General features: G+C 40.4%; 6 protein-coding genes across 6 annotated transcripts; 3 read left to right on the top strand and 3 right to left on the bottom strand.

The window, feature by feature from the left end:
• Window positions 1-6,573: 6,573 nt before the first annotated feature.
• Window positions 6,574-8,645, top strand: spsb1 (splA/ryanodine receptor domain and SOCS box containing 1; the record flags this gene model as incomplete). Its single annotated transcript, XM_080534952.1, has 2 exons — window positions 6,574-7,243; window positions 8,518-8,645. 2 exons carry the CDS (start codon window positions 6,574-6,576, stop codon window positions 8,643-8,645), a joined length of 798 nt encoding a protein of 265 aa, XP_080391078.1.
• A 3,992-nt stretch (window positions 8,646-12,637) lies between these two features.
• On the top strand, window positions 12,638-20,073 carry slc25a33 (solute carrier family 25 member 33). Its single transcript, XM_080533311.1, has 7 exons — window positions 12,638-12,783; window positions 15,171-15,353; window positions 16,866-16,943; window positions 17,655-17,755; window positions 18,017-18,083; window positions 18,642-18,922; window positions 19,171-20,073. The coding sequence occupies exons 1-7, from the start codon at window positions 12,743-12,745 to the stop codon at window positions 19,371-19,373; spliced, it is 954 nt and encodes a 317-aa protein (XP_080389437.1). The 5' UTR covers window positions 12,638-12,742; the 3' UTR covers window positions 19,374-20,073.
• An 8,859-nt stretch (window positions 20,074-28,932) lies between these two features.
• LOC308159974 (uncharacterized protein) lies at window positions 28,933-35,269 on the top strand. The gene is made up of 8 exons (XM_080533811.1): window positions 28,933-29,071; window positions 29,345-29,383; window positions 29,479-29,799; window positions 30,653-30,961; window positions 31,166-31,480; window positions 31,719-31,868; window positions 31,974-32,037; window positions 34,422-35,269. The coding sequence occupies exons 1-7, from the start codon at window positions 29,038-29,040 to the stop codon at window positions 32,009-32,011; spliced, it is 1,206 nt and encodes a 401-aa protein (XP_080389937.1). The 5' UTR covers window positions 28,933-29,037; the 3' UTR covers window positions 32,012-32,037; window positions 34,422-35,269.
• A 158-nt stretch (window positions 35,270-35,427) lies between these two features.
• On the bottom strand, window positions 35,428-38,024 carry LOC308159920 (emerin). The gene is made up of 7 exons (XM_080533748.1): window positions 37,856-38,024; window positions 37,543-37,641; window positions 37,436-37,470; window positions 37,295-37,320; window positions 36,873-36,926; window positions 36,648-36,701; window positions 35,428-36,567 (listed from the first exon to the last, which is right to left on the bottom strand). The coding sequence occupies exons 1-7, from the start codon at window positions 37,935-37,937 to the stop codon at window positions 36,345-36,347; spliced, it is 573 nt and encodes a 190-aa protein (XP_080389874.1). The 5' UTR covers window positions 37,938-38,024; the 3' UTR covers window positions 35,428-36,344.
• A 5,220-nt stretch (window positions 38,025-43,244) lies between these two features.
• dnase1l1l (deoxyribonuclease I-like 1-like) lies at window positions 43,245-45,165 on the bottom strand (the record flags this gene model as incomplete). Its single annotated transcript, XM_080534902.1, has 8 exons — window positions 43,245-43,325; window positions 43,423-43,519; window positions 43,638-43,795; window positions 44,102-44,214; window positions 44,339-44,460; window positions 44,593-44,679; window positions 44,809-44,897; window positions 45,022-45,165. The coding sequence occupies 8 exons, from the start codon at window positions 45,163-45,165 to the stop codon at window positions 43,245-43,247; spliced, it is 891 nt and encodes a 296-aa protein (XP_080391028.1).
• A 5,794-nt stretch (window positions 45,166-50,959) lies between these two features.
• Window positions 50,960-58,813, bottom strand: traf3ip3 (TRAF3 interacting protein 3; the record flags this gene model as incomplete). Its single annotated transcript, XM_080534550.1, has 13 exons — window positions 50,960-51,160; window positions 51,664-51,780; window positions 52,035-52,171; window positions 52,987-53,125; window positions 53,445-53,582; window positions 53,861-54,001; window positions 55,559-55,630; window positions 56,399-56,494; window positions 56,702-56,731; window positions 56,977-57,004; window positions 57,167-57,236; window positions 57,323-57,464; window positions 58,415-58,813. The coding sequence occupies 13 exons, from the start codon at window positions 58,811-58,813 to the stop codon at window positions 50,960-50,962; spliced, it is 1,710 nt and encodes a 569-aa protein (XP_080390676.1).
• Window positions 58,814-60,473: the final 1,660 nt, after the last annotated feature.

Here is a 60,473-nt window from a genome sequence, read left to right on the forward strand (position 1 = left end):
TAAGGTCATTTTGAATGGCCAATTATGGTTCTTACCACAGAGATATCATAAGGCTATTACTCAAACATCAGATAAGAGACCTTGAGTCGACATTCGCCATATGTAAGGAATCTGGGGAAGCTGGTGGAGGTAGAAATATGAGGACAGGTACATTATAATAATGCACATTATAAACACACATGTATTTGATACCATTCCTCATTCCATTTCATGCCTGGAAATGCTTGTCCTCAGATTTCTGCCTCCACCAGCCTCCCCTGTATGGAATGAGGTTACTGTGTGAGATATACAGTCGCAGAGCAGAGCAGATAATTTATCCCTAAGCAGAGCCATTTGTGCATACTTTTAAAGGGTTGTTCAGTTATTATGTTACCTGTATTAATCTGAAACCTCTTGCTCACACATGAGTCTTTGAAGAAGAGTGTGTCCATTCAACAATATGAATATAACGTACATAGTGTCCATGGCATTTGTAAGTAACAAACACTTCAAGAAGACTAATAGTCTACTGTATATAACTTTAGAGATACAGCCACCAGATGGCAATAGAGTGCTACTGTATATATCCTATCAGTGTATGTATTTTACAGTATGCGTCACCCTGCCCGCAGCACAGTATAGCTGACTTGGAGTACCCCTTAACTATTGACCTCTTATGTAGTATACATATCATGTATGAATGCATCAAATTATGAAGCAATTGGGAAGGAATCTTGAATGCCAATGTGATTATGTTGAAGTGTCAAAAGGATTCAAAAAATAATATAAAAAGACATAGAGAGATGTCCTCATATCACATGTTATCATCATGTACTGAATAGTGTCATGTGAATGTAAAAGCTACTACCGACACACAGGGTCATACTTTTACCTGTCATTTCACACCCCAGGTGTGGGTATGTTTTTGTATTGTTATTGTTTTTTGTATTGTTTTTATTTATACAAGACAAAACAACTTGCACAGACACAACATTGAACAAACTATGGACACATACAATAAAACAGTTCCATAAAGAAACACAAAATGCCATCACTAAAAACAACTGTCCTAATAACAGTTCGACCAAGTGTTTAAACTCCACCAAAGTGACTAGATCCTCAAGTTTTTAAACTGTTCTAGAGAGAATTCAAGGACCACGGCGCTGAGTAGCTAAAGCTATTTCTACAATGACCTATTCTTATTTTTGGGACTGATATTTCAGACCTAATCAAAAAGGAACAGCTAAAGTGACATTTTACCCAGTATGGCCTTATAAATCAGAGTATACCAATGTTTGAGCCTATGCAGAGTCAATGACGACCAGCCAACAGCTCTGTAGATAGAGATCACAATGTTGAGGCCTGCATACATACAATATCACTCAAATCCAAGACTGTCAGGAATGTAGCTCCTTTCTGGCCTTCAAAGAAAAACAAGCCTTATGTCGGTAATAAAAACCTCTTCTCAGCTTCCTTATCAACTGCTCAACATAAAAAGTGAAGCTCAGCTCGTCATCCACCCTAACTCCCAGATATTTGTGTATTTAGGTGCATCACTTGTATCTATGACATGATTATCAAAATGTTTGGCATTGACCATGCATTTTCTTCAATGTGGGCTGTCATACAGCCTCTCGAGACCATCAACCATCCTTGTTTAGAAGACTTTTATTGCCATGACATGTAAACATGTTTGGAATTTGGTTTATATTACACCCACATAAGAACAAACAGTAGCCTATTTGTATGATGACTGATTATCATCATCAATTGTGTTCAGTGACTTTGGCCAATGTAATGTTGCATCTGGTTGACAAATGACTTGACACTTATTTGAAGGTCAGACGGAACAGAATCCATTGGATTCGTTGGGAGTGTTTCAGCCACGATCCTACTATTGATATGCTACAGTAAGTCACAACCAATGATGTCCTATTGCTTTTTTTGCCTCTTTGGTCATAACCCCATATCTCAATCTCAAATCACCAAACAACGCTTCTTATATCCATCTCATTACCTCCATCTACAACGTTTTATTTTTGATAGGAGATTTGGAGATTGTAATCAAGTGCAATACTAAAACACAACTGTGAACATTTCAAACCTGCAAACTGCGACACTTTAAATGAATGTGCAATAACACTATGTGCAATATGACAACCCTCGGGTACATAAGGTTCAGAGAATAGGAAATGTTAGGATAGGTATAGCATAGCATAGAGTACAGCACAGTATTTTATTTGTATAGTATAGTGGATAGTGGATATAGCCTTTATTTATGTAAACCAGCTCTTTTCCCTTCTTGTTTTTAGTTTTTTTCCTAGCACCAGGGGAGCCCCCCCTCCCAAATTTCGTTGTTTGGTACCTGTACTATATCAATGACAATAAAGACCATTCATTCATTCATTCATCATTCATTCATTCATCATTCATTCATCATATCTCAATCTCAAATCGCCAAACTCTCATTACCTCCATCTACAACGTTTTATTTTTGATAGGAGATTTATTTTCTCACATGGAAAAGACGCAAAAAAACAACAACTATTCATATCACAGCCTCAAGATTGACATCAAACCTTTGAAATGCTCCAGGTACACCCGTCCTGCGTCCTTTCCCTGCAGATGTGACCTGTGTGCTCTCTACCTACACAACCCATTTAATGAATGTTTTTTTTTTTTACCATACTTAATGGGTTTTTACCAGAATTAATGGTCCATTACCATACAAATACATAACCTACAAACGAAACGGATTTCTATGGTCAAGACGCTCAGCGGGGAGGTACTTAAATCTAGCCCAGCAGCTGGGAGCTATTTTACCACGTGACTAGAGAGATGTTAGAGCAGCCATCATTTTACCCAATTCATGTCCAACCCAAAATGGAAAGAGGCAGACAACAAGGATAAAAACGACCAGCAATGGAGTAGATTGGCAGTTCTGAAGGCCCACCTTTCCGATCTGTTATTGTAATCATTAGAACAAGAGGTACTTAAGGTGAGTTTAACATTTTGCTTCCGTATGCCTGACCATTTATAGAGTGTTTGTTTCGGCTTTACTTTGTGTTTTCCTGTGAAACAGAATTGTCCGAGGTAGCTAGAGATACAAGGAAGCATGTTGTGAGAAGAGACGTGGTGGTGGTAGTTGTCACGTCTCAAACAGTCTGATAATGTAATATTCTAGATCTAGAGAATACATGTTTTTCTTTCTTTTTCTTTCTTCTCTTCTTTCTCTTCTTGTCAATCTATGTCGCCGCACCCACATGGAGCAAAAAAATGCTATGCACTTCCTGTAGTCTCCAAATCAACCCTGATCAGTTCGCAGGCTACCTGCTCGATACATTGTTGCGAATTATTGTCCCTGTATGCGCGTGTTGTTCGAATGTTCGCGCGTGGCCTAGTAGCCTGCAGAACTTAACAGCTGTAAATGTTGTTAGCCAGCAAAGCTAATTGGGTCAAATAGATAAGATGATCATCAACTTCTTTGGATGTATGTTAGGCAGAAGACATGTTAACGGGCATGTACATGGTGTAAAGTGTAACGACTGCTAAATGAAATGATAACTTGGGTGTTAGTAACGGCTTGTCTGGTAGTTAATTGCTAAACCACTCGCATTATGCTCATTTACAATGGCAGTACACTTTGCTTTCTGTATACACAGATTTCTGCATAGACACACAGATAATGGCCCCACAGACGACTGTACTCGTTTGTGGGGCCATTGGCATTATCCCTTTGTATGGTGACATCATTTCGGACCTTTCTCCATTCTTGTGACTATGGGCAGATGGAAGCAAAGAGCACTGGGGATTTACACCTGTCATAGATAGCATGATCTAGATTCTAGCACCATCACTCTTAACAATCAACTCCAGCATTCCTGTTATTCCACACAATAGCAACTGCAAGACAGATGAATCTACCTCACGATGAGATTTTCTTTTTAATTTTATGATGTGTGAAAGCGAAGTCCAAAGCTTTATTAGAGTTTAAATGAATTACACATTGGACTATGTAGCCCTATTATTCATATCACTAAGCCTCTCCACCCTTGTTACTGTAAGGTTCCTCTGAAATCACTTGTCGTCAGTAATCCTATGTAAGCAGGCTCAGGTGCAGTACAATGGGGTAGGAATTTAAGAGGACAAATGGGATATGGCACGTTCTAGAACAGGCTGGGGCTGAAGTTCAGGTAGGTCAAGTTAGCATTGGGCCTAACTTGGTCCATACAAAAGATGCTAGTGTTCCCTTGGCTCAGTAAATCCAAGGAGCCGTCTTCAGCATTTCAATCAGCTCCGAACCTAGGGGCCCGGGAACCCCAACCAGCTGGAGGACTCACCCAAACACACCAAAACACAAGCCACTTGCCACCCTCCCAGATTAACAAGGACAAAAGAAATGAAGACATTTCTTTCAAGTATTGGATAGTGGTGGACTACCAGGAAAGTGCAATTACAGTAGATGATTTAGAATTGATAGCATTCAAATTACGTTTAAGTGTGCATTTTGCCGTCTTGTAGTTCTTAGCAGTAATGAGAAGGGACATGGTTAAATCTAGCACAAAGAGTGTGCAAATGAACATGTTTCATTCTCCCTGAAGGCTGGACAGGCATTGAAAAAGAGGTTGTTTACATTCAGAGACTGACCACCCGCTGCTTGCTTTTTCTTCCCTCCTGTTTTGCCATCACTGGAGAGACATGACCCATTTAAATGGTTGTTTACTTGCATTAGAAAAGGAGCCAAAGCACTTCTCAATGAACTCTTGTCTACAATTCAATTAGAGTGGCCTTCCCAGCAGCCTAGCAACATGGACAGAAATACAGGAACTAAGAGACAGATTCTATCTAACCTGCACTGCAGAAATATCAGATCAAAATCAGTGGTACAAAAATGCATGATTTTCTTTGTGATGCTTTGATCATATCGACTAATTGAAACAAAATGCATTTAGATTTTGAGCCATGATCTATTAATAACGTGTAGATATAATGTATTGATTTGGTCATTATGGATGAAAAACAAGAACATCTTCGCTGAATGATAAAGCGACCTAAGTATGCTCAATTGTTGCAAAAGATTTCAACGTTTATGATTGTGGCAAGGACTGCAAGTTACTCAACGATCAAAATGTAAGTACCGGGGTAAATTCCATGGTCAATCTTTGACGTGGTGGTGATGATGCCATCTGAAGTCAGTCCTGTGTAATGATTATGAGTGGAAGTGTAGAGCACTGGGTTTGTTTGTGCTCATGTTAAGTCCTTGTGGTCTCTTCTGTCCGTCCACTGGTGGGGGGTTGTGGTCCAGCTGTACCAGTAGGTGTTTCCCTTGAAAATAATACAGCAGCATGTTTTATATTTTTAAGCCAGACATTTATTTCCTGTTATCCCCTGACTAGACAATCATATAATAGGAAATTGCTGGAGTTTCTGCCCTCTTATTTCCTATTTTGGGAAATTGTGGGCATATTTTAGTTGTGGAATAGTTGGCTGAACAGAGTTGTGTAGTTCACTGCACAAATGTATTCTGGGATGGAAATGTAAACTGGTCCACTGTCTGTCTGGCTCACAGCTGATGTCGTTCTTCTGGTTTTGCTAGCTTATTTCATGCGAAACCACAATATCAAATTGTTTAGTTGCATCCCTCTGGAAGGCTAGGCCTATAGTGTGAAAGTCTTTCCTGTGAGTATATGATTGTCATAAGTCGGCTGTTTTCACGGTAACCATCTCCTTGTTTTTTAGAACCTCCTAATTTGTTTCTGTGTATTATACTGGAAGAGCTGGAACAAAAAGTAAAACAAGAAAGTTAGTTGAGTTAGGCTAATCGAGTTCAATTGCTGAGGCACAGACTTGTATGGAGTTTTGTTCTTATTAGTTTAGTCTACTTGTATGCCTTTTCAGGAGGGGAATTTTGAGAATAAGCTGCCCTACATACATTTCTATCATGCATTTCATGTATATATATGGACACAGTAGTTGCTCCAACAATACACTAATACAAATCATTCCATTATGCTTGTAATCTGATCATGTAGATCACATGAACATGAAAGTCACTGACCTTTTTAAGTGTTTTAGGGGGCCTGCTGCAGATATCATGAATAGTCCATTGGTGAACAAGTAAATTGGGGGGGGGGGGTGAAAGCACTGACGCAGTCATAAACATGCACTGCATCTTGTGTAACAGCTGCATGGCACCATTTTACAGTACTTCCCATTTGAGGACATGGTAAATATTTCTGATTTTCAGATTACCATTAACCAACTAAACTAAAAAGAATATTGCTTACATGTCACTGATTTACTCTTCTGACATGAACACGACATATGATATTGTGATTCTAATAAAAAGACCACTAATGTGAGTTGGTGTAATACTTAACATTCTCTGCTTTCATCTTCCTTCTAATCTCTCCATGTGGATTATCCAGCACCTGGCCTGAACCTGTTTCTCGGGCAACTTCTGACACTGAGACGGAAGTCAGCCTACTGATTGGACGAACGGGCTGTGGAGGGGGCACTGGCTGATTTGCTCCCCCCTTTTTTCTTTGTTTTGAGGAGGGGGGTGAGAAGAGTGGTTCTATAACCACCTAGAGCATGGGGCAGAAAGTCCCAGGTGGCATGAAGACCATTGACATGCGGGACCTGCAGCTGGAGCTGCAGGCCCTGGACCACACAAAGCCCTCTCGCCTAGACATGCTGCTGGACATGCCCCCTGCCAGTCAGGAGGTCCAGGTGCAGCACTCCTGGAACAATGATGACCGCTCCCTCAACATCTTCGTCAAGGATGACAATAAGCTGGTGTTCCACAGGCACCCTGTGGCTCAGAGCACGGACGCCATCCGGGCCAGAGTAGGCTACACCAGAGGACTACATGTATGGGAGATAAGCTGGGCCATGCGCCAGCGGGGCACCCATGCTGTGGTCGGCGTGGCAACGGGGGACGCTGCCCTGCATTCAGTAGGCTACACAGCCTTGATAGGAAACAACCATGAGTCCTGGGGCTGGGACCTAGGAAGGAATAAACTGTACCATGACGGCTGGTGTAAATCCTACCCTGCCTTTCTGGAGCCAGACGAGACCTTTATTGTACCCGATTCCTTCTTTGTAGTCTTGGACATGGACGAGGGAACCCTAAGTTTCATAGTGGACGGACAGTATCTGGGGGTTGCATTTAGGGGACTCAAGGGCAGGAAGCTGTATCCTGTCGTGAGTGCTGTGTGGGGACACTGTGAAATCCGTATCCGGTACATAAATGGACTTGATCGTAAGTACCCTCCACTTTATCATTATCCCTGAAACCTAAGGGTTTGGCTTTTTGACCGTCTTCTCTCTCTTGGGGAACATTAGCTGTGCAGACATATAACTAGGGGACTGGTCATAGACAATTTCAGTGTTTATTGATGTAATGAACATGGGCGTAACAGTCAAAGGTTTGTCTTATGGTAACCTGCACACCCGAGGTTACTTTAGAGCACTGAGGGCAGTTACAAGACTACAGTTGGGCCACTTAAGCAGTAATTATTTACACCAGCTTGACTCACCTGATAAGATGCAATGACATCATTTTATCTCTGACCTATGGCCCAGAGACTGCAGGGCATTAATGATTGAGCCAGTTGATCACATGCTCTGCCATGGCAATTACTCCTGTGCTCAATTTGTTGTCTTAAGTAGGACTCCAGAGAGTAGGGGTGATTTCTTCACTGTAAACGACGACTTCTACTAATGACATTACAAGTGTGAAGGGCCTTCACTGAAGGCTATTATATCTGGAAGACAAATGTCCTGTGGCTTTTAAGTACAAAAACATGACGCTTGTGACTTGCCAAACATGTGTATTGCTCAAGGGCCATGTGATTTCAAAATAAGTTTATATCAAAACATGTTGTTGAGAGGATATGGCTCCAAGTACCCCATGCTCATTACCATGATACAATTCCAATTTCAATGTTGAGATCCCTAGTGTATAAATGACACAATATTGTGTTCTAACTATGATGTCGTCCCTCATTGAAATGATCACATATTATACAGGATTGTGCTATGACATCTACTGTGACTCCAGGTATTTGGGATAAAATAAGGCTATTTATTTTATTCCAAACAATTTGATTAGTAATTGTCCCAACTGAATCACATACAAATTAGTAGTTTATCATGCCATAAGGACAGCCAATGGCACACACATACTATTACATCAACATAAGTCATATAGATGATAATCTAATTGATACAAATAATTTCCAATCAAAAAAGATTGAAGTTGAAGTGCTGTGCTGCTATAGAGTTACATATATAAAACCCTAGAGGGCGCACTCTCCTAAATGAACAGACAGCCATGACAGGCCATCTCCATTTTAAAGTAGAAATCTTCTTTTTTTTGTGATTTGAATTTGAGCAATAAGCCAATGCTGGTGATTTACCGCCACCGGCCATGCTTATGTCAGAGGCATACTGTATATTGCTCTTTCTAGAATATATTGATCTTTGTGTGCTGCACCCTCTAAACTAACCTCTTTCTCTATGTCCTCTCCACAGCTGAGCCCCTCCCGCTGATGGACCTGTGTAGGCGTTCTGTGAGAGTGGCTCTTGGGAGGGAGCGTCTGAGTGAAATCCATGGGCTGCCCCTACCAGCCTCCCTCAAGAACTACCTGCTCTACCAATGATGACCACTCTGCCCTCAGAACACAGAGATTGCACATCATGCTCTTTCTGTCTGTCTGTCTCTCTCTGGGATCTTCCTGAGGGTAAACCTGTTTGACTACACCATCAATCCAGCCTCTGGAACTGGCCCAGCTCTAAGAGCTGTTTTAACCAATTGCACCGAGAACACTGTTTGACAGGAGTGTTTCAGCAACAGCGGCAGTTTTTTTTTTAAATATAATCTTTGTGGCTTACTTCAATCATGTACTAGAACACATCTGTAATGACATCCGGAACACTTTATGCAGATGCTGGTCCTGACGATGACGAGAGGCCATTTTGGTGCTCCAATCTGTATGTAAAAATGCAATGAGTTTGACGGTACCTCTGCTGTGACCTCCAGGCCTCTTGATAGTGATTATTCTGTTTTTCTTTTTCATTCTTTTAAATGGGAAATAATTAAGTGATTGCTATATAACATGTTCTGCAAGTTAACAGTTGGAAGATATCTGTTGGAATGAAATCCCCCTGAGTTTGTGGTGCCCCTGAGGTGCAATTGTCATAAATTAGTTTGTTTCTGACCACAAGGTGACACAATTTCTCCCCTTTACATGTATTTCCCCCAAATCAATATTCCAACATGAAATTGTACGGTAGTTGTTTTTAGAAATATTTGGTTATACATAAAGTTACTGTTCACCCCACACTCATTTGTAGGAGTTGGTTGACCACTCCACTGTGAGTATATAGCTCAGTGTTAGCTAATGCTGCACTGGTATACTGAGTAGCCTGCCCTGGACAGGCAAGCTCTGACCTTGAAGGCTTTTATGTTGATGAGGTGGTATAACTCAGCTGGGGGCACCAGCATTTGTCCCCCAAGAAGAACTCCCTCCTTAACTCTCCCCCTCTGTGCTATCAGGTTTTCTCTCTGCAATATTTGAAGTGCCTGTTTGATTACTGTTGCAGCGTCATTTAAAAGACAAAGTAATCACTGAAAAGCTTTTTATAAGCTGATGGACAACATCACTGGTAATTTGTTTGTATGCATGCACCAGCAATAGGTATTTTCCCCATTTCCCACCCTATACAATCACTGTACAATATGATCATTGTTTGTCTCGCCATGTTTCTGACCCATGAAGAGTGTTAGTAATGTATTTTACAGACCTTTTTTGGATGGGGTTAGGGGATAAAAGATTATGGGGATATTATTGGATGGTGTGGTTTTTAATTAGTAACCTATTGTTTGTTTTAGTTGAACGACATAGTAATGTACAGTAGGCTAAAGTAATGACAGGACAAGACAATCCACACATGCTGCACGAATGTGATACCGAGAGGGTCAGATTGCAAACATATTGTCATATATATATACTCAAGACATTTTCATTCTAGTATTTTAAACGTGCAAATTGAGTCCTTGTTCAGCATTGTGCTGACCATGGACACAATGCACCGCTTATTTGTATTTCCTGTACTGCTCATTTTGTTTGTATTCCTTGATGTAGATTGTTTGTAACTACCTAGTAAAGTTTATTACAATTAATGATGTTTTGTGTCAAGTTACTTTGTTTATACCAAGGGCCCCGTAAACAATATCACAGGAAAGTGGCAGAAGAAAATGGATGCATATAAAAAAGACATGCATTCAAATCACAAAATAAAATAATGGTGATTTTTGTTTTGTGGGTTGACTGGTTAATCTCAAATAATATCATCCCAGAAGAGGTTAAATCTTATGGAAAACCACAGGTTCTTCAGTTCCTTGGTTAGTTGACTTCAATGGGGAAAAACTAATGGGACACGCCTGACCAGCAAACTGATGTTAAATTGTACATTTCTGAATTGGTTAAGGTTAGTATCAGTTCTAGGTTTTGACCTAGTCAGGCCTATCAATTGGATGCTGGTCAGGGTGGTCCCTTTAGTCTCACCCACTTCCATGAGCAAAAAAGGGGCCCTCTTCTGGGACCAGTTTCAAATATAGATAAATCTACCACGAAGTAACCTGTAACCTGTAACCTGCCTCACTAACAACATTATGGCTCTTCCCTGGTTAAGTAATGTGTTTTTTTATGTGTCCCAAATGTCAGGTGAAATGTGAACCTTTGAGCTAGTAGTGCAGGTAAGCCAGCCTACTGCAGCTCCCCTGTCAGACCCTTAGGTGGAGCCAAAAAGCTGACTAGCTCTTCAGCAACCACCCCCTCTTCCAAAACAGTTCCCTTTCAATAAGTTCACTAGATACCCCCATTGATGGGGGTATCTATGGGGGTGTCGCCCAATACACCCATGGCAATATTGTTTCAAGTTTCCCTCCTTCAGGGAACAGTGGTTATGTACATAACCTTCTGTTACCACTCCCCACCTGAAAGCTACATACTATTGTGATAATAGTTCATTGGTGTGTTTTTGGTGTAATTCTTTATATGAATGGAGCCAAACAAAATATGGCTATTATAAATACTCCATTCAGTACAGGAACTAATTATCCAAAAACTTAAATCAATCACATTGTAAATCAATCTCAGCCAAGGTAAGAGGAACATCATGTTAATGTGTGTTTTGAGTGTACTATCCCTTTAAAAGATTGAATATAGGGTGTGTAAAACACAAATTAGTTTCAACCACTGTCACATGTATAAATCAAAGTTTGTTGCTGCTGCTTAGGAATGTCTGTGATTGTGATACATACCTGTGGTAAAACTCAAGACGATGTGGGAATTTTCCCCAGTAAAACAAACAGAACAACCTGCAATTGTTTTACTCATAGATTAATAAATATCAGCATTGTAATGAGACTATCTTAGGTGGAGTGTTTTGACACTGAGCAGCGCTTAAGACTTGCTGACAAAACAAGGTGATTGAATAACCCACGTCTTCTATCTGTAGTATGTGAACATATACCTCCGCCCCCACCTCCACCGCACCCCCATAATCACCCAGTAACATGCCACCTTCAGATACACCTCCATCTCCGATTGGCTGCTCCTAGACACACATCATGCGTACATTGACTTGCCAAGATGCCACAGTGAATGGTCATGGTTTCATATTTACCCCATAATTGAAACCAAACACTTTGGGCCAGTTTCACAGACAAGGCATTGAAAGGGTGAATTAGTCCAGGACTAGGCTTAAGCCTTGTCTGTGAAACCGGCGCATTTGCTTCCTTTTAGCCTGTTTGTGAGAGAATTCGCTAGTGGATGATTGAAATACAAGAAACAAGGGTTTCTGTGCTCACAAGTAGACGTGAAGGCGCTGCCTCAATAGCTGAAGCAGGAGTGGATTTAAAAATGTGCCAAACAGGCATAAACAATGGGTCACATAAACCAGCTACCAGACGATCCCTAACCTATTGTCTTATAATTGAGCAAAATCCCTTGATAGAGTTGGATTTTGAATTGGACGGACACGTTGCCACACACAATGAACAAATGTGGATATCTCTATTCATTTAGAATGAGCACTGCGTCCACTGAATCACCTCTCTTTGTACTTATTTATTCATTTATTTATTTATTTAAAATACTGGGTAGGCTGCGGGTACATTTAAAATACATACCGACCATGAAATTACTTTGATGGTAAAAGACGAGAGGACATGGTGCATTATACAGTATATTATATTTTATATTTTTATATTTTTATTTATATATATTTATTTTTATAAATATTTATTATTATTATTATTATTATTATTATTATTATTATTATTATTATTATTATTATTATTTATACAGTGCACCACTGAGTAGCCTACCTTATGTGTATATTTATTTTACTCTTTTGTTGTAGTAATTCATTATATCGCGTTTGTCATCTTTGTTATTTTGGTCTTAGAATTAATGAATCATTTCTGATAAAATATATAACCAACACTTAATTGTTGATGGTACACTTTGTCAACGTCATGGCCAACACCCCCGACCAGCCCCTATCAGCCCATCGTGACGCAGATCCATGGAGGCTCTTCAGATTCTGCGCGGAGTTGGACGCGATCACAGAAAGCCGGGTGGAGGGCAGTAGTCATCGAGAACAAGCTAAAGCATAGATACCCCTTCTTACTTTTACGAAGATAACATTTAAAAGAAGGAAAGGAAGAGTATGGTAAACGTTTAAAAAAATGGCGCAGAAAGATACACTATTGCATCTCTTCGCAGGCGGGTAAGTGTCTTTTTTACATGGACGAAATTCCTTTCCAACCATTTTACATGACTAGCTGCTAACCTATTCAGTTCCTGTTCTCTTGTCACTAGCTACATATATTTGCTCGCTAACGAAGCGAGTTACAGACGTCTAGCACTGTCTTACTTCACGTATTGCTCCACCACACATGATATCGATGGCATAACGCTAGTCTAGTGACATAACTCTTCTACACAGCCCAGGTCAACGCTAGAGATGTTTCGCTCTATCTAGCTCGCTGCTGCATGATATAGTATGGAGGTAGCTAGCTAGCTAACTAGTGGTATCTTTTCGGGAAAATATTGGCTTATTTAAATGAGTTGACTTATGTCAGCTGGCCAAATGTTGTAATGGTCATCATTATCCAGTAAACAAATTAAATAATCAACACATAGGATATTGGCCAGCACACACTGAACTCTGACTCACTGAAGCATGGTGTTAGCATTAGCCAGCAAGATATGTAAGCTAGTAGTGCGTAAGCTAAATAACATGGAATGAGTGAATCCTTTTGCTATTTATGTTTTTTTTAAATGAAAAATGTATTACGCTCTAGGTGTTATTTCGATACTAGTGAAGCGGAACCGAGGGTGAGGAATGATTTCAAAGGCTTTACTAGCTTAGCTCAGTTGTCAATGAAGTGGCGCAGTCTGTCCTGACCTTAGGATGTGTCCTCTCACTGGTGTTACATAACTGTTACCCTCCGGAGGGAGATCAAGCATAGCAGACGTTAGAATTATAACGTTCTATCTCCATTTTTGTCAAAATTGAGTTTTTTTACATAATCTGATCCATTAGGTGTTTATTAATGCCTGTGTGGTGTTATTTTTAAAATGTTGACATTTTTGAGTTAGTAATTCATAAAATACAAAGGTTCCATCTCACAAAACATAATGGAATGTAAAAACTTTGACGCTCAATATCTCTGAACTGCCCTGAACGGAGATAGAACCTTATATTATAATTCTAAGCTCACGTTGTGTTATTCCCCTGGAATAGAGGCATGAATAAATCAACAGGTCTATATTATATCATAATTAGTTCGGTGAGAGTTGATGTTGACATATTGATGTGTAGGGTTGGTAGAGAGGTTGCATACATGTCTAGTTATAGCCTCCAATGCATGCATGTTGAATAATCTGTCCGTTTGCTGCGAAGTTAGACGCTTGGCTGTGTGTTGGGGAAGGCTACATTGATGTCACCCAAGCCAAGGTCATCCTTGGACCTTGTGTATTTGATATGTAGGATACCATATAGCAAAGAGATGCTACAGGATTTGTGTATATTTAGTTAGACTAGTTCTAAAATCAGCTCTCATGAGACGAAATGGACAGAAATAATGTCAACAGGTTACCTGATTGGACAGAAAAGGGCACACCTCCTATTTTTTTTCTATTTTTTTCTCTATATCGTAATAGTACTCTATAACAACATAATGAAGTGACATGTGTCAATCAAGTGTCTTCCAATCTCAGGGGCATTACTGAATTGTTTTTACTGGAGATCTAAGAATCTAGGTTCTGCAGGTTCTGGTCACTTTGCATATGATCAGCAGACTAGAACAAATATAAACCATATCAACACTTTTTCTTAATTGCTGATATCTTAAAAGTAGGGGATTTAATATTATACTGATTTCATGAGTCACAACATCTCATGTTCGTTGCAATATTATGTTCAGCACATTTGGTTGCCAAGATAGGCTTATGTAACCTAACCATAATTCAGCCCTGGTATATTTTTTATATGTGTGTGTAAACAATTAGGTGTTGCTTCACATAACATTAATGTTATAAATTGAGTATATGGAAGGCTAGGTGTTGGAAGTCATTGTATTTGAAATGCCCTTCAGACATACAGTAGGGAAGCTTAGGCTAATCTGTCCTCTCACTTCTAAGCTTGTCTTCAACAAGCTTGCACGCTAGTTATTGTCTTCAGTGTGACTGGGGGTCTGTGGTCACAGTTAACTAACTAACCTTTTAACGGCTTTAACAGCTCTAGATCTCATTTCACATACCTGTTCCCTGCAGCTTATAATAGGTCTCATTAGCATGTCTGGGCCTCCTGACCTTTAGTGCCGTGTGTTGTGTAAATGTTAAGCATTTTCATGACGGACCACCTCTTACTATAAAAAATATTTCATAGCACATGGCCCACAGCTGTTGTATATATTAATGGGGAAAATAAATTCCTTGAAAGTGGCCAAGTCTAATCCTAGAAAAACATCCTTTTATCACTATATTAGCCTAAGCATGCAGTATTCCTCAACTTCATCTGTAATGACACTCCGAATTGTACAAATACTGTTTATTGTTTCCCTGACAGAAATCACTAAGACATTTGTTTGTTTCCTCTCATTTGTTCAGATGTAGTGGTACAGTTGGAGCCATCATGACCTGCCCCCTGGAGGTGCTGAAGACTCGGTTGCAGTCTTCGGGCCTCACACTCAAGTCTCACCTGTTCCAGGTCCAGCTGGGCACCCTGAGCGGAAGCGCGGGGGCCTTTAGACCAGGGACAGTCACGCCTCCGGGCCTGCTGCAGGTATTACGGTAAGATCCTATTGTGTTGGACCTCACTGGACAATTTGCCACTTGACGAAACAACATAAACATAACAACTGACACTCTCTCAGTTGTAAGCCTACCTAGGCACTTGAAAGAACTATCACCGTAGCTCACTGCTGCCTAGAAGCTAATGGATGTGATGATTGCATCCCTGACAATGAAGCCTCCGGAATGTGGTTGCGTAAGGACATGCCAGGTGTTGTCACAGCACAACAGGATGATATAACATCTGGTAAAATGTCCATTGGTTTCACTATTATGACTGTGAGTCTGTGAGCTTTTCTGAGCGTGCTCTGCCTAAACCACTTATTTGAATGCTGCTAATCCTGTTTTACATAAGTGAGGAGATTAAATATAAAAGTCTCCTCTTCTGATCTAATGCTCTTTGTCAGCATTGGGGGGGGTCCACAATTGAGCGTGCAATGTGTTTTACTACCAGCCAGAGTCCAGGAGGGTTATGTAAGGGTGCCACCTGTGGTTTTGTTGCTCTTCCAGGGCAGTTTTGCACAGGCTAACCACACCATGGTGTGCCAAGAGGAACTCGCGGAGGAACCTGTGCAGTATGCCTTATGCACAGCGCTACTGTGGTCTCATATTACGCACGCCAAGGGCTGGAGCACTCTGACTGAACCGGTCTGGACTGGAGTCAGTTGAATGTTTCATGCAAACCCGTTTGTCCACAGTTTCAGTTTAACGTTCAACTCTTTTAGACTGACCATTATGAATTTTGCATGCAGGCGCTTGCAATTTAGTAAAATTGTAAGTGCTAAATAAATCCTGGCTGCAACCATTTTTACCATTTAGCCAAAAATGGTTTTGTTTACATTTGATATGTTTCCCTGTCAGGACCCCTGTCCTTTCTCCTCCATTGTAAGAGTTATGGCCTCCTTGTGGGTCTGTAGTGACGATGAAAGTCATTAGAAAATGAACTCTATTTAAATACCTTGCCACTTACTTATTGAAATTCAGAAATATCTTAGGCTACTTTGAAATAGACCCATATGATGTTTCTACTAAAGTAGAGTTCCAGGGTGTTTCTTGCTCCATAAATTGATTATTTGAGAAGAGGTGCTAACACGGAGAGAAAAACAAGAGCTGCCCTATGAAACAGTAATGCTTTACAGAGCTGTACTTATATATTAGCTATCCGCTGCACCCAACCTGACCCCAGGTTGCTTATCTGACTGCTAGTGGAATAAAGGTTGTCCTATGGTTTCGTTATTGTAACAGTGTGTGTGTGACAAAGTCCCGTGTGTGAGGAGTCAACCCCCCAGAGGAGACTTCCCTGTGCTGTCAAATGGTACAACACACAGTTGAATTCTGTACAAAACAAACAGGGACTTGGTAATGCTTGACGTGGCTCTAGGAGAGTGCCAAAAGCATAATTTACAATTAAACAACAAACTTGGCCCTGTTGTTGAATACAGGAATTGTATAAAAAAAGTCTAATATAAATAGTGTATTCTTTTAAATGTGTCTTTCTCTCTTCAATTCTAGGTCAATTCTAGAAAAAGAAGGACCAAGATCTCTCTTCCGGGGACTGGGGCCGAACCTTGTCGGGGTGGCCCCCTCAAGGTAACTTCCATTTAGCCTAAACTACATTTGGAATGAGTGGTTTCAGTGGGAGAAATGTTTGGGTGTGAACCTCCCTTGCTGTTTTGTCTACATTTATTAACACTGCTATGACTAGGATGCACGTTAGACTTTGACCTTGCTTTTTTCCCTATAAGCATTAAGAAAGGGTCAATGTTTCACTCAGTTCTAGTTCTCCCCATCAATAGAATTCTTATTTAAAGCCAGACTTGGTTATACTCTACACTGAAAGAGGCCACACACACACAAGACCTTTATATACAGTATCAGGGATAGGCCTATGGATTATGTAGTCTTTGCCCTCTGTTCTTTTAAATGTGAATGTAGGCCTGGCCTACAGTATGTAGTCCTCAGTAAGTGATTTGGCAGTCCCTGTGCTGCGTTGCCCAGCTTCCAAAAGCCCACATTCAGAATAGCTCCAGGGGCATCTCTAGACCCCGGTGCTTATTCAGCCCATTCTGGTGCTGTGACACAGGCTGTTCCAGAAGCGTAGCAGAGAGAGCAGACAGTGGGGAACAGACTGCTCTGGACACACTCTGTCAAAGGCTCGCAGCAGGAAAACATGTGATGGTTACATAAACACACTCTGTAGTTATAAAACCACAGTTGCTTATTGAAGATACATTATTAATGTAGGTGAGGGATCCCAAAATGTTTCTTTGATTCTCACTTTTCTATATTTTTGCTTTGCAGGGCTATTTATTTTGCTGCCTACTCAAAGTCAAAAGACATGTTCAATGGCGTCTTCGTTCCTAATAGTGGACTTGTGCACATGTCCTCAGCTGGCTCTGCAGGTGAGACCAAGTGTGCAGACGGCATGCATCCCTTTGTTGGCACACAGTCACCCTCATCATGATGAGACACACAGGCTTTGAAGTCAATTTCATTTTCTATTCTCTCCATAATAAATGATTTTTACTTAATTCATATAGATTGGTATTTCTGTTCACCACAATATATGTTGCCCTGTCAGGGATCTAATATTTCCTTCACCTTTCCTTATTGATCTTCACTTTCATGCAGCAGTGTGACGCTAACACTCTTTCTTATCTCAGCTTTCGTTACAAACTCCCTGATGAACCCCATCTGGATGGTTAAGACTAGGATGCAGTTGGAGAGAAAGTGTGTACATATTTCCTTCATTTGGATGTTCTGTACCTTTTTTTGTTTATCTAATTAAGAAACCTATAATGCAAATACATTTTGAGAATGTGTTTTTATACTAATGTGTGCATAGAGTAAGAGTTAGTCTTTTAAGGGTTAGCTACTTAAAGTAATCTGAACAGATACTTTGCCACCCCATGTAATTTAACCTTTGACAGGGGCCATAGCAACACTGTCCTTGGGTTGCGCAGTGCACATGATTTGGCATGTGTTGCTGAGCCCATAAATGTCTGTGCTGACGCACCCTGGTGCGTCGATAGGAAGAGTCTATATTTATTCGGTCAGGTGTACCGGGCAGTAGTGTCACGTGAGGTCACAGGGACAGTTATGTCATTGCAAACCTGTGTACAAAATATGTAAATCTCGTTTCCAGTTGCCTTTCTATCCGGTTGGAATTCTTTTTGTTGAAATTGCATCAAAGCATTCTGCCTTCATTTTAAAATGACACAGTATGTTTTTTAAAACATGATCTACTGTTGACTTTGACTGACACATGGCTCTGACCTTCTCCCCCAGGGCACGAGGAGAGAAGAGGATGAATGCACTGCAGTGTGCTCGCTACGTTTACGGCACTGAGGGGATCCGGGGCTTCTACCGAGGCCTGACGGCGTCCTACGCCGGCATCTCCGAGACCATGATCTGCTTCCTCATCTACGAGATGTTGAAGAAACGTCTGGCTGAGAATCGCTTCACATCGCCAAACAGCGACAGGGAGAAAGGAGCATCAGACTTCCTGGGACTGATGATGGCAGCTGCTTTTGCAAAGGGTTGTGCGTCCTGCATAGCCTACCCACACGGTAAACACTGGATTAATGTTTAGAAATCAAATATTGACTAGTTCAAATTGTGCCATACAATGTCATAACACACCACAGTGACAACAATACACACAAGAGAAGCAATTGCAGACACATTACAGCACCCAAACCATAGTAAGAAATCTTGGTCAGAATATGTCAGCACAATGTGAGATTTTCTGTACCGTGGTTTGTTGAAATAGAGTTTTACTCACAATATTAACATTTCTACCTCTCCATCATTTCAGAGGTAATTCGGACAAGACTGCGAGAAGAGGGCAGCAAATACAAGTATTTCTTTCAAACGGCAAGGTTAGTAGCAGTGGAAGAAGGCTATGCAGCCTTTTACAGAGGACTCATTCCACAGCTAATTAGACAGATCCCCAACACAGCCATCGTCCTCTCCACCTATGAACTGATCGTCCACGTGCTGGGCGAGTCTTCACAATGAGGACACATTTGAAAATATCTTTAGTTGGCCAACCAAAGATGGACGGCACACAATACCCAAGACACATTGGGCAAGAGACAATTGGACTTGCAGCAGGTGAACTTTTTTTAAGGACTGCTATGGAATTTCTTGAGGAATTTGAAGCAGGTTTTACTGTTAAACAAAGACCTAAAACATATTTTTTATTTTATTGGATGCATGTTATTGGAAGGTGTTGAACATTACTCTCCAGAATTGTGGTACTTATGACTGGAACTTTTTTCGTTATAATACAAGATAAAAAAAGGTCATCTGAATAGAAGAGTACTGTTAAGTTAACTAAATTATTATATGTATTATTTTTATTGTTATTACCGTCTTTGTCTGTTCTCTTATTCTTATCATTGGTGAATGTACAAAGATCCATCACTTTGGCAGGTTATTATTTTATTTTCATGAAGGGAAGAAAAAAGGTAAAGGCATAGAATTGTTCTTTGCAAGCCAACAAACATACAGACCATTATGATAGTTCTGGTTATTCATTCACCAACACATAGTGGTGATTTTGAAGTTTGATTGAATCATCGCAGAGTAATTTATCATATTTTCAATGATTTAATGCAGGTTGATCTGTATATTTTGTTTGTTAAAGGACATAGTCACCTCTTACAATATCATGACAACATGAATGCTTATTTGACCAGTGGCTCAATAAAATTGCATCAAATAACTTTGGTTTGATTATTTGAACGGTGACTGGAATACCCCCTGGTGCAACAGATTCATCACATTACATTTTTGTTATTTATTATTTTCTTCACCTCTTGGGGATCTGTGATTAAATATACATGTATTGGTGCCTATGAAGAGTCTTCTATTTTGGGACGTTGTTTAGAAGATCATCATAACATCAAGTTAAAAAAGAAATTGTGTGGATTATTAAAACTTCATTTATACAGTAGGCTATACATTCCTATAGTAATGATCAGTCTTACAGATAAAAGACAACTTTAAAATTCATAATAGAAGAAAATAAATTGAATAAAACCTATTAAAATATAGTCAGATGGCTTTAGTATTTCAGTGATTAGTTCAAAGGATGATCATTTATATAAAAAGACACCTTCCCCTCCTCGTCTTCGTCTTCTTCTTTCTCTTTCTCTATGCAACGTAGGTGTAGAATTTGCGGCCCTCAGACGATATACAGTATATATATATATATATATATGGAATTGTCTACAGACGTATTTCACAACTTCTGAATCTTCGAGTAAGCAGCATTGGGGGCATTATCCGTAAGTGGAAGCAACATCACTCCACCATTAACCAGCCACGGCTCCAAGCAAGATTTCTGATCAGGGAGTCAGAAGGATACTTAGAAGAGTAGTAGTCTAGCAGCAAGTCCTCAAAAAAGGCTTTAGTTTTCGAGATACCCCTACCCGAGGTAGAGCAAATGACAACAATGATTTTTCTTATCTTTAGGGTCTCCCATTAATGAAATTGATTGTTGTCAAATTGTATTTTGGGGGAAAATATGTTTTTTTGGTTGTTCTTTAGAGCTACCCCAATCCCTGAAAAAGAGCCAAATTAGACCAGGCCGAATATGGGGAAGGTGACAAAAAAGCCCATAACTTGAGAATGATCACTCCTTTCCTCTTCAGATTTGCTGAGGTATGAACCAGGTGGTTGTCCTACATCACCAAATAGTCAGACAACTATTTACCTAAATAAATACTGAATTATAGTCCTGTAAACTTAGCTTTAGTTTAGACGGAAATTGTACTTTTTGGTGACAGGAACATAGGACTCCATCACTTTTCTCTCATTTATCAGAAAAACAGAAATCCCTGAAAAATATATCATTACTGAATTGTCTAGGGTGCTATTGAACAATAACCAGTAGTTGTATGGAAATATCTCATACAGTTCTATTGCAAATGAGATTTCTTTAGACATAGGCCTACCTCTTCTCTGATACAGTCAAATTCCGAATGGGGGATAAGTGGCATAATATAGCCTATAAGTTAAGAATGCTCACTCTGATGGTCATTATATTTGGAGAGGGAAATACCAGGTGGCTGAACTACATCACCAAATAGTCAGAATAAGAGTAACCCAATAAAATAAAGTGTATTAGTTCTAAATTGCAAGCCTCTAAAACATAGGTGTAAATAGTACAGATTTTATTAAAACTGGAACCTTAATTCAAAGTACAGTATAGAAATAATTTTGAAGCTTGACAGTGGAACACTCTCTGCCACTCTGGTTTGAAAACTGTGTAGCCAACTGGGCAGCAGCAGCCATAACATTCTCCATCTCAGAGGGAGAGGGGCTGTGGATTGACAGTTCTGTTCAGATTATCACCAATCTAATGACAGATAACAGGTAACACATATGTCCAACTATGATATCAATATGTTGTTGAATATGTTGTTAGATTTGTGAGCTTTTAAACCATAGTGCAGGCATTCTGATCTAGGCAGAGGCTAGCAGAGCCCAGCTTACAAGGACTCAGAACCATACTAATCGTTGCTCAAGGACGAGATGATGAAGTTCATAAGAGACTATCGCCCCACTCAGATGACATACTGTCCTTCAAGGTCAAGGTTTCATATCACAGGTCATGTCGGGCCAGTTATTCAAGCACACATAACTATACGCCTACAACCAGTGATCAAGAACCACCCCAGGATCAGTAAAAGACTTAGACTGTCCAGAGACACTAGATTTGACATCCGTAGCTAGTGTTTCATTTGCAGCCAATGTTTCAATTGCAGCCAGAAAGTCACAAAGAGAGAAGGCCTGACCCCTATATGTACCGGTACAGGTGAAAGTACAAGGTCAAAGGTCCTCAACGCAGCCTCAGAGAGGTTTGATGAAATAATACATCACCGTATGCTGACCTATGAAGATCTTTTTGCCTATGATGCAAAGTATCACAGAAGTTGCCTAGGACACTATCTTTCAGAAAGGAACATTCTAGCAGCTAGAAACAAACATTTAACAGAAAAGAAGTTAAATGAACATGAAAGAGCTTTCATTGAGCTAACTGAAGAATTAACTAAGACAGTTTTTTCAAAGCATATGACTGTCACAACACTGAGTGCTGTAACTGAGAGCTATAAAGGAAAACTGAGTACAGCTACAGAACCAACAATGTATAAATCCTGGAAACTCAAAGAAAAGATGAACCAGCATTATGGGGATAAACTCATCTTCATTGAACGTCCTGGAAAATCTGATCTGATCTGTTCTGGTGTCATGACTGTTGGCCATGCAATGAGAGAAGCTTCTCTCCTCAGACAACAAGGCAGCACAAGCCATGCTCAACTCCACCTCTGAGGACATCTCCAGAGATGCATGGTTGGCAGCAGCTTGGAAGCAGGAGTGGGAGTCAGCCGGGCCCTCCCGAATCCACCGCTACATCTGGGACCCAGGAGATGGCGCCATTGGAGGAGACGACCTACCACGCCGGCAATGGACCACACTGAACCGTCTACGAACTGGTGTCGGTCGCTTTAAAACATCAATGAAGGCGTGGGGCCTGGCGGACAGTGCGGCATGCGAGTGCGGTGACCCAGAGCAGACCGCCGACCACATAATCACCATCTGCCCCTTATATAGACCACCCTCAGAAGCCAGCCTCTTCGACCTAGAACCAGAGATGCGGGCATGGCTACGATTTTGTGAACTGGTGTGTCAATGCAGGTGCATTTAAAAATGTGCAGACCTGTGATGAGGACCCAGCTCTGAAGAATAACACAAGTGTTATAACCTTTTGCCATGATCTAATTGCACAGTGCTGCAGCAGGCGTACACCTATCACACTAGGACTTGGGATTATGATCCATCATGAGTTTGGCAGCAAGGCCCTTATCAACAAGCTACACATGATGGGTCATTGTGTGTCGTATGATGAAGTGCGTCAATTTCTCACATCAGTAGCAGCAGATCAATTACAGAGAAGCAAATGTGTTTACATTCCAAATGGACTGACAAGAACCACAGAACATGGGATAATTGATGCAGCCATTGACAACTTTGACCAGAATGAAGAGACGCTGGATGGCAAAAATACAACAGATTCCATGGCAATTGTTGTATACAGAAGAGGTGATGTTGCCACAGCACACAACCCCATCCTCAGTAGGCAATGCACTCCACCGCCATGGCCTCTGTGCACGCTCAGCCCACAAGACTCCACTACAGAAAAAAAGACATGTTGAAGCTCGTTTAAGGTTTGCCAAACAACAGTTGGACAAGCCAGCCAACTACTAGGAGCATGTACCTTGGTCAGATGAGACCAAAATTGAACTTTTTGGCTGTCACACAGCACACCATGTTTGGAGGAGAAATGGCACTGCACATTACCTGAATAACACTATACCAACAGTTTAGAGGTGGAAGTATCATGGTGTGGGGCTGTTTCTTCTCTTGTGGTACTGGCAGACTTCATATCATTGAAGGAACAATGAATGGAGAGATTCTTGAGATGAACCTGCTGCCTTCCACCAGGATGGTTAGGATGAGACGTGGGTGGACCTTCCAGCAGGACAACGATCCAAAGCATACAGCAAAGGAAACTCGCAGTTGGTTTCAGAGAAAGAAAATCAACTTGTTAGAATGGCCCAGTCAATCACCTGACTTAAACCCAATTGAACAATTGAGCAAGAGGGCCCCCTGCAATCTTCAAGATTTAAAGACAATCTGTGTAGAGGAATGGGCCAAAATCACACCTGAATACTGTGGGCGATTAGTTACTTCATACAGAAAGCGAGTTGAAGTATTGAATTAATTTCAGTTAGTGTGTTAAATACTTTTTTCTTGTTTCATGCCACTTTATTACACATCACTTTATTTTCATATGGACTTTAATGTTTAGATTTTTTGTCTGGATTGTTTGAGTTAATACAAAAGTCTGGTGCATTTCACTTGAATAGGCTCATTGGAAATAAATTTAATGGACAAAATGTTGATTTCTATATACTTATTTCCCCCACTGTATAATCGGCTAATCACGTGGCAGTAACTCAATGCATTTAGGCATGTAGACATGGTCAAGACGATCTACTGAAGTTCAAACCAAGCATCAGAATGGGGAAGAAAGGTGATTTAGTGACTTTGAATGTGGCATGGTTGTTGTTGGTGCCAGGCAGGCTGGTTTAGGGGTAACAGAGAATGGTCAGAAAAAGAGAAGAATATCCAGTGAGCAGCAGTTCTCTGGGTGAAACTGACATGTTAATAGCAGAGGTCAGAGGAGAATGGCCAGACTGGTTCGAGCTGATAGAATGACAGAACAGTAACTCAAATGTTATTGAGTTGCATGTAGGCTGCAATGTTTGCAGGAAAAGCGCTATACAAATACAGTTATTATTATTATTATTATTGTTATTATTATTATTAAATAACCACGTGTTACAACCAAAGTATGCAGAAGAGCATCTCTGAACGCACAACATGTTGAACCTTGAAGCAGATGGGCTACAGCAGCAGAAGCCCACACCGGATGTCATTCCTGTCAGCTAAGAACAGGCCCATTGAACATGACAATGAGTTCACTATACTCAAGGCCTCTATAGTCATCATATCTCAATCCAATACCACCTAGCACCTTTGGGATGTGGTGGAACAGGTGATTTGCATCATGGATGTTTGCAGCAGTTGCGTGATGCTATAATGTCAATATGGACCAAAATCTCTGATTTGGAATGTTTCCAGCACCTTGAATCTACGCCACGAAGAATTAAGGCAGTTCTGAAGGCAAAAGGGGGTCCAACTCAGTACTAGCCAGATGTACCTAATGAAGTGGCCTGTGCGTGTACACACACACACACACACACACACACACACACACACACACACACACACACACACACACACACAGATACACATTCTCTACCGGTCGACAGTTTTAGAACAGCCACATTTTTCCAGTTTTTATAGAAATTTAGCTAAAATGCAAAAAAGCCATCAACAAATCACTCAATGTTGAATTATGTCCATCTTAATGCAAGGATAATATAGTTTATGTAATTTTGGAATTACATATATAGATTTTTCAAATATAATATATATAAAATGGTTTTGGATTCCCTGTCCTCTCCCCTATCCGGACACGTTTGAATTGTTATCCTAACCCACGGTAAACCGAAGTTATTAACCCGCAAAGGGCACCGTCTTTGCCCGTGAATAACACTGGCTATGGAGGTGGTACAATTACAATACTCCGTTGCTAACTCCACCATCGGTATACGGTCATTTTGAGCCCTGAACCACCACGCTGACACCCCGAGAAGTTATGCTTTTAACCGTAAACTCAATGAACCGGGAGTTCACCCGCTGCTGCAAGCGTATCTATAACGAACGCGGAGATTGAATGAGCCCCGCATCAGTCAGCCTTTCCGTAGAAATACATCGCTCCGTTATATATCTAACGTTACATGTTTAAGGCTGATCTGTGCATGATAGTGCTGCATTATGTTGATCTATTTATATCGATCTATTCTTGCCAATTCCTTATTACCAGTGGAAAGGAGGAAGACCAGTGGCGGCTGGCCGATAGAGGGCGCTGGGGCGCCGCCCCCACCTTCACTTCCTAGTTGCGATTTGTAAAAGTTTTTTTTTTAAATAAACATTGTTTATTCACAAAATGCGGCTGATATTCTGTCGGCGCCTATCAGCATTCATTAAAAATCCTCCAATACAATAAACATTTTTATCTGTGTGTGTGTGTGTAAAACTCACTGTTAAAATACATAGGGGGAGAACGCGGGGCGCCGGTCACTGCAAGTCTATGCCAGGACGAATACTTTTCGCTTACACGTGAGCTGTAGCAGCGCTCCAATTGGCTGTCTCTATTTCTTGGCCAGGGCGCATAAATGTGCGTCCTGAATCTCCGGTTGTATTGCAGACAATGCATTATGCTGAGGACTTCCGACTTCCGGTTTACTTCCGGGCTTCCGGAGTATTTTAAATGAACATTCGTAATGTCTGTCTCTGATGTTCATGGTCAATTAAATCAGCCTATTTTGTGCAACTAATAATGTTCCCGCTAATGGGTTAACCGAGCAGCCTCGCACCTAACGTGCAAGCACCTATCTTCGAACTATTCATAGCAATATGCGCGGGGCAAAAATAATCTATTGCCTCTAAAATCACCACGAACAGAACGACGGAGGTACGGGTAAACACAGCTCATGTTCTGTCATCAAAGGTAAGAGTTGGTTTTCTTTAACTCAGCTGATGCATTACCTTGCTGTTGTTGTTTACCGAATGCTCCATCTGACTGTCACACTGTGATTGTACTTGTGTAAACAGTAACACAGACGGGGTGAATTTCATGAATGAAAGTGAAAGTTCTGTCACAAAACGCCGTTACGTATCCTCACACATGTTTAAGTGGGTATTGCATGGGTAAAGTGAAATTACGTCTTTGTTTCGAGCGCCAGTGCGTGTTTTATGCGCGTGCACGCGGGAAAAAAATTGTGCACGTGAAAAAAAAATCAGAAGAGGACCCCCGCGCCACACTGCTGTGCCCCACCCAACATTTTTAGCACCAGCCGCCACTGAGGAAGACTAAAACACTTTGAATGGGATAGATAGGACTTTCCGTTCAATGGGGCATGATACTCGCAAGTTCATCTCGCTTTTCCCCCTGTTGATGTATTAAACAATCTAAGCAATCTAATCAGAGCAGTTGTTATTGTGTAATATTATTGATGGATGTGCCCTTTTTGATGGACAGCAGTGAGCGGATGACTTGATGTGAGCATGTATTTGACTAATGCCGATAGTCTTGCTCCGAAACCTGAGCTGTCTACAGCGGATTCAAACTACCGTAATTCATGAACTATATGCCCAATCAAAAAAATTCAAAGAGTTTCTGAAAGCAGAGAAGTTGCACTTTTTGAACAGTTGAACTTTCCCCCTGCTGATCTGTATAGCGGGGGGAATCTTATGACACTGTTATGACGCGTAACTCCGCCTACTATCTCCTGCTCCTCCCACTCATTCCTGGTCTGTTGTGTATGGTGGAAAACCAGAACTGTTCAAAAGCGTGCCGAAGCGTGCCGAAGCGAGCCGAGCCGAAGCGAGCCGCCGATAGTGGAAAAGCGCCAAAAAAGGTTCCTGCCCTCGAAGGGTAGCTAAAGAAGCGTGCCGTACCGCGCCGTGCTGATCCAGGCCGACAAATGGAAAAGCGCCAAAGAAGCAGGCCAGCCTGGGCTGACCCGGGTCAGCACCGTAGTGGAAAAGCACCATTACATAGGTATCGGATAGCATTAGCTCTGTATTTATCAGTTCAGAATTTATACAATTGCAATTGGCAACACCTTCAATTTATTTGCGCTGCTTTAATTCAGTCCAGTCGTCAATACATTTCGGCACTAGTCAACGTTTGATATAGTTTAGAGAAAGTATTGAGGGCTTGAGGCATTTAAATAATTAGGCTACAATACATCATATAAAATACAATATTACTCCCAATCAATTTATTTCTTATCAATGCTCCCAATAGAGACAATAAATACCTGATTCAGTCCCTAAACGTCTGTTATAGTGTGTCGTGTTGAAAGGTACAGTGCAAATTACGCTTTTAGTTTCACCTATGACTTTGTCAATGTTTATGCTGTGATTACGTCAGTTAATGTCATTTTATGTCACATCCCCCAACAAATTGGTACACTTATCAAAACATTTGGAAGGTAGCTTGCTATTTGTAAACAACTTGTAATACACAAACACATATCATGCTGATAAAACATCACTTTGATTGTGTTCGGAATAGCATACTAGCATACTACTCATACTATATATGACGTAGATTTTGAGTATGCAGTGCGTTCACACTGTACAGTATGCGAGATTTGAGTATGAGAGAATCGCATACTTATTATGAATTTAGTAGGTAGTATGCAGTATATACTCATTGAGTATGCTAGTATGCAGTATGCTAGTATACCATTCCGAACACAGCCAACGATTGAACTGCTGGAATAATATTTCCCAAGTCAAGTGACGTAAATGCGCCGCGCCGCGGACACGTGTGTCTCTCCAATAGTAAAAAAAACAAAAAACATCTTTAGTATTGCGTTCATCTAATACCTGGAAGTAATGTGTTTCTCGATTAGAAAGAATGCTGTAGTGATATGGTGGCATTACTGGCATATACATGGGATACAGTGATAACATTGATGCGGACCATCCCACGTCAATTGTTACTCCTTTTAACGTCAGGCTTTTCGTTAGTAGGCAGCCAGCTTACTGTAAGGTAGCTAACGTTTAGCACACAGTCAGTCTGGGGAACTTAGTTAGGGAAAAGACGTTACGACGAAGGGAAGAGTGGCTACTTTCATACATTTTTGTTTTACTGAAATGTGGAGGAGCAGTAACAGCCATGGATCTATTCTAGCTCACCGCCACGGATCACTGTAGCGTTCACTGAAGGAATTTAATTGACCACTGTCTGTGTGGTAATAGGGATACACGCCGGGTAGTATTGTTATTGTGGTAACGTGTTTGTTACTAAACTAGCATAGTGGTATTATTAGGAATCACAACACATTGTCCTAAGTAACCGTCATAGCGAGTGTATTTCAACCTCAGGAGTGATCAGCTCCCTCGAACACCGCATTGAGCTGCCGTCAGCGACCATCTCGTCTGGCGGTCAAATGGAACGTTGACAAAGATGCTGAAGATTCTCGTTGTCCTTTCAACGTTAGGTCAGTGTTCATGGTTTCGCTCTGTCACTAGAACACTAGATGTGATTTATTACATCTAGAGCTAAACATTTGAATGAATTTGTGTTATAAGCAAGTGACACTGACATGGAAACAACCTTGAGTCCATGGGTAACTAAAGCTCTGTAATCTGTAGTATTACCAATGGCTTCTTAACAATATTTCAATATTTCATGACAGATTATTTTTTTCACCCTCATATTAATCATGTTGCTACATATTTACTACTCTGATTTCTTTTGCTGTCCACCACAGGCTATGTTTTTGTTTTTAGGGATGGAGTTGATGCAAATGGTGAGCTATTCAGAATACTGTATACTTAACCAAATCATTGGTGAACACCTTGGCTACAAAACTTGTAATATTTATGAAATTCTTCTTTTTCGTAGCAGATGATGGTGTGCCCATCCGACTAGTCAATGGTGGTAGTGAGTGTTCGGGTAGAGTTGAGATACTTCATAAAAACCAGTGGGGGACGGTTTGTGACCATGGCTGGGACATGAAGGAAGCTAACGTTGTGTGCCAGGAGGTAGGCTGTGGGTTGGCTGAGTTGGCCCATCGCGGTGCAGCATTCGGCCCAGGCAGTGGGGAGATCTGGCTGCGACATGTCCAGTGCTCAGGGGAAGAGCGGAGCCTGAGTCGCTGTTTCAGTATCCACCACAGTGATGCCACCTGCATTCATGAGAACGATGCAGGAGTTCAATGCTCAGGTGAGAGGCCCAGGAGTTCTGTTCCTACTTCCTAGCCACTGTAGCATTGTGTTGTTTTTTGATGGGAAAGATTTGTATCGATTTGTCTTCTAAGTCACCATACACAACAAAACAGTATACATTTAAAAGAGAGCCAGACATCCTGTCCTTCCCATATCTGCACCTGCTCAAAATACATGTGTGTTGATGGTTCTGGCCAGGTTGAATCTTATGATGCTCTCCACCAAGCTGTTGTAGATCCTCTCCAGAGTGTTGGCTGACACCAAAACCATTTAAACTTTCTTATTAAAAACAGGTCTGCCTGTTAAAAATACACTCTGCAATGTCTTTGCAGTTTTAATTCTCATCCATATGTTCCTAGATACTTACAACATTCTACAACCTGAGTAGTTTGATAATTGAGAGATTGATAATGAGAGAGTGGCAGAGGCATATGGACATTGGTGCCATTGAAAACATTGTTCTTTGATCTTATCGACATTCATATAAAGGGCACTTGCTTCACACCACTTCTGAAGATAGTCCCAACAAAGCCATATCATCAACATACTTAAATAGATGTACAGTAGGTCTATGGACACTCATCCATATATAAATATATATAAGTATAAATGGAAAACAACAAAGGTGACAACAACATAGCCCTGTAACACAAGTTTAATCAACTTTATTGATCACAGATGTTGTGTTTACATCAAAAACAGTGCAGACATACAAACACATACACATACATCAAAACAAATAATCTATGGTGTGATTGTATGCTGCTTTTTTCTTTTTAATAAGCGCAACATTATTTGTGAGATTGTGTGCATAATGTGTATGACTCATTTGTGTAACATGTTTCTCGCAGGTCCACTTTTGATGCCTACCCTTTCGCTGTTGTCCCCGCACACTGTGTTCTGGGCTGGGGAAGCCGTTCGTTTCAGTTGCACTGTTTTACTGGGGCATCGTCTCAACGACTTCCATCTGTACAAACGGGGTGTTGCCACCCCACTAGTGACTCAGAGGGTAGACTCCAGTCAGACCAGAGTGGAGCTGACTCTGTCTGATGTGGAGACATTCCACCAGGGCAGCTATAGCTGCCTGTACAGGATCAAGGGGAGCACACCCTCTCAGCTGCTAAGCTCCTCTCCTAGCAACTCTATCAACATCACTGTGGGTGAGTCTTGCATCCGTCCTACTCATCGTCCACTGCACTGTGGGTTCTAATCGAATCGATGTTTCATCCACTAGTAATGATTGCAGTAAAGGGTGTAACATGCACTCATGCTAATGTTTAATCACCTTGGTATTGAAATGTTGATTGATCTTGTAACTTGATTCAAATGGATTCCTTTCGTCATTCCTGTCACTCTCATCTCAGTGGAGCTTCACACCCCTCAGCACTGGTACAACACCTCCATCGAGGCCCCGGCAGGATCGGTGATCAAGGGCCACAGCTTCAACATCACCTGCTCCACACAGCAGCAGTACCCAGGGGGTTCCTTCCAGCTGCGCCTCATCCGCTCCAACGGCACGGTGCGCCAGTCCCTGCCTGCCCTCACTCCCTCCGTCACCTTTCCCTTTACCAACGCCCAGACCTCCAACGAGGGATACTACTACTGCTTGTACCGGGTGCAGCTTGGCGGACGCACCTTCATCTCACGGGAGAGCCAACCCCTGCCTATTTCCATCAGAGGTTAGGGAAACCGGAATCATAGGCATCACAAACCTCTGGGCTGCTCCTAGAGCGGTGTCATAAAAGTTGTTCACAAACATAACTGTTACTGTGGTTGACTGTTAACGGATATTGCACAGTTGGTCAAGAAACACATTAAATTAATGAACAGATGGAAAACGCATGTGTTAATAATGAAAATAAATCCTCCTTGTTTATTATTGGTTGTGATGATTGTTCATCTGTGTTATGTCCTCAGACCCGGACCCACTGTTAAGTCCTATGGTGATCAGCTGGTTGGTGTCTGCTTTGACCTTTGCTGTGGCCCTCGTGATCATCATTATCATCACTAGAGTGCTATGCAAGAAGGAAAAGAAACCCTCTGAGCTGGAGAGAGAGACCAGAACTTGTGAGTGCTTGTATTAACCCCCATGCTACTCCACTCTGAGATTAATTGGAAAAAATAAGAAATAATTATTTGTTTACATTCTTACATGTATGATTCAACCCACAGGTGTGGACAACACATATGTTGCCTTATCAATAAAATGATGGGGAGACATCAGTGATACCCAAAGGTATGGTACATCCATAAATTAGAAATATTCCTACTCATTTCTCTAATAAACATATTGTTTACCAGTACATGTGACCTTACAGTTGAAGTCGGAAGTTTGCGTACACCTAGGTTTTTTAACCATTCCACAGATTTCATGTTAACAAACTATAGTTTTGGCATGTCGGTTGCATGACACATGCAAGTATTTTTTCCCAACAATTGTTTACAGCCAGATTTTATCACTTATAATTAAGCAATATCACACGAGAGGGAGGCCTGCGGCCTCGTACCTACGACCGAATCACAGCCGTGCTGATATTCAGTATAACAGCACAACCTTGAGTGTGATATTGCTTTTAGTTCTAACAGTTCTACAGCGCCATTTATTCGTTTTTTTTGTAATCAATTATTTATTACAAAAGAGTACACATGAAAAACTCACAATTATAATATAATAATAATAATAATATAACACCAAACAAAATAAGTGTCTGTCCTGACTTTTTTTCTTTATCTTACCCCCCCCCCCCACTATAAACACACGAGTGCGCCATTTATTAGTTAACACTAATAAGCGACCACAGATTATGATCTTTTTGTTTATTTAATCATTTATTTTGGCTCCGCCAACAAAAAATTGTTAGTGAAATATGACTCGGTTGACAGTCGCTTTGGTGGCAAGTGTAAAGGCGATTCAGACGAGTTGACATCAGATAGTACATTGCTCATAACGACCGTTAATGTAGTCTAATTAATAGTAATTTAATAGAACACCTGTGCGGCGGAGTGATACATATAGTTAAAAGTCCCAGTGCTGTTATACTTTATATCGGCACTCATGGAATGCCTCTTGTCCAATCAAATTACTTGGTTGGAACTAACTGTTGTATGATTCACTATATCACAATTCCAGTGGGTCACAAGTTTACATACACGTTGACTGTGCCTTTAAACAGCTTGGAAAATTACAGAAAATGTTGTCATTTCTTTAGAATCTGATAATTGGCTAATTGACATAATTTGAGTCAATTGGAGGTGTACCTGTGGATGTATTTTAAGGCCTACCTTCAAACTCAGTGTAAATCAGAAGAAATCAAGTCTGGTTCATCCTAGGGAGCAATTTCCAAACGGCTGAACGACAAAATAACCAATGTAACAGTTTCAAAGCAATATATGACTGTGCATCAAGGACAACACAGGAGAATGGTGCTTACAACAGGCCTAACCCAAAACTCCAAGAATAACGCTGTCCCTCTCCTTAAATATAATTTCCAAGGTGTGAGATACATTACAATCTCAAAGGAATGGCCAGGGTGTAATTTCCTCAGCCAAATTACAATCGCAAAGGAATTGACAAATGGTGTGGATGTGACTTCTTCAGGGTGTCCACCAGGCTCATTCAACTGCAAATAGTTGTACATAATTGAAATCGACGCTGATGGCCAAAATCCCTCTATAGGACCACACAGCCTCATACCGATCAGGACGGAGACGCGTTCTGTCTCCTAGAGATTAAAATACTTAGGTGCGAAAAGTGCAAATCAATCACAGAACAATAGCAAAGGTCTGATGAACCAAACATTTAACTGTTTGGCCATAAAGACCAGTGTTATGTTTGGAGGAAAAAGGGGGGAGGCTTGCACGCCGAGGAACACCAACCCAACCATGAAGCACAGGGGTGGCAGCATCATGTTGTGGGGGTGCTTTGCTGCAGGAGGGACTGGAGCACTTCACAAAATAGATGGCATTATGAGGAAGGAAAATTGTGTGGATATATTGAAGCAACATCTCAAGACTTCAGCCAGAAACTTAGTCACAAATGTGCCTTCCAAATGGACAATGACCCCATGCATACTTCCAAAGTTGTGGCAAAATGGCACAATGGACAACAAAGTCAAGGTATTAGAGTGGCCATCACAAAGCCCTGACCTCAATCCAATAGAAAATGTGTGGGCAGAACTGAAACAGCATGTGTGTGCAAGGAGGCCTACACACCTGACTCAGTTAGGAATGGGCCAAAATTCCACCAACCTATTGTGGGAAGCTTGTGGAAGGCTACCTGAAGTGTTTGACCTAAGTTAAACAATTTAAAGGCAATGCTACCAAATACTAACTAAGTGTATGTACACTTCTGACCCACTAGGAATGTGATGAAAGAAATAAAAGCTGAAATAAATAATTTTCTCTACTATTATTCTGACATTTCACTCTCTTAAAATAAAGTAGTGATCCTAACTGACCTAAGACAGGGAATGTCTACTAGGATTAAATGTCGGGAATTGTGAAAAACTAATTTTAAATGTATTTGGCTACAGTGTATGTAAACTTCTGACTTCAATCTGAACCGTGCTCAACTAGTTTCAGTATTGCAGTGTTGCAATTCAAGTGTCTTGTGTGTTTCAGCTTTAAAGCAAGACCATCAGAAACCCTCACAGTGGATGTTTCTCTATCCCTCTGGGACTGGTCAGAACAAAGAGGGAGATGAAACTAAGTACCAAAGCACCACATGCCTCTTTCCCTCATCATGCAACTAGTAACAAGCAATTATAAATACTTAATTTGAAAAAGAGAAGAGCACTTATACATAGGATCATTTATGGGCAGTGCATAATATAATGCATACTGTAAACACTAACAACAAACAACTCTATAATACATTGGCCTTTTTGTACCAGTACCTCAGGTAAGCATTGGCTAACTGACAGGACTGGACATGATATTGAGCACTGTAATATAACACAAATGTAAAGTGTTAAAGTGAAAACCATTTAGTGATTGGCGACAACGGTGGATACTTGTTGGACTGAAGATTCACTCAGGCTTGGCGACTCTACCCAGATCGAGGGAGTGCCATACTGGTGTTAGAAAAGCTTGACTGTGAAATGTGTCATTCAGGGCTATTTGTGAATAAGTTATACAAACTAGGATTTAATTGTTAATTTGTTTTTTTTATTACAACACTGTTATAATACTGTTATGAGGCTCCCTTACATTAGGCTTCATGTATTCTTGCATCCAGATGATCTAATCCTGGAAAATTAGAGAAATGTTTTTAAGTGCCCTTGCTGTAGTTTGGATGTCTACTGTGTTTGGAGATCCAAAGTATGCCCTCTTTGTATTGGGAGCCTTATGGTGGGAAGGGTTTTTGTATATCACTGAGTTATGAATTATAACTGTCAAATGCACAGATATTGCTGTAATGAACATTCAGTATATGTAGCTCAGAACAAATTACTAATAAAAAGGAAAACCTGTACATGTTCTGCTAGCACATCAAGATGTTTCCATATAGTGTGTAGTACAAAATAAAACTGTTTGAGAATAGACCTGTTAATACAAATTCTTCTGATTGACTCTATCCAAATAAGTCTGTATTCAATAAGTTAGAAAAGGTTTTTGACGCTTGGTGCACAGCCCAGAGTTTTTAATACAAAAACATTTATTTTTAAATTGGAATGACAAAAAAATTGAATACAAAATGTGATTTTCTCTGGTGAAACAGGTATTCTGGAAATTCACAAGACATGTATTACTAATGTGAATAATAATACTGTGTGATCATAGTAAGAAGCAGTGGTATTCAGTGGAGATTTCAGGAATAACATGGGTATTACCAAAACCAGAACTCAATTAGATTTCCCAACAACTGAAGCATACAGTATTATAGATTATACACCATACATCTAAACAATAAAATCAAATACATTTTTTTCATAAATATTTCTGAAATAATTAATAGGTCCCTGCTAAGGCACTTAAATTACAACTAAACCTGGGTTTATTCCATCAACATCGCTAAAGGAAAATTCTGGCTTATTTCAAAATAACACCAGATTTTTGGATAAGTCTCGCGAAATGTATCAAAATAAGCCTGGATTTTCCTTTAGTGACGTTGATGGAATACCCCCCTGAAGTTGTTTCAATACCTGTGCGTTGAATTATAGGTCAAATAAGGTGCACCAAGCAGTGATTACAAATAATCGTAGTATTTCTGATTATGATCTTTGGACAACTCACTTAAAATCTGGTAAATTACTGTAACAGCGTGCATTCATGCAAATGATAAAGACAATCACCCATAATAGAAGCCTATTACGCAGGTGATGTTAATGAATGACAACAAGCGTGACAACAAACAAGACATACATGTAGTAATTATGAATTGGGAGGGAATTCTATGTATTGCTTTCGCTGGTAGTGCAGTATGGCAGATCCAGCACTTCTCTTAAACACAAGCAAGTGAAAATAATATTTAAAAATAACAATGGCATGAGCCAAAATACATTCATAAAATATTACAATGTCAATGACTGAATAAAAATAAGATCATTGCAGTCTTTTAAAAGGATTAGTCTCTGTTGACTCCATGTTGGTGAATACAATGTATAGAAACCCAGCCACAACCAGGAATACGAGAAACTGAACCCAAAGTGGAATCATTCTTGTAGAGCTTGTTTCTTCCTTTAGACCCTCTCTACTAGATTTCATGGGAATTGGTGTTGAGTGAGACACATTGCTGTAAGATGCCTGTGTGTTGTAGACATAAGGCCTGGAAAGAGTGACATTTGTTAGAAACATTACAACATTGTTGAACACAAATGCAACATGAAAAGTTCTGAACAGACTCACTCATCAACAAAATCTCTTCCGCTGTATTCTGGCTTCGACCTTGAATAGGGTCTCCTGCAAACGGAGAAAACAATCCCTATCAGTTCATTTTAAGATTCTCACCAATTGACCACAAATGATTACTTCACAGAGCAACAATGTATGCACTATGGAATTGTTCTAATAATAATAATAATAATAATAATAATAATAATAATAATTAGTTTAAGTTCTATGTGAACTTACTCATCAACAAAATCCCTGTCGGTGTACTCTGGTCTTGAGCTCATGTACGGTTTCCTGACAGGTGAGAGAAATAGTATAAATGAATTGATTTTACAACACTTTACATTAGGTTGCCTCTGTGTAATAACAACAACAACGTTTTAACATGTTACATACCGTAGTCATTAAGTAATTACATAGCATATGGAGTAGAGCAGTGTTAAACAAATGGAATAAGGAACTTCCACTTGTGTAATAACATAAACCACTCAACTGTATTACAATGCATTAAGGATTTACTATGTTAATAAAATGTTATGACTAATGTAATAATAGTTACTACACAGATATAGGGGCAACCGAATGTAAAGTGTGCATGACCCAAATCACCCAATGCAATAAATCCTGGGCTAAGGTTGTATTTCAAGAAGAGAAAAACGTACCCGTCCCCAGAAGGGTCATTTCTCAACTGAAAATGGGAGAAGGGGGAAAGCACCACTGAAGATAAGTCAGTCATTTCATTATCCTTATATACTGTAAATAACAGATATTCATTAAATAACCCAAGGGGTAGGTCTACTTACTGGTGTCCGGTGGGTAATATAGGTGACTTCTTCCTCTGAAAAGAAAGACATAATGTGAAACCTCATACTTCCCTTCCTATGAATGCTGGTTTCAAATGATCACTTACGTTCTTCTCTGTAGTACGTTTTGTCAGAGGATGGTTTAACGGTTTTGTTTTTAGCCATAGCCTCTCTCAACCTCTTCTCATACAAACTTCTTGTAGAGTCTGCAAGGTTTTAAAAAGCAGATTAGAAATACATTTTCTGACTAAATACCCCAATGCAATAATAATGCAATAGCCTATTCTTTGAAACGTATAGCCAATATTTATTTTTTGACAGCTTAATATAGGCTAGGCCTGATATGATACGACAACTCTACGTTGACATGTAAAAAAAAAATCAATGACAATGTTTGAATGTAGCTAGCTAACCACTTACCGACCACAGGCCCATGCTTAATTCCATATTCATCAAGCATCTCGCTAATTTCTTGGGCAGATTTAGTGCTCAGTGTCGACATGCTGTCGGCGAATTATCTCTGAAGTAATTTGACAAAAAAATAAATATCTATCTACAGTTACAAAGTATCAGAGTATCAGTTACAAAAGACAACAACACAGGCGCCGCCCACTAAAAACGTTAAATATTTCCGCTTCCTTTCTGCGACTTTCAATTCTCTCGTGACAGCGCCCTCCACGGGCCTAATGTTGCATCTCGAGGAATGAACTCTTCTGTCAAGAAGTGGTTGATGCAGAATCATGTGTACATTGTAGAAAAACATGGCAATTCGTGATAGTTGAAATAGAATCGGGATAATATAAACCCCTTTATTTTTGCATAACACAGGAATGTTTTGCTGCTTGGCTTTACATAGTGAAATATAGGCTAACTACATTAGAAATGTCTAACACTACCATAGGCCAATATACAAGTCTGGCATAGCCTAGTATTCATCAATCAAAACATACAATACTGTATTGGACAGTTTAAACATCTCTGCATTTCCCTGTCACCACCCATGGCTATTTTAAATCATAACTTTGTTCAAAGCTTAGTTTAAAAAAATAAATCATTAGCAAGTTGCAAAGAAAAACATTGCCTTCAACTTCTAACACTGTGAAATACTGTACGGTAACAGTCAAATTACTTTTTTTGCACAGGCACATTGACGATACAGGAAACATTTGGACCACATCAGTCAAGCCAATCCAGTCGGTCTGTTGCCCACCAAAACATCACCAGTCCCATCAGTGTCACCAGGCCCATCTTCAGAATGAGCTTCAGCATGCTCAGACACTACAGCAAGACAGTAGACGAGAGCCAGGATCAGTCAATTAATGACTTTTTTTAATTCAAAGGTCACAGTATTCTTTTAATTCTATGAAATGTTTTTTGGGATTATCAAGTGAAAATGTAGGTTGTGGGAATCATGGAGGCATATCCAATGCAATAGTGTGCCTGATGATGGAAATTATATAAATTAACCAATCATAAAGCAGTCACACTTAACATTAAATTGCCCCTATATCTGTATAGGAACTGTGATTAGTCTAGTAACAACATTGACTTAACATGCTGTTACAAAGTATATTGGTAATTGCTTTGTAATTGCATTTTGATGGAGTTGTGTTACTACACAAGTGGAATAAGGACTGTAAATAACAACTTGATATGCCATGTATTACGTTAATACAATGTTGCTATAATAATTACAGCATTACTATACAGGTATAGGGGCCAAGTGTAACCCATGACTGACTTAAGTCAGGAATGAGCATGTCGGTACTGGAATACATTTGTGTGGTCTGGGTTAATGACTTACCCAATCTCTGTTCCTGTGGCTCCTCAGTGTTTTGCTTTGATTCTTTAATTCTCCTGGTACCATCTGACTGTCTGGGAGATTAAGTGTTTCAGGCTCACTCTGCTCCTGAAGTAGACATGCACTGTTTCAAACACATTCTTCCATGTGAATGTTCCTGAAAACTACGAGAGAGAGAGAGAGAGAGAGAGAGAGAGAGAGAGAGAGAGAGAGAGAGAGAGAGAGAGAGAGAGAGAGAGAGAGAGAGAGAGAGAGAGAGAGAGAGAGAGAGAGAGAGAGAGAGAGAGAGAGAGAGAGAGAGAGAGAGAGAGAGAGAGAGAGAGAGAGAGAGAGAGAGAGAGAGAGAGAGAGAGAGAGAGAGAGAGAGAGAGAGAGAGAGAGAGAGAGAGAGAGAGAGAGTGTGTGTGTGTGTGTGTGTTATGGTAGCTGATGACAACACTCACTTCATGCCTCACTACAGAGTCCTCTTCCTCTTCCTCATCTGATGAGCTGTTGAACAAGTCCATGTTGCTGATGAGAGGAATAGACATAGGTAGTTGGATGTTAAAAATGTCACTACTTGTGAGGTAATCTGGGTCTGCATGCCATGTTCTATTGAAATTGATTTCCTGGTTGTTGTCTGCATATTTGTACTGTAGAAATTCCTTGTACCTGTTGTACCTGTGAATGACCTGAGACATGGGATCCATGCAAAACTGAACCCTAGGCTTCCTCTCTGAAAAAAAAGAGACTACCGTAGATTACATTGCAATGCAAGAAACAATAATAATAATAATAATAATAATAATAGAGTTATTATTGGGCCATGTACTGCAAACAAATGTGCCCCTTAGTTCAACAGATACTTTCAACACCTACCTTTTCCCATGCCATTTTCACCCTCTTCGTCATTGTAAAACATGAAGAATGCCTTGATTCTGACTTTTTCTTTTTCCCAGTTCCTCTCATCCTCTCCATCCTCAACATCAGCAAAATGTTTATCCTCCTCTGTGGTTTTGCACATCTCATACTTATCATCTGAAATGAAAGCACTAACCACATCACCCTCTCTGTCTGAGCTAACGTCCATGTGAATGTCGGTCTTAAACTTTCCAGAGCATTGGACTTCTCTAGGGAACCCCTCTCCTGAGGCTACCATCACATCCCAAAGCAAAGATTTGGTTTTATCAACTGCTGACATCAGCGTAGCTCCAGGTAAAAGTTCCTCATATGTTGTCATCCCTATATCTTCTGAGATGTCCAAGGCTGTTGGATCAGCCTCAGTGTGAAGTGTAAAAGCAAGTTCATTGGCGGTGATCTCTACAGAATGCAGGTCACCAACATCTTGCTTTGATAGGTGCCCTCCAACATCCTGGTGAAGTAGAGAATCTTCAGGCATTTTGTCTCTCTGAGGATCATTGTACATGTGCAGGGTTTTGCATTCTTCATTATGTTTCTCTGGATAATCCTCCTCACTTGAGTCATCACTGTCACCCTCTTGTTCACCCTCTTGTTCAATAATCGTCTCTATGATACTGGAATTTTGCTCAGCTTCCTCTCTTAGTGACATAGCCACTGTCACATTATCTATTTCACCTTCCTCTTCCTCTACTTGGCTGTCATCCTTAAAAAGCAAATACATATGTTCAACTCTTTCACCAATATCACACCGTTTCTTCCCCATCCTTCTGAATACCTCTCCTGTCATGCTCCCTGTCTTTACTCTGTCACCCCCTTCCCCAAAGACCAACCCCATAGCGTCTCTCTTCACAGAAATATCTATCCCTGTCCATCCTGTATCCTTCTCATCCTCTTCAACAATATGAGCTTTAATCTGTGCCATTTCTCTCTCTGGATAAACACTAGTTTCTGACTTAAAACTACCCTCAGGGAAACTAGGTGGTGTTTTGAATGTGTTATGCTCCACCTCCCTTCCATCACCATATTCACATAGAGAGAAGTTAGAGGGGTAATCTGCAAGGTTTTCGCCCGCCTCTTGGTGTTCATCCCCTAAGAAATCCCTAATTTTCTCATCAAGTTGCTCTACAACGTCAACAACAAGGTTCTGCAAATTCTGCATTGCTAAATGAGAACACTCAGGAAGAACTCCTAGAATGCTATATTCATCTTGTTCTTCATCTTCCTGGGGAAGATGCTGGAAGAGTAAATCCTCGTCCGGTCCCTCAACTCTCTGGTCTTCATTGGTAGAGCGAGTGAAGCACCCGTGGTTTGAGTCTGAAGAGTCCTCTTGGTTGCCGTCCTCCTTCTCACTCTCCACCTCAAAAATCCCCTCATGTACATCTTCGATCAGCCTACTGCCATGTTCAGAGCCACCCTCTAAATAGATATCATCATCATCATCAGTTTCACTTTGCTCATTGTTTCTGACTTGAGGGTTTTCGGACTCTTCTAGGGCCAAAGCTTGCCTCTCAGTTACGATCCCCTCTATGTTCTCTTGATCACCACCCCAGAGCTCGTCATCACAGTGAGCAACCACAGACCAATCCCCAGGGCAGCATAGGCGCTCTGTTCCTGTAGCTTCCTCTTGATCTTCTCCTAAGTCAATTTCCTCATCAGTGTTGTGTTCATCATCTTCATCTGTGGTACCTTCCCAATGTTGCTGTTCTTGGGTGTCAGTCATACTCATGTCAAAGCTCTCTGTTTTGGTAGCCCTATCTTGATCTTCTACTATGTCAATCTCCTCATCAGTGGCGTGTACATCATCTTCAGTCATACTCATGTCACATGTCTCCACAGATATACGATCAGACAAAGATATAGTTTGACTAGTCTCTTCTTGCTCAAGAGTGTCATCTTCCTCTGTTACCACTGATAACCTTCCACAAGAAGTGGCACCTTGAAGACACTCTTCAAAATGTAAAGGCTCAAAGTCTAACTCTCCTTCAGGGAAAGATGGTGTAGATGTGTCTAACAACATTACAGAAAAAAAAAGAATCATATGAGTGATGCAAATAACGCAACAACACATACACAATGACCTGAAATTAATTATTGTAATTACTGTACTTAGTGAGTTAACAATTTTATATCAACATGTTTCAAGATCATAATAAATATGCTTGCAGTATGAAAACAGTTCTAGTTTTAGGTTGACCTGGAATAGTGGGGATATAAATCATAAATACAAAATGGTTACGTTGCTGGTGCTGGTGTCAATAGCCATATGATTTGTGCTTACCTGAAAATGCATTTGCTAACAAATCAGCAAAGTTCTCTTCCATCTTCTCTAGGTAGGATATAAAAGGAGAAGTCAGTGCCTGTCAATGCATTTGTAATCCAGTTAACATGAGACAAGCTTACATAGACAGATAAACATGCAACATTTGAAATATCTTTGCTCTTGTGAGGTTTGACAGGAAGAGAGTGAGAAGTCTCACATCTGTTGTCACCTCAGCAAGCTTCCTGTCTAAATGGAGTTGCACACAAAGACACAAAAAAGACCAAACAAATGGAATAGTACAAAAGAGAAACACAGAATGGATGTATGGAAACGATTAGAAAGTCATAGAAAGTGGAAAGTGTTAAAAGGCCTGTAGTTATTGATAGGTAGTAACACATAAAGTATTACGTTTTTTTTTTTTGCCTTGCTGTGACTCACCCTGAGACCTACCATATAACCGATGAATAATCCAACCCCCAGCACTTAGATATTCACTTCCACTGTGTTTGTTTTTATCAAATGAGACCACATCCTGGCCTATATACTCTGAAGTCATGCTCCTTTTTATATGTGCTCATGAATGTCTCATGCCAATACATCTGGTACTGTATAGACCACAATACACTACAAAACACTGTAATATAGATAATAAAATGATTGTAGTTTATTAGTCTCTGAGCTGACAGAAAGATGGATGTATAATGCCATGATGATGGTATATCAATTACAGTATGAATTCAAAACAACCATAGTCATGACACAATTGTGCGATTCAAATACCTATCTAAGATAAAACAATTAAAAACATGATTGCAAGGATTGTCCATGGAGTTGGTTGTCCTGTGGGGTCAGAGTTCATGACGGAAGAGGTAGCGGTGGTTGGGCTTGAGGTCAACCTCTACCGGGAAGTGATCACTGACCTGCAAAGCCTAAACAAGCAATCAGAGGAAAGAGGACAGGTTGATATCTCTAACAATTAGAAATAATTTAACTTGATTTAAAATTATTTCATTCTCTTGAAGTTACCTCCTCCTCAGATAAATGGAACTTCTCTTTGAAGTTGAAGGGTTGAGCTGAGCCTGGAACTATTCCAGAAATAAGCTCTCGTCCATGGACAACAATCCTTACGTGGGATATACAGAGGGAAACATATCAGTTTTTTTAGTCCTTTTAGACCACACCAAACCAGCTCAAGTAGTCTAAATTAGTTTACATGCAAGTGTTGTACAGTAATCACTGACCTATCATAAGCACAGTGTGTTTTCTCACGGACAGTGGTGTCCTCCTCATCTCCTATCAACCAGCGGAATTTGGGGTCACTCCTCAAACGGACAGCCTTCCAGCCCTTAATGGTAATATAACTGCAAGCAGCATTGAGATCCCCCAAAATCACCACATTCTAGGCAGAAACAAAATAGGAAGTAAAAGTGGACCAAATGTTTACTCATGTCAGTTTCATTCATTGATTTATTGAGAAACACAGGTGCACACAAAGTCCCAGAAGACAACACAAGAAAGTGTAAAACACTTGTTTCCGCTGTGGTCCTCTTTGGAATAAAAACATGATAGACAAAAAACTAAGTGAAACTTCCTATAAAACAGTCACATATGGTAAATATTAATTTAAATTATAAATCTGAAAACCTTTCATAATGTTATGATATAGACCAGACAAACATGATGAAAATGTTTTGATTGCACCAACCTCAGTCTTCCACTTCTTGCAGATACCCTTGAAGACAGTGTAGAGTTCATCAATCTCTTTCATGGCTGTTTTGGGACAGGTATGCTGGCCGACCAGGACAAAATCCTTCACCACTGTAAGAGATGACACATGATAGACAGTATTTTGCAAAGACATGCATCACATTATTTAATTATTGACGCGTTCCTGTCCCCAATGTGCATGTTATTTTTCTAATATCATAGAAATGGCTCTCACGTGTAGTTGGTGAGTGAAATCGAACAATGAAGGGTTCTCGGGAGAAAACCTCAGTTACATTGGTCCTTTCTCCCTCTAGTTCAGGATATTGATATTGTTCTCTGACCTGCAGCACATCATTCCTAGTGATGATAAGACAGAAACAAGCAGGAATGTATAGTAAGTAACAGCACTGCTGTTGATGTTTATTCCGATTATTTTCTCAAATGTAACATCCTTCAATTACACAACACAATTCTAGTGGTTACCTATACCTGTAAATGTAGACATATTGCTCCTTGTAAGTTTTCTTCCCCAGTCTCTTACTCTCCACATAAGAGTACAAGTTGGATTTGTCAAACCTGATGGTGGCATGACAAAAAGAGTTCAGGTGAATCTGGATCTAGATCCGAAAGATGATAAGATTTCAACAGATTTGTATAAGCATTGCAGTTTCTTACCCCCATAAGGTACTCTATTACAGTATGTACCTGTTAAGACCCTTCACCAGTGCTGGTATGGCTTCGCCTTTGGAGTCTCGAACTTCCTGAATCAAACACAGGTCACAACGAGCAAGGATCTGAAGAAGAAAAAAGAAATCACCTTGGTTGCCACTGGCGCTCTAATACCATATGCCACTTTGATATGTACAGCAGATACAGTAGTTTGTCCCTCTTTATTATTGTCTTCACACTTCCACATACCTTAATTAAAATTCCCATAACCTTTTTGTTGTTGACTTTTGCCTCCCCAAAACTCTGAATATTGAAGGCACACATTTTCAGTGAAAGTGCAATGTTCCATAGGGAAAGTCCCACAAAACACATTAGAAGAACTGGCGGTCTCATACTGCAGTGGGTAGTGATTCTGTAAATAAAACAAAAAAACGTTTAATAATAAAATAAATAAAAATAAATAAACAAGGTTTTGTGCTGCTGCAACACAGTATCAAAATAAATTACAAAATAATGTGTAATATCTTGACATTCTATGAATATTTTTGGGTCTATAGCTACCATAAGTTTTAGACCCTCTCCTGATTAGTCTTAGATCAATTTTGATTAGAAAAAAGTCCCTTATTATGTTAATAATAATTGAGAACAGTCTCTTACCCTCAATGTCAGTTATCCAGGTAAATTGACCCTAGTCCAGTAGAGATCCATCTCATTAATGGTCTGTAGTCAATTTGGGAACATACAGGTAGCTAGGATGAAAAACAGGGTCTGTTTAGGGGATATGCTGTGTCAGTATTCAGTCAAAATGGAGCTCCATCTGGAAACGTTAAAAGACTGAGGACAGTGCACAATAGGCTGCAGCCTCCCAGCATTCAGAAACTTCTGCTATTGTCTCTAAGTTTGAGTGCTGTCAAACAATAGAGGGAGCCATATGATATTAGGACTATGATATACTAATTATATCTGGCTTATCCAGTTAAAATCAGTTGCTGTAAAATGTGCAGTGTTGATGATGTGTTTCTTTGTACAAATACAATCGTGTTCTCGATATGTACTGTATGTCCTGTCAATAATTTAACGAATGTCATTAGTTTGTGTCAGTCACTTTGTCATCAAGCATTTGAAATGGCAAGATATTTGTCAACTGTGTTTCTCTAAGTAAAATAGTATACTGTGTATATATGCATTTTATATAGACTTGCTTTCTTTTTGTGATACAGTATATCTCAAAAGTGAGTACACCCTTTAGATTTTTGCAAATATTCTGTTATACAGTATATCTCAAAAGTGAGTACACCCTTTAGATTTTTGCAAATATTCTGTTTTATCCTTTCAGGGGATAACATTATCCTACTGAAACTTTGATATAACTTAAAGTAGTCAGTGTGCTGCTTGAATAACAGTATATATTTATTGTCCTTTGAAAATTACTCAGTACACAGCTGTTAATGTCTAAACAGCTGGCAACAAAAGCGAGTACACCCCATAGTGAACATGTCCTAATTGTGCCCAATGTGTCAATATTTTGTGTGACCCCCATTGTTATCTAGCACTGCTTTAAATGTATTTTTACAGAAACATTTGCATGATTTTCATACTTGGTTGCACATGATGAGGTCTAAATACACCAATAGTGACAGTTCTATTGTTACATACATTCTTTATAACAAAAAGGGCCTACAGCTCAACAAATGGGGAATTACATTCATGGACAAAAACATACGCACTTCTGTCAGATAATGCACCACTTCTCCCAGAAAATGGTTGCAATTGCAAATGCTTTGGTATCCAAAATGTGTTTATTTCTTTTGTTTGCATTGGAACAACACAAAAAAGCAGAAAAGGTCAAATCTGATATGATTCCACACAGAACTCCAAAAATGGACAGGACAAAATTATATTTCAACTTAATATCTTGTAGCACACCCTTTGGAAAAAATAACTGAAATCAATCGCTTCCTGTAACCATGAATGAGTTTCTTACACATCTCTACTGGAATTTTGGACCACTCTTCTTTTGTCAATTGCTCCAGGCCTCTCACATTTGAAGGGTGCCTTCTCCCAACTGCTGTTTTGAGATTGTGCCACAGGTGTTCTATGGGATTTAGATCTGGACTCATTGCTGGCCACTTCCGAACTCTCCAGCACCATTTCTGGGTGCTTTTTGAAGTGTTCTTTGGGTCATTGTCCTGCTGGAAGACCCATGACCCAAAGAAACCCAGCTTTTTGACACTGGGCCCTACATTGCGCCCCTAAATTCTTTGGTAGTCTTCAGATTTCTTGATGCCATGCACAGTCAAGGCATCCGGTGCCAGAAGCAGCAAAGCAACCCCAAAACATCAGTGAACCTCCACCATGTTTGACTGTAGGGACCGTGTTCTTTTCTTTGAAGGCCTCATTTAGTTTTCTGTAAACAGTAGAATGATGTGCTTTACCAAAAAGCTCTATTTTGGTCTCATCTGTTCTCATCCTTTGTTTGGTATTTTTGAACTTTTTGTTAACATGTGTAAGTAACATTTTGTTTATAAATGTTTCTATGTCTTGATTATGCACTTATAAGGGGAAAACCACTCATGTTAAAAGGGTAGGCGCATTAATATAGTTTTTTGTTTGGTACTTTTGAGTTTTCTGTTAAGATGCGTAAGTGAAATTTTGTTGTTGTTGTTTTTGATTATGCACTCATGGGGAAAGAAAACATGCATGTAACAAGGGTAGGCGCAATAAGCCATGGCTTCAGCCTACACCTTTTTGGTCCTGGTACGCATTGTGACTGTGTACATTTTTAAAATATATGTCTTGTGAATTGTATAAGGGACCAACATAAACATTCTCAATCTCAATCTCAAATCCTGTTCTCCCAGAATGATTTTGGCTTCCCTAGGTAAGTTTTGGCAAACTCCAGTCTTGCTTTTTTATGTCTCTGTGTCAGCAGTGGGGTCCTCCTGGGTCTCCTACCATAGCGTCCCATTTAATTCATAATGGTGACGGTTAGTGCAAGCTGACACTTGTACAAGTGTGATTCCTATATTGCCAGCACCTGTGACTTGCCACAGGTGAGTTTAAATACAAATTAAATAATTGCTTGAAATACAATTATTTCTTATAATTTTGAAGTGAATGTGGATACCAAAGCATTTGTAATTGCAACAATTCTCTGGGAGAAGTGGTGCATTATCTGACAGGAGTGCAGGGGTGACAAGATTTCTGTCCATGACTGGACGTATATGGTGAAATTCAATGTCAACTTCTAAAGGGACATTTGATGATAGTTAACACTAGAGGCAAGGACACTAGCCCATGTGTCTATATCATGTTTGGTTTGTTTACAAGCATATGCACTTGTTGGTCGCTATTAGAAAACTGCACTTTCACATTTTCAGTGTGGTCAGCCAGGGGCAGCAACACGCAAAACTCTGATGGACCTTTAAGAATCCTCCAGCAGAAAACCATGATCGATTTCTTTGTTGTTTGTACTTGTATTTGTAATTCAGCCAGGAACACTCATGTCTTAGTTTAACCATTTATTGAATATAAAATGGTTATACAATTAGGCTTGTCATATTTGGATGAAGCGCTCTTTCTGCTTATCTGTCTGAGGGCCTCTGAGCCCCTCAAAACTAGACTCTAGTTCTTCCAGGCTGAGTCTACTCCACGTTACTTCCTTTCCTGGGGGTCATTCCACTAAAGGTGGATCAGTATAGCGGCGCTATAAATAAATGCGGCGCTCAGGGAACTCGAGATTGGAAATCAAGCCTCAGGTGATTCCTCGAACGAGGATCAGCCTTGTGTCATCAGTGTTCACAGAAGACAGGCTTACAAATCTTCGATATGGGCGCGTGCACGCAGACATAAAAAGCCCTGAAGTGTCGATCTGTCGAAATGAAGATACTCCACTCTGCACGGGTACTACATTTGCGCAGCATTCCGAATTATTGATTTTTATGAAGACGGAAAAATAAGATGTAAAATAGTGCAATACTGCCGCAATTAACAAGGCGAGGGAAATGGTTTGGCAAGAAATTGCTGACCGATTAAATGCGTAGGTCATACTAGCCCCAGTTATTGTTATATGTTCATATTTTAATAAATGAATATTACTACTGTGGTGATATCCGCAGCAGGCTACAAACCGTCATATCGCCACAATGGCCTAGTGGTATTGACTGCTGCCATAGGATTTATTCGTCATTTTATATCAGTGGTTCGAATCCCTCTTCAGACACACTTTTTACTGCATTTCGTTGTCTGAATCTAATCTAAAATCTCATCTAAAAAAGTATTGTAGGCTATAAAATTATGGTGCAGGCTAATTTACAAGAACTGACACGATTACAATGGTGTTTGAAACCTTTGCATGAAATCTTCGGTTAAATGTAAAAAAAAAAAAAGAATGACTTAGTCAAGTCTCGAACTCGCAACCTTTGGAACTCGAGTCCGCAGCCTTACCCACTACGCCAGCCAGACCGCTGTGATGACGGCAATGCAAGTTGAGACAATTACTTCTTTTTTTTTTTACACTCTTTTCTTTATTGATCGATAAATCTATCTCTATCGATCTATCTATCACACTTTCAAAATATCAAGTTATCTATCACACAATCAAACTATCTATCGATCGATCACACTTTCAAAATATCAAATTATCTATCTATCACACAGTCAAACTATCTAATCAAACTATCTAATCTATCTATCTCATGTGAAGTGGGAACTAATATTTCCTAAAAGACACATGAGGAACTTTCGTTCAGGGTTTAGTTTCCGCCTGTGAGCCTTTTTTGACGCACGGATGACTATAGCCTGTGTTTTAGCCTGGTCGGGACCAGGCTAATTATATCTGACTCAGAAGGAGCTCAACCAAGCAGCGAATTATTTGATCCACATTGATGGCACCGAAAGCAAGCTAACATTTTCGAGGCTTAGAACTTTATCGAGGCTTAGAACTTTATCGAGCTTTGTGGAATAGGGCCCTGAACTCTGCACCACACTGCAACACATTAGTTTACTGGTCAACACCTGATCAGCCAGAGGAGGATGGATCCACCCTGGAGTCTGGTTCCTCTCAAGGTTTCTTCCTCCCAGGGAGTGTTTCCTTGCCACTGCCCTATATTATTCTCCCCTTTGGGGACTATGGTTTGGTGTTAGATGAGATCATACTGTTTGTATTGTATTTATTGTTCAAATTGTTTAGTATTGTTTTTGTTGTGAAGCATTTTGCGACATTTGTTTATGTAAAACATTATATAAAATGTTATTATGGCTCCTTTCTTTTGAGAGCTCTCTGCCTAGGAGTTATAAACGACCACAACACATACATGTATATTACATGGCAGGGAGCCCATACATATATCAACCCCAGACAGAAACAGACAAAGCAGAACCAAAACAGGCGGTGGCGGGAACAAAAACAATAGCAGCACTCGCTTAGCACAGTACTGACGAACAGTACCAGCAACAATATTGTAGGCTACACAGAGGTATATAGACTGACCACTTAAATAGGCCGTCATATCAACATAAATGGACTGACTTATATACATGTAAAGTGATTGTGTTGTCTGTAAACACTGATCTGTCATCTGACAGACAGGTAGCACTGCCTTAAGAGTGTCCTGACTGAACAAAGCTTGCTCTATTTATGGTCTTGCATCTCTTACTGGTTGTATTGAAAAGCATTGTTGAAAATGACTGATGACATAATGGTTTGCCATAGACTTTCTGCATAGGTTCACTATTCTAGGTATATAATAGGACATAATGCAATTCTAAATCATTCACTTGTTATTTTTCTTGAGACAGTGCAAACAACACAGTAATTGATAATCAAGTTAGGGTAAATGTTTATGACTGATATTCATCTGATGCAGGATCACAGTTTATTCAAAGATATTTGAGCACATATGCACCAATTTGGTTTATTTCAAATGCTGACATTTAAGCATTTAGGTAGCAAATTGTTGCTTTTGGACCTAGATTTGTATAACAACTTACTCACATGGTAAACATCCCGGAGTCCAAAATAGATGCCAAGAGATCAATATAATTGAGTTTGTTGAGATAGAAAGCAACATGAACATCACTTCAGAAAGGTATCAAGATAAACTTTTAAATAAATATGCATACAAAAAAATCTAAATGGACATAAAAGAACTAAATATACGACTCCTATTCCAGAGCAGTGCTGCTTTCAGATAGGCCTGAAACATCCTGAGTGTTGTGGCGAGGCGACCTCCAGTAGATAGTCCTGCACACGGTGTTCTAGGTCTGAGCAGATGTCCAGGATCTGGTCCCTGAACGGGGGGTGCCACAACCACAGCATGGCCAGCACCACCACGGCCAGGACCAGGAGCAGCAGCACACACACACCCAACCAGGAGCCACATGACCTCTACACAGACACGGTAGAGAACAGATATCAGTAACACTGTACACACACACACGGCACACAGCTTCAATGACACTGGCTACTAAGAGGAGCTTTGTGAGTGGTGCATTTTTAAAGCCTTTTTTTTTTTTACGAAGGAGCATGAGACGAAGTGCAAATCATTCATTTTCTGTAATGTTACTAATAAGGGGTCAGTGAATATAATACATCTGAGTTATCAGACAGGATTGAGGGAATTATGCTGTGGGAGGATACAACCTTTAAAATTATAGCTTGTTCAGCGGCAGAAAGACAATGAAGGGAGAGAGCTGACCCCCCCCCCCCACCCACCCACCCACACACACACACAGGTCCCGGGGTACTCCCCCTGCTGCTGCGACGGTGGCTGAGCTGTCCCGCCCCCCACCCCCACACACACAGATCCCGGGGTGCTCCCCCTGCTGCTGCGACGGTGGCTGAGCTGTCCCGCCCCCCACCCCCACACACACAGGTCCCGGGGTACTCACCCTGCTGCTGCGGCGGTGGCTGAGTTGTCGGAGCTCATCCCTGCACTGCGTCAGCCGGGCCTGGCAGGACTGGCATTCCAGCTCCATGGCCTCCAGCTCAGTCTGCAGCTCCTCACACTGCCGACAGACAGACAGACAGACAGACAGACACGTGTGTCTCTGTGTACACTTAACTGCTATTGACAACCATTTTAGTGTACATTTTCATTAACATAAGGGATTCTGTTCTGCATGATGTACTGTATATTCATAACCTGTTTATCGACTGATATTATTGAATGTTTTCACCTTCCTGCTTTTTAAACATCACTGGGATAACTTCTTATTCCTCACACTTCCACTATCATGACTGGCATAGTAAAGAGGGTCACCTCTCTCTCCTTCATCCTGAGCCTGTCCTGAGTGTGACGCAGCTGGTCCACAAGTCTAGTGTCTCCCTGTGAGAGCTGCTCTTCCTCTGGCGACACACTCAGCTGCACAACGGACTCCTGTGTCTCAGAGCTGGCATCTAGGAGTCAGGACAAGCAGGGATATTCATTATCCATTCATATTGACTAATTCATGTATTCATTAATGAATTCAATTCGTATATAAAATGTTTCCGTTGTCATGATTCAATAAGTATCTGTAATACTAACTGTCAGTAAGCTCTAATAATGTTGATATTAATAATTTAAGCATTTTATTAAGCATTAAACATGCACTAGATGATTGTCTGTAACAACTGGTGGCCTGCGAGTCACCTTTTGCTCTGACCGGTGGGTCACCCCTTATTTGTGACTTGCTTATAACCTGAATAGAGATAATGGAACTAACAGAAATGGAAACTTGTGTTTTTGACCTGTCTTAAATAGTACTAACATTTGTTACATGTCTTAGAAGCTATTGAGGAGGGGGGCAGCTGAACAGACACATAAGTTCCCCCTAACTGATGTCATTTGTTACATCACACCATTGTTCTAAATCACCCCATGGTGCCACAGCTAAAGGACATAATAGCATGTGAAAACCCCTCCCTGGAGAGGGGAGATTGGAAAGGCATGAATGTGTACTGTAACTTTGTCCTGGGTGCTCTGTTTGCTCGAGACAGACTGCCTTGCTTGCAATCATTAAAGAAGTTAAGTAGAACATATATTGTGTACGTGCCTATTTGTGCAGAGTCTCACCAAATACTTAAGTGGTAAACCTAGATTTCCACAACAAATGATTAATCTTTACCATCCTATCATTTCATTTTAAAAACTTGTTTGATTCTAGAATTAAGGTCCGTAAAAAAGGTAGGGAAAAAAAGCAGGATTCAGTGAGCAGTGGCTCTCTCCTGACCTCTTGTGTTCTGGATCTCCTTCTTCAGGGCCTGGTTGATCTCCACCAGATGGGCCATGTTGGAGCACAGCTCCACCCTCCTCAGCTCCAGCAGTGAGCCTAGCTCCTCCCTCAGTTCTGCCTCCCGACCCCGGGCCAGCTGCAGGGGAGAAGCACACAACAGCCGGCCTCTTACCTGGGTTAAGGCACAGCATTGTCTATACAGCATTTTAGCAACATTTTATAAAATGATTAAGATATCAAGTGCTTGTATTTCAGTGCATTTAATCTGACAATTCTGTAAATCACCCCAAAAGTATTTCAACAGATACAGTATGACGCTCTCTTGCATGCCCAGTTATTAAACCCAGCACACATCACATGTGGCAGGCCGTCTTGCCATGATTGCATCCCAGAGTGTCCTAGCTGCCCCCTCCTGTTGACTTTACACAACTGCCTCACTCTGTGCAGCACACTACCTCCAGTTGGCTCTGCAGCTGCTGCAGCTGGTCACTACTGAGCCCCTGGCTCCTCTTCAACTGGCCAGAGCTCTGCTTCAGCTCCTCACACAGGCCCTGCCGCCACGACACCTCCTCCTTAGCTGCCCGCAGCGCCCCCTGGTGGACATGCATATTAGCGTTACTTTGATCTTTGCCTCTTCTTAATGTTAACTCATGTAATCCTGCACAACCTATTTTCTTTGTTCTCTTGTCCTCTATGTCAACAATAATGTAGCTGTAGCAACTAGTAAAATGTGTGTTGAGCTTAAAACTGTGTGTCATTATATTCCAGACTAACCAATAGCACTGTAAATGCAAAGTACAGTTAATATTGAGATGATTTAGCACTTGTTCTAACAGTGCGCTGTGTATGAGTTACTAGTGAGAGGCCGCACCTGGAGGGTCTCAATCTTGCTGAGAGCTTCAGTCTTCTCCTGAGTGGCCCTTTGGATGGTCCTTAAGGCCTTCTCCTCATATGTCCCCTTTTCTTTCTCCATCTGTAGCACCAGCTTCTTCACTCCATCCCGGGGGAACTGCTATAGTAGGAAGCAACACTGCACATTTATAGCTACAGGTGCTAATTCTTACCCCAAATCCATGTACAGTAGACCCACATTCTAGTCGTCCACAGACAGTATCATTGGTATGAAATGGTTGTTAGTTTTGAAGACAACGGTGAAGATAGAATGGTGGTGTAAGAGAAAGGAACAACAGCTGTGTTGGAGACTTGTGATGGCTAACCACCATTCAGTCGAACTGATGAATAGACATTCCAAGCATGAGTCAGAGCTAGGGTTAGGCCTGGAGCTAGGGTTAGGGCTGGAGCTAGGGTTAGGGCTGGAGCTAGGGTTAGGGCTGGAGCTAGGGTTAGGGCTGGAGCTAGGGTTAGGGCTGGAGCTAGGGTTAGGGCTGGAGCTAGGGTTAGGGCTGGAGCTAGGGTTAGGGCTGGAGCTAGGGTTAGGTCTGGGGCTAGGGTTGTGGCTGGAGCTAGGGTTAGGCCTGGAGTTAGGGTTAGGGCTGGAGCTAGGGCCGGCCCAAGGCATAAACAGACTAAGCGGTCACTTAGGGCCACAACCACTAGAGGGTGCCATTTTATTTTATTTTTTTAAGGACTGATGTTGGATGGTCCATTGAGTCCATCTTAATGCAAGGGTAATAGTTAATGTCATTTTGGAATCAATGTCTTTGTTTTTATAGGGTCTCTGATTTGCATAGGAATCAATGATCAGGTTGTCATTATAAATTGAGCAAATGGAGAGGAACAAAACTGCTCAGGAATGTGACCCTGAGGCCTGGGGAGACAAAAATGTACAAAGTTGAATGGTGGAGAGGAAAAAGCACAGTCGATGGGACAACATCACCTCAGTCACTCTACAAAATTGGTCTATAACCAAGTGGCCCAAAAAGAATCTTTGATGCTCCCAGTTTCTGCACCATTTCTCATGTGAAGAATAGTGGTAGCTGTATCAATTCATGGGTATATTTGTCATTGGCAGGGACTGAGGAGTTTGTCAGGATCAAGAGAAAATTATACAATTTGAGAGTTGGTAGTGACATCCTAATCTACACACAGTGTGTAATTGATTCCTATGCAAATCAGAGACTCTATAAAAACAAAGATATTGATTCCAAAATGACATTAACTAATGAACTCAATTCAACTTACTGAGTGATTTGTTGATGACATTTTTGTCACTGTTTAGCTAATTTTATGCACATATTTCTGTGTTTCAATTTGAATACATTTTCAGAAATGTCTAAAAACGTTGTCATTATGGGGTATTGTGTGTGGATTGATGCCAATTTTTGATGCCCCCCCATGTCGATTAAACACCCGCCTATCGAAAACACCCGTCAATCGAAAACGTGTGTGTGTGTGTGTGTGGGGGGGGGGGGGCACATTAAAAATCTCACTTAGAGCCACAAAAGTCCTAGGGCCGGCACTGGTCAATAATGTTGTGTTTTTGCTGTTGTGACACTATTCTTTCAGTCAGTCAATCTGATGACAACGTGTGGACAAACTAGTGATAACTTGAGTGGTATTGAGGGGTGGCAGCACATCCTCAGTCGACAGCTGCAGACGCTATTCTTACCTGCAGGCACACTTGCAGCTGCACTTCCAGAGTCTTGACCTTGTTTCTCAGCAGGTCCTCATTGCAGCGATTCTGTGTGGGGAGGGAGGAAATGCATGAGTGTCACATTGAAACCTGCAGAGGAAAATGGAACTGCTGATACCACGTGTCATCACTCACTGCACTAATTAAATGCAAGCTTGAAAGGACATTGCACTAAAACCAACATTTCAAACCCACCTCTAATGTTGATTTGAAGAAAAGTGTACGACAGTTTCTGCAACTTATAAATTAGAAAAAGAAAAAAAAAATCTATCCTCCGAGGTACTAATAGCCAGGAAGAAAACATGAACAAACTCTATGTAAAAGCTATCACCTGTGGTAGTTCATTCAGTACTGCCAGAGACCAAAAGAGACGTACAGTTAAGTAGGAGTGGTAGACAAGACCATCAAGTGGCCTGCCACATTAGTCTAGTGAAAATAACACGCACTTCCTGTGTGAGTGTTAGTCTCTCTTCAGTGTAAGGTAGAGAGAGCGGCAGGAAGCTCCAAACCACAGGCTCCTCCTGTCGTTCAATAGCAACTGAGAGACACTTTAAATGATAACTACACCTCCCGTGGAACACATACATTGCTTCTCAATCAAACAATCCTCACAGCAGACAAAGAAATGTTCATATTTGAGCTACAGTATGTTGAAGTATGACCAAATGCCACAGTTCTAATGAGAGAGAGAGCCTAATAAGTGATGGTCATTCTAGTGCTTGATAGCTAGTTTAAGTGTACCCAAATCAAACTATAGGTATGTGATTGGGATAATGAATAGCCAGTGGGGACATAAAGGAGGAGAGTGTGTCTTACAGTCCATAGTTGGTCAGAAGAGTGTAGTAGAGTGGCAGCATTCTTCTGAAGGACTGCCAGCTTCTTCTTCAGGGCCTCCTCTCTCCACAAAGCCTCCTGTAGAGGTACAAGAGACCCCAGGCAAACGTTGTCATTTGTGGAGCACATGTCAATATTCAACAAGCCTGATAATCAGTATGCTGGTAACTTTGAATCATCAGAAATGTTATGTCTTTTATCTGGTCACCATGCCCTGGGATGTGATTAACTAATTAATTAGTCACAAAGAAGACAACTCAAATAAGACATACAATGACAGTTTACCTGCAAGTAATCAGCCAGCTGAAGAACATCCTGTAGTGTGAAGCAGAGAAAACGGATCATCTCATTTTGTTCTTGACTGTCAAGTAAACATTCTACACCTCAACATTTTTACTCATGCGTTGGTGCTGAGGTCATCACTGGTTATTATCTTGCTTTTTAGCATTACCAGTGGGCATCCGTTAGATGTAGGGGTCATATTGACAATAGCCTGTAACCCTTCTGGCTTGGTTGTTTGGTAGATGTTTGCAAAGACATGTTAGATAACAGGAACTCACCGATTCCTTGACAATCACAAAGCCAGGCCTGTATGGAACAGAAATACGTTTCATAGTAAGACAACAGCAATCAGAGTTGGCTGAGCTTTACCACAGCTTTCACAATGGCTCTCCAGCACATTAAATGACATTTCAGAAAAATCTAATTCCTCCACTATAATGATCCATTAAGTATTTGATTTAGACTCACTCTGTCTGTACACTAACTTCTGGCACAGTCTTTTCAATTCTGTGTAACTGGCCAGTGCCTGTATTGAGGCCTGTAGGAGTGAAACAACAAATGTTTAAAATTATTCAATATTATATGGCTACACTTTTATAGAACAGGCATAATAATGTCTCATACCCCTCTCTGTCTTTGTAGTGGCTTCTACCCTCATCTGGAGTCGTTCTCCGACTGGGCGGGTGATGGATGGAACTGCCTCTTGTTTTCTTGTACAGTTTTTCTCATTCTTCCCCAATGCAGCTTGCTCTGTCCACAATGAGGCCTGGTGAAATTAAGAGGAAATTAAGGGAACCACACCAGGGACTCTCCCATTTGAGATATATATAGTGCCCTGCATAAGTCACAGTGAATCTTTTTTTTTGGGCTCTACACTCCAAAAGTTTGGATTTGAAATCAATAACTGTGAGGTTAAAGTAGATATTTCTGAATGGTAAAACTCTGGAAGAGCTGTACAACACACGCTGCCTCAGGAAGGCCTCCAAGATCTCCAGAGACCCATCCCACCCTGGGTACGAACACTTTGCTCGGCTGCCCTCGGACAGGCGGTTCAGGACCATGTTCGCAAGGACAAACAGACTGAAGCTCAGCTTCTACCCCAGGGCCATTCAGGCCCTGAACACAGCAAAGACCTAGGTTCTAGGCCCTGGACAATCTAGACAATTTGATGGCAGCTACTAGATTGAAATCAAGTGCAATACTGAAACACAACTGTGAACATTTCAAACCTGCAAACTGCGACACTTTAATGAATGTGCAATAACACTATGTGCAATATGACAACCCTCGGGTACATAAGGTTCAGAGATAGGAAATGTTAGAATAGGTATAGCATAGCATAGAATACAGCACAGTGTTTTATTTGTATAGTATAGTATAGTGGATAGTGTACATAGCCTTTATTTATGTAAACCAGCTCTTTTCCCTTCTTGTTTTTAGTTTTTTTTCCTAGCACCAGGGGAGCCCCCCCTCCAAATGTCGTTGTTTGGTACCTGTACAATATCAATGACAATAAAGACCATTCATTCATTCATTCATTCATAAAACCAATATGTACACACATACCATAAAATTAAAGGTGAGAATCTCTACTGTAACCTCATAGTAATTGTTTGATTTAAAATCCAAAATTTTGGAGTATAGAGCCAAAAGATAAAGAAAAGAAAAAGAAGAAGAAAATGCGTTATACAGTGTTTATAGTCGGATGCCAATTACCTGTGCACTGGTGCTGAGGTCATCACTGGTTATTCTCTTGCTTGTTGTCATTACCAATGGCCGTCTGTTAGATGTGGGGGTCATACTAACAATAGCCTGTAACCCTCCTGACTTGGTTGGTTGGTAGACTTTTGCAAAGGTTCTCTCCTTGGAGTCTTTCTCTGAATCCGAAGAGGCTGACTTTAGGTTAATTGATCGTCTCCTCTGAAACTCCAACTGTCTCTTACGTTGTAGTTCTTTCTTGATCAATTTTGCGTTCAGTTCCCTTGTTGGACTCCGACAAGAAGTTATATTGTTGCGACCTCGAAGGCATTCATGTTGTTCTGCCCTTTGTTCAAGCTTTTGGTCGTATTCTCTCACATGAAACAACTCTGTCAAGGTACAATCCAGGGACTCCATGGCAGGCCTTTTTTTTTTTTTTTTATACTTTATTGCAGGACTTTACATTACATTAATAAGTTCATTTCACACACTTTACAAGTTCTTCACTTGTTTAAGTTCATCCTGCATCATTTTTTTACATTTTTTATAGAGAGAGCAAGAAATAAAGAAAATAAAGAAATAGAGACTAGAAAGAAAATATAAAATAAAAAAAAATAAAAAATAAAATAAAAAATAATAGAGAAATTATAGGGATAGAAATAGAAAAGTAAGAGACAAAGGGAGGGGGGTGGGAGGGGTGGGATCGGGGAGGGTTGGGGGGGGGGGGGGGCTTCCTTCCTACTCATTCATTCGGTCCATTTACTCCAGTTCATAGTGAATTGCTCTTCACGGCCTCCCACTTTGCAAGTAATTCTTTCCATTTCTTTTATGTCTTCAACAGTTTTTTTCCAATTATTAACGGATGGTGGGTTTAAGTCCAACCATTTACGTGTGATTTGCTTTAAAGCCGCGATACGTAGTATGGTGTACAAATATTTATCTCCCTCTCTGTATATATCTAATGGAATAAGACCGAGTATAATATTGACTGGATGTATAGGATTTTGTAAGGTAAATGTATTTTTTATTTTGACTTGAACTGCCTCCCAAAACCTTTTCAATTTAGGGCATGTATAGAAAATGTGTGTGTGATTGGCTTCTCGTTCCGTACATTTCCTCCAGCATTCTGCATTGCCTGTTGGCCTATATTTTGACAGCATTTTCGGTGTTAGGAAGATCTTCATATTTATTTTCCAAGCAAATTCTTTCCAGAATTTTGATTGTGTTGTCTTAAATATTCTTTTGCATGCTTCTTTCCACTCGTCATCCGTAATTGTTATTGCTAATTCGTTTTCCCATTTTTCTTTAGTGTTATCTTCTTGTATCTTGATTTCTTGCATGATTTTGTAAATTTTTGAGATTTTTGTCTTTTCACTGTTTCTATTTTTGATCAGATATTCCATTAGTATATGTGATCTTTGTTCCTGTCTCCTCTGCTGTGTTATAAGGTAGCTTCTAATTTGTAAGTACTTAAAAAAATGGCTATTACTTATATTAAATTGATTAACTAAGGTTTCAAATGAGTCTATCATGTCATTTGTAAACATCTGTGAGTACACCTGTAGTCCCTTCCTAGCCCATTCTTCTAATATTTTGTCTGTTTTATTAGGTAAAGAGTCTGGGTCACTGGCTATCTCTCTCAAATAAATACATTTGTCATCACATTTATACAATTTACGAATAGTTTTCCAATTTTTGAGGGTATTTTCTATGCATCTGTTATTTCCACTATGTTTTTGAATATCCTTTAGACTCAGAAAAGGTAGTGTTCCTATTGATATTGATATTGCTTGTTTTTCTATGTCTTTCCATTTGGTTTGAACCGAGTTATTCATCCATTTCATTATTGTATCTATTTGAGTTGCATGGAAATAGGACTTTAGATCAGGGAAATTAAACCCTCCTTTTTCTCTGGTTTGAGTTAGTATACTAAGTTTTTTCCGTTTACTTTTGTAGTTCCAAATGAAATTTGAGAGCATTGTATTCCATTTTTTGAAGCTACGCTGTGGAATGGGAACTGGTAATGTTTGAAATAAAAACAGAAACTGTGGGAGGATCATCATTTTGACGCTTTCTA

The sequence above is a fragment of the Nansenia antarctica genome (assembly GCF_963989245.1).
Source record: "Nansenia antarctica genome assembly, chromosome: 6".
NCBI classification, from domain to species: domain Eukaryota; kingdom Metazoa; phylum Chordata; class Actinopteri; order Argentiniformes; family Microstomatidae; genus Nansenia; species Nansenia antarctica.

Excerpts from the sequence above, each read along its gene's own strand:
- slc25a33 (XM_080533311.1), top strand. The coding sequence starts at position 12,743 with ATGGCGCAGAAAGATACACTATTGCATCTCTTCGCAGGCGG. Across the intron at positions 18,084-18,641 it reads AGGATGCAGTTGGAGAGAAA|GGCACGAGGAGAGAAGAGGA; the intron begins GTGTGTACATAT and ends CTTCTCCCCCAG. Across the intron at positions 18,923-19,170 it reads CTGCATAGCCTACCCACACG|AGGTAATTCGGACAAGACTG; the intron begins GTAAACACTGGA and ends CCATCATTTCAG.
- LOC308159920 (XM_080533748.1), bottom strand. The coding sequence starts at position 37,937 with ATGTCGACACTGAGCACTAAATCTGCCCAAGAAATTAGCGAGATGCTT. Across the intron at positions 37,642-37,855 it reads TAAGCATGGGCCTGTGGTCG|ACTCTACAAGAAGTTTGTAT; the intron begins GTAAGTGGTTAG and ends AAAACCTTGCAG. Across the intron at positions 37,321-37,435 it reads ATATTACCCACCGGACACCA|TTGAGAAATGACCCTTCTGG; the intron begins GTAAGTAGACCT and ends TCCCATTTTCAG.
- LOC308159974 (XM_080533811.1), top strand. The coding sequence starts at position 29,038 with ATGCTGAAGATTCTCGTTGTCCTTTCAACGTTAG. Across the intron at positions 29,072-29,344 it reads CGTTGTCCTTTCAACGTTAG|GCTATGTTTTTGTTTTTAGG; the intron begins GTCAGTGTTCAT and ends TGTCCACCACAG. Across the intron at positions 30,962-31,165 it reads CTCTATCAACATCACTGTGG|TGGAGCTTCACACCCCTCAG; the intron begins GTGAGTCTTGCA and ends CTCTCATCTCAG.